Source organism: Cydia strobilella, chromosome 10, assembly GCF_947568885.1.
Source record: "Cydia strobilella chromosome 10, ilCydStro3.1, whole genome shotgun sequence".
Taxonomy (NCBI): Eukaryota; Metazoa; Arthropoda; class Insecta; order Lepidoptera; family Tortricidae; genus Cydia; species Cydia strobilella.
Window position 1 is genome coordinate 14,198,197 of NC_086050.1, and position 72,089 is coordinate 14,270,285.

The 72,089-nt window shown below is 35.4% G+C and overlaps 1 protein-coding gene across 2 annotated transcripts; it reads left to right on the top strand.

Moving 5' to 3' along the window:
- The first annotated feature begins 6,214 nt into the window (after window positions 1-6,214).
- Window positions 6,215-42,318, top strand: LOC134744556 (delta-1-pyrroline-5-carboxylate synthase). Of its 2 annotated transcripts, none has more exons than XM_063678390.1 (10): window positions 6,215-6,462; window positions 26,748-26,927; window positions 28,673-28,816; window positions 30,387-30,494; window positions 35,580-35,750; window positions 37,841-38,029; window positions 38,615-38,807; window positions 38,884-39,888; window positions 40,203-40,340; window positions 41,827-42,318. In XM_063678390.1, exons 1-10 carry the CDS (start codon window positions 6,343-6,345, stop codon window positions 41,946-41,948), a joined length of 2,370 nt encoding a protein of 789 aa, XP_063534460.1. In that variant the 5' UTR covers window positions 6,215-6,342; the 3' UTR covers window positions 41,949-42,318. The 2 variants fall into 2 exon arrangements, with proteins under 2 accessions (XP_063534460.1, XP_063534462.1); XM_063678392.1 differs by lacking the exon at window positions 6,215-6,462 and adding an exon at window positions 14,780-14,972.
- The last annotated feature ends 29,771 nt before the right edge of the window (window positions 42,319-72,089 follow it).

Here is a 72,089-nt window from a genome sequence, read left to right on the forward strand (position 1 = left end):
AATAGGTCTTATCTCCCAGAAAACGCGTGTTTTTGAGTTTTTATATGTTTTCCGAGCAAAGCTCGGTCTCCCGGATATTACTTTATAAATAAATCATACCTACTGTCGTAACCTTGCTCGAGGCTCGAGTAGTTGATAAGATGCTGATTGAACCAATAAACTGAGCGTTTCTTCAAGATTACTTCCGTATTTTATTAAAGCCAGTATCCAAAGCAGGGGCGTATTCTGATTGTAATAACAGGTTATGAATTTGATCTGGCATTTGTTATGCACATAGAGTAACTTATACTAGAGCGGTACTGCCATAGTAAATTTTGTAACCCCAGTAAATTCACTGCCATCTGTCGACACACTTTAAAACTAAAAATGAAGATTTAATGTATTTAAATATGGATAAATGATTTTTTTTATTTGCATTAATTATTTTTATGATTTTGACCCATGTTCTTTCACTGATATGCGTTAAAATTGTTAAATAACAAACGAAACCGTCAACGCCATCTATACGATAGTAGGCCAAAGCTAGTAGCGCCCTCTGAACGAGAATCAAATTTTCTTGATTTTCGAGTCACGTTTTTTCCTTAGACTGTATCCATCTATTACGGAGTTATATCTATCTTTGTTATGCATATGATTTGTCAATGTCAAAAGTGACGTTTCTGGTGGAATAAATGTTGAAAAAAATACTGGCTTCAATAAAAGGCGATTACAGTAACAGGTAAACTAAAGCAATTTCTTTTTCTTTTCTAGGGTTCCGTAGTCAACTAGGAAACCTTATAGTCATGTCCGTCTGTCTGTCCGTCCGCGTCTTTGCTCCGTGATCGTTAGTGCTAGAAAGCTGCAATTTGGCATGGATACATAAATCATGCTTGGTGACAGAACGGTAAAATTCAAATAAAATAAAATATTTTTTTACCTAGTATACCTAGTGTCTCACGCGACGCATGATTTGAATAGAAGACTAGTCTAGCGAGACCAGCTCGCCCAAATTTAGAAAATAAGTTTAAGCCAGCAAGCTTTGACAGGGAAACCTGTAGGTACGGTCAAGATTAACTCAATACATAAATCTTTATTAATAATGCTTTTAGATTTAAAATTTCGAAGTGGACAGATAAGTTTATGCGGTCAAGGAAATTTTTCACTCAAATGCAAGCTGCATTGAGATTTCGACACACTGCGTTCCACAGCGTTCCACAACTTTTGACCAAACTTCTTTGAACGAAATGAAATAAAGTTTAGAATGTTGCTTTTCAAATGGAAATCTAGTAAAATAATAAAAGTAGATATTATTTTTTTCTACGAAATATCACATCATCTAAATACAGATGACTGGTACATAAATAACATGAACAAGTAAGTATTAGTGTGATTTATGATCACATATTTAAAAGAGGCGTTGGAAACGACTTTTGCAAGAACTTTTTGATTTAGTCTTAACTAAAGTAATTAATTAATCTCGGATCAGTGGGTGCGCTGTTTTAAATAATAACAAACTTTTGATACATTGCGTGCTGAATTATTTTATAAGGAATAAAAAAATCGTGCATTTTTGATATACATTATGAAAGATTGTTCGTTAGGGATTTGATCTGCACTATATACTGGTTCTTGTAGCATTTTACAGGCTTGCTACAAAAGGAGACGCCAAATTTTTTCAAGCACCAGGCACGGATCCAGATTAGTTCAGAGGATAGTGAAAGGGTACTTTATATGTGGTGGGCCTACCTTGGGGAAGAAAGAGAACTGTGTGCGCGACTGAACTGTAAAAAAACTAAAGTAAGTTTCCAGAATACACTGGTTTCTGTGCAGAAATGTGGTCGACTTTTATTTTATGACTATGTTTTCCCGAAGACATTTCGAGAAGGCTAACTTTAAGTAAGTTATATTTACATATACTGGGTCCTACGAGTGCTTGCTGAAGGCATAGCATAGGTTGTTGCTGAACCGAACAAAATCCTCTATATCAGGAAATTAGGTACTACATAGCTGTTTATTAAATTTTATTAGGTATAAATAAATCACCTATTAATACACCTAAGTGATAGCTACAGTGACAGTGTGATAAGGGAAAAGTGTGGACTGAACGAAGATGTAGTGACAAAGGTTATGAGAAAGGTATGTTGAGATGGTTTGGACACGTGGAAAGAATGAGTGAAAGAAGGCTAACAAAGAGAGTGTTTACACATTAAACCTTAGGGTCAAGAGCACCCTAAACCGGCGAGCGTGTATGAGGAATGTTATGAAAGTGAAGGAAGCGAAAGAGGTATGTCAGGATCGTAGCAAGTGGAAATCCGTGGTCTCTGATTATATGTACGTATGTATGTATGTAAGTGATAGCTTTTCTTTTCTTAGGATTTCGTATCCAAATGGCAAAAACAGGACACTTTTATAACTAGTTTTATCAAAGAGAATTAAGTAGACATAGTGCTCACTTCATACATCAGTTTTGTTACCAAAAAGACTATTATTTTCGTAGTCGACATCTAGCGTCAAGTAGCGGAATTATTAGTACTGCTACTCGACAATAGATGTCGCGACGAATGGAAAGTCTAATGCTCAACGATTTTCAACAAATATTATAACCGGATTAACCGGAACTCAATTTTCAACTCCTTCTGCTTATAATATTAGATAATTGTAAATTGCTGAGAAATACACTTTTCGTCAGTCGCGACACAAGTGACATCTAGGGTCGAGTAGCAGTACTGATAATTCCGCTACTTGACGCTAGTCTTTTTGGTAACAAAACTGATGTAGGGAGTGAGCACTCTATGTCTACTTAATTCTCTTTGGTCTTATCCAAATTTAGGTGTGTTGTACGACCCCGCTTCTAAACCTAAACTATATAACTTTTAACAAAAATGAACCGTTTTCACGACACAGTTTTAAATGCCATCATTTTATGGTTTTCATCAGCAGTTCAACTTTACCTTATGATGTTTTCCGAGATTAAATTTAATTCATTACTGTAAAAATTATACAATTCACTAAAAGAGTGTTTATAATATTTGAAAAGTTATCTTGGTTTCTCCAGGATTTTATCCTCAGATGCTGATTTGATGAAAATGAGACCACCTGTAAAAAAATAACAGTGTCAAATCGGTCCAGCCATCTACGATAATTCGAGAAACATGTATTAAAAATAGCCAGACGAATTTAGAACCTTTCGAAATTTTTAAGTCAGTTAAAAATTATAAAAGGGTATTTATTCCAAACATGTAGCTGTAAGTAAAAAAAAAAAACACTTTTAACACACACCAACATGTAATGAATTAAGGTTGAGGTTACGATACAACTAACTAGTTCTGATTATAATTATTTTTCTCAATTAATAAAGAGTTCTGTTTTATTATTCATTTGTTCATGGTTATTATCGATATTAATATCAGCATAGCGATAACCGATGACTCTACTTCCCAACAGTCTATCGTTAGTTACTTTCATCATCAGGGCGAACCTTTCATCTGAGTATTATTAATTTCGAGACGGAATAGGAAAATGAATATCGATAAGGTGGGTTTTTAATAAAATATAGTTAAGGTACTTTTTTGTGCAACAAATAAATAAATCTTATGTTACGAATGAATAACTTAAGTTTTCTTGTTTCTTGCAAATTATTTAAATGAATTAAATATTAATTAACTGCGTACAATTGTCCCGTGTGTGTAACGTAGGTACGCGATTACGTTCCGTTTTGTTAAAATCATGTTATTATATCATCACTAATCTAGCGATATACGTAAATACAGATCTGATGGACAAGTCTGTCAAATGTGTCGCAGGAATTATCCACAGATGTGTAGAGATTCCTAGAGTAAGACCAAGAGATAAGTCTGCAACAGTTTTGATATCATACGCAGTGCAAGTGTTATTTGTACGTCTTAATTTCATAGAAGTTTGACGTTTAAAATAACACTTGCACTGCGTGTGCTATGAAAAACGTTGCAGACTTATCTCGGTCTAACTCAAGCTTATGCCTATCACCGAAATAATCTTGGCTTTAATAATATTGTAAATATGAATTTTACATTTTATTCGTATTTTGTTCACAGCCGCTCCGATTCGGTGTTTCACTACTTAGTGCACTTCAGCATCCTCATGTAAGTAGCCCCATTTTGAACACCTTTCTCTCTCAAAAGCGAATACTGCTGACTACAAGTCAACTAAAGAACCATACAGAAATTATTTAAACGAGGAAGAAAAGCTATGTTCGGTATTAATAAGAACACTTTAAAAATAGTGTTATATAATCGTAAATAACGATAAATTATGCGGACGTACCTAACTCACTTATTAACATTTTCCACTCGACATTTTCTATAAATAGTAACACATTACAACGTGTAATAAAATACAGGATGATTTCTAAGGGCCTAGCCAAGATGACAATCGTTCATAGAAAACGCCAATTGAAACTAATAATCTTTATCTAATCTTTAATAACAGTAAACTGCAATTCAAGAAAAAAGTACTGAAATTGCCAATGGATAGTTAATAAGATAATAAGAGATCTACCTACATACTTTAAGTGCATAAGTAAACATAGACATAATACCTACATAGTACTCGTATTGTACAATCGTCTTGTTAGTCGTTACTGTTTTGTTTATTTTATTTTTTTAATTTGTCTCTTTTTTCCCTCAGTAATCATAATTCTGTTTGATGAGCTTAGCATCTAGTGTTAGTAAATCAAAGATAGATATAACTCCGTAATAGATGGATACAGTCTAAGGAAAAAACGTGCCTCGAAAATCAAGAAAATTTGATTCTCGTTCAGAGGGCGCTACTAGATTTGGCCTACAGTCGTATAGATGGCGTTGACGGTTTCGTTTGTTATTTAACAATTTTAACGCATATCAGTGAAAAAACATGGGTCAAAATCATAAAAATAATTAATGCAAATAAAAAAAATCATTTATCTATATTTAAATACATTCTATCGTATTTTTATAAATCTTCATTTTTAGTTTTAAAGTGTGTCGACAGATGGCAGTGAATTTACTGGGGTTACAAAATTTACTATGACAGTACCGCTCTAGTATAAGTTACTCTATGTAGTAAATTAATAACTGTACTTATTACCCTAAGTGCAGTATATGTCTATTCTGTTTGCTTTCCACATAAATAAAACAAAATAAAAATAAAATAAATAGGTCGACTATCGAAATAGTCATGTGACTTTTCGTAGCATCCCGTCATGCCCATAATGTCTAAAGTTACACGACAACCAATATTTTTTTTGTCATTTTGGCTAGACCCAGGAGGGCCTTAGTTTATTATAATAAGTACTTAAGTAATTTTATACAGTGCGGAAAAAAAAATGGGTCCTGGAGGGAAAATAACTTTAAATCATAAGTTAGCTCATTTTACTTAAAGGAAACATTCTTTTATTTTTAAAAAGAAACAAAACTGCATTCAGATTTTTTTTTAATCGCTTGTCTCGCCCCGGAATCGAACCGACTAAAAATTCCAAAAAATAAACACCATCTATTTTATTCTAGATACTAGTGGATACAGTTCATGTTAATGATAACATTTATCCAAGAAACATTAGGTCTTACACTCATCTGTCGTACAAAATATCCATAAAATCGAATATTAGTATTACTAAATTTTTTAAAATAAATTATTTTTTCCTTTATGTAAAATGAGCTAACTTAAGGTTTTAAGGCACTTTGCCTCCAGGGCCCATTAATTTTTTCCACCCTATGTATACTTCTATATTATATCGGATTGTATGTACGTTTCTCCGTGCACCAACTGTGACTGTGAGCCGTAGGTTGGGCCAGGTTGGGCTTACGTCCGGCGGGGTCTCGGAGGTCTGCAAAGTAGTTCCCGTAACCCCACCCAAAAGCGAGCGTCGGAACACCCCAGAGGTTTTAGTCGGTGTGAGTCGGACATACCCACTCGGCTTCTCCCGGGCCGGGTGGGATCCCTAACGGATTTCCCCTGGGTCAAAAAAAAAGGTTGGGCTTACGTTTGGATATAAAATACAATTTTAATAAATAATTTTAGAATATTTAATGATACCATATTATTCGCCTACAATCAGCATTACTCTAATATAAATTGCGACATCCCGTATATCTATACTTTATCGCTCACGTCACTCGTTGTAATGTTGATATAATATATATAAAGGCTATCATCCGTTTACTAACACAGTCAATTATACTAGCAGTCTAGCAACCTGGAAGTGCTCTGACATGCAACAATAACTAAACAAAGGGCATCATTATTTAAAGGTCATTTAATGGCTTTTTAGTAACTAAAAACATACCGAACAATTTTTTAAATTTAATGACCTTTTTAATTTAAAATCAGTGGTAAAAAAAAGTTAAAATGTGTTATAATTCCTTGTTATTGACCCTGAGGAGTGGGTGCGTGCAAACCCGGCTGTTCGGCGAAAATTTTAGAATTCAACAAGCGAGGAATTTTAGCATAAAGGGATTTCAATTAGGCGTAAGTACTTAATGTATTCATTTATTTTTACATATTAATTAAGGCTAGACAAATGAACCCGTTTACATATTTATTAACTAAGTATGATGTCAAAATTAATTTAAAATGAAAAATGTTGAGCGAGTAACCACAAACATGAGTTAAACCGTATTATTAGTTTTAAAAAAAATGCGCGTAACATGATTAACAAAACTCACTTTTGATACTGAACTTTGGTTTAATATGGCTGATAAATAAAATTGAGTATTAAGATTTGAATAGAATTATGTTGGTAAATTGAATAGTATCAAAGATACATTGATTGAGTAAGATGCATAAAATCTAAGATAATTTCGTGTTTTCAATTTGACAGCTAAACGAGATGGTGCTGTAGAGCTCCATACATTTTGCGATAGCTCTGATTGTCAAAAGTTGACGTTTGACAATTCAGTTATCGCAAAAAACATGGCGCAGTACATACAGCGCCCTCTGTTTTGGATGTCAAACTAATGGGCACGTTTTTTTCTTAGACTTTACCTCTCAATTACAATCAATTCTCTTTGATACTATCTTATAAGTGTCAATTGCACGTTACGCATACTTATAGTGCTAGGGGCAAAGTCTGCATGCAAGTCTAGAACTCTACGACGCATATCGGAATTATTTTGCATAGGAAACATGTTTATATTTCCTACTAGCTTATCTATTTATTGTTAGGTTGAAATGGTTGAATGCATGAGGTATCTGACGTACAAGTAAATATCAGTTTCTTACTTAACGAGACTAGGATTACATGAGATTGATGAGCGAAATTACTGAGTATTTAGTTTAAAAAATATGTAAGTGTATTTTCGGCTAGACTTACAGTACAGCAAACATTTTTATTGTAAAAATTTCCTTATTATGTATAAATGTGACGTTTTAAGGGCATTTATTTGTATGATGAGCACAGATATTTGTTCTTGAGTCATGGGTGTTTTCTATATATTTAAGTATTTATATATTATATATATCGTTGTCTGAGTACTTATAACACAAGCCTCCTTCAAGTGGAGTGATCTTACTGAATCATCATCTTCCTCGCGTTGTCCCGGTTTTTTGCCACGACCCATCGGAGCCTAGGGGTCCGCTTGTCAACTAATCCCGAGAATTGGCGTAGTTACTATTGGTCTTACTGAATATTTAAACTTAAAGATTTCAAATACCTAAATTCTGCCACTGCAAAACGCAGAGTAAATAATGTCGGAGTGAAGCAAAATAAAGATCGCTCCCGGCTAAAAGGTGCCCTCAAAAGCTTTTAATGCAAGTAGTACCACTCCACACTAAAAAGTTTCCATTTCCTGGCGAACCTGAAGAGACTTGGGCTATTATGGTTATGCGGGGTTGTAATGCAACGGCTGTTGCTTTCTGAGTTTTTTTGGGTTAGACTTGAGGAATATAGTGAATAAGTGAAACATTTCGAAAAATCTCAGGATTTTCATTTTTGTCGAATGGATTTCGCCTCAACGAAGTTGCGGCGCGCGGTATGCAACTTTGAGGAAGAATCTTGTTGACTTAAATTAAAATAAAATATCAATAATAAATGTTATAAGAAAATATGCGAGTGGTTAGAAATGCTTTCGAGAAAGGAAGCTATTGTGAAAAAATAAAATGGTAAAAATTGCGAATGGCAGAAATCGCAACTAGGAAAAAATTATTTCCGGAAAATACATCCACAAAGAGGAGGTCAGGCTTAGATATGCCCCGAAAACCAGCGCCATGGCTAAATATCTTATCTTTATATTATGCTGATTGGTATCCATTTTAGTGTTAGAATGTATTAGAACAAGATGTATTATAAGTTAAGTTTTATTTTTACACCTAATAAACTATTTCTAGATCTAGATAGTTACCTGTGCAAATTGCAGAACGAAAGTTTGTTATAAATTTCGAGCAATTTTTAATGAACAGCACTAAAGTTTTCAGCGTATGAAATTCACGAATTTTGATTTAATATGTTAAGCATCCGGCATCCGGTGTGCGGATACGAATTCAAGTTCATGCTAGAGGTTATGCGGTTTTTCATCTGTTTTCTGCAGAGCGCCGTAGATTAAGTATTAACTCTTGTCTATACGTATTAGTAATGTTTTGTCATGTTTGTATTATGATGTTTTAAGTTGTATTGTATGTTATCACGGTAGTTACTCGTTGTTGTGTGGAGATACGTACCTATGGTTCTGAATTATCCATATAGGAAAAGGAGGTATATTTTTCGTACGTACGTACCTATGTATCTACTTTTTTTTAAATCATCATAAAGTTACAAGAATTTATTAACAATTTATAACTGTATCTTTAAATATAAAAAAACGTCCATCACGTATGGTGCTTGTCAACTTAAAGTAAATTAGTGCCATTACCTTATCAGCATTATTCTTAGCTAACCTCATTTCATCATCATCATCATCATGTCAGCCGATACACGTCCACTGCTGGACATAGGCCTCCCCCAGGGCTCGCCACTCCGACCGATCCTGTGCCGCTCGCATCCACCGAATTCCCGCGACCTTCACCAGCCTCACCTCATCTATTTTAGTCAAAATACAGAAATTATTTTTCACTAATAGCGATCCGCTAAAATGATGATGACGTAACACTAACTGAGTTTATAAGGTCACACTTAAACATTATAAAGTCTAAGGAATGCTTAGATTAGATTAGATTAGATATTTATTCTCATAATATTATAATATAAATCATAATATAAATTATGCTAGACTAATCTACATGAATTTATATTATGATCGTCATTGACTAGGTATTTACATAACATTATTTAATAAAAAAAAAATTGTAATAGATGTCATATATTAAAGAAAAAGTGACGAAGCCCTCCAGTGGTGAAGGCCGGATCCGGCCTTCACCACTGGAGGGCTTCGTCACTTTTTCTTTAATATATGACATCTATTACAATTTTTAATTTATATATAGTAGTGTGACTACTTAAAAAAAAACATCAAAAATATTTAGTAAAATAATTTGATTTGTTCCCAAACTTGTTCATTATTTAATAAATTAATATATACAAATCAAAAAAATGTCTTACAAATTTTAAATTAAATTAAAAATTAAATTTTATGCATTCATGTCAAAAACAAAATACGGGATTATTAACTAAGTATGAGTATCTCCTATTGATCGTCATGTTCTAAATAATAACTAGTTATATACACATTTCGTTAAGAATCAATAAATGAGAACATGTCAAGTTTACAGTTCAATTTACAATTTCAAGTGTCGAGGTCATATACTCATTTACTGAATAAAACTTAAGCTTAGTATTTACATTTGTACAACCCGGATTTAAAATCTGGAACGTCCTCCACTCTACCATTTGATAACCACCCATTTGTCTTATAAACATATTTAATACTGATAACACATCATTATTGTATTTAACCAATTAGAGGTCGTTGATAATTACAATGACAATGAACTTTGAAACTATGTTTTGTGAAACAATCGTAAGATATATTATTTATTAAATAATATAAATTTTATTGGAACAAATTAAATAAAAAAAATATAGTAACAAAACTTATAAACTAAACGTAACTAAAATATACTACCTATCCTAAACCTTAACTAAAATAAAATTCACCCCTCGGTAAGGTGCCGTAGATGCTGGCAGCATTACCCCGCTGAATTGCAATACTTATGCGCTGTGCGAGGAAGCTGCCAGCCCTACGATCCCCAGTCACATCCACCAGCCTCTCTGATAAGGCTCCGAAATTATTTATTTGCCTAATCATTCATTTGAAGTATGTTTGAATCTCTCTTATTTAATATTTACGTCTATTATCTAAATAGTCGTAGTAATGAAACTGAGTGAATTGAAGAGATTAAATGGATCACTATTTGCAAAATGTCATGTAATAAATCACGAAAATGTGTTATTATATAGATAGCAATCGAAAACCACGAATTATGTTCATAATAAAAATATTGCCGGGCCACTTAAACCAGATAATTTGTAATTTAAAAAAAAAACCGCCTAATTGCAGTCCATCGCCTGTTTGCAAAATAACTATTTATTACCACACTATATCTACATAAAAGATGGAACACTAAGTAACTATGTAGTATTTCTTTTTTTAAATGTTACTTTTCCATATTTTTTTCTTGATTTACATATTAGGTACAATAAGATTTGTGAATCCAATAGCATATCAGGCTCAGTCTCGCACCTATAATTGTAAATTATAGTTAAATCTAATACGTAAATATCGCGATCCAATTATAACTGATAATTGCAAAACATGTCGCAGGCGCATGTGGCAATAAACGTTATCGGTGTTGTTAAATACTGTCTTTGTTTTTTAGATAAGCACTAATAAGATAAAGTAGTGCGATACGATCTGGCACGTGTGGCTGATGTATCCGAATAACAGCGGAAAACCGTCAGTTCAAAAGCTAATCGTATACAGTTATTGGCTATATTTAAAAAGGAGGTATATGGGCACTGTGAATGTCATCTTGCTTGTTTTGTGTGGTACTTGTACACAGGACAGCGGCTGTCATTCCCAGGATCTACATAGAGCAGGGCCCAACCGGGGAAGTACCTCCACCTTACAAAAAACCGCAGCTATATAACACTAGACCCTACTCATAGTGTTGTGTTCCTGCCGGTGAGTAAGGTTGCCAGAGCTCAACGAGGGTGCGGTGTTAGGGTCGGCAACGCGCATGTAAATAACTCCCAGTTGCAGGCGTACATTAGGCTATGGAAACTGCTTAACATCAGGCTGGCCGTATTCTTGTTTGCCACCGACGTAGTATAAAAAACGAACCAATAACATGATAATTAAATTAAATTACATGTAGAAAAACTAAAATATAACTTATTTAGTAAAGAAAATATTTTATTCAATAAATGTCAGTATAACAAAAAAAATAACAATACAATAACAACTTAAGACTAAACTTAAGCCTAGTCAAAAAGTCCCCCCCGAGTTGTCCCTGGCGCAAAGGTGCCCATCACACTAGTCGCGTTACCACGTTGAATTGCGATGGACAACCTAGTAAACTTAGTAAATGGATTAAGTATTATAATTATTAGGCTAATACGTTAGGCGAGGAATCTGCCAGCTCCTCAGTCTTCTTTGACATTTCTGTCTCTTTAACAGGTCCTGAAATTAGATGTAGAGTCAGACTAAGATGAATCTGCAACGATTTTAATAGTTCTATGAAATTATGACGTATAAATAACACTTGCACTGCGTGTGCTATCAAAATCGTTAGATCGTTACAGACTTATCTTGGTCTGACTCTAGAAATGTGTAAAAACAGCTTCTACTCGTATTATAAGTAGGTACATAATTTATTTTGTACACATTCCTACTACATTTAACCGGTGTTCAATATTATCTAGGCATATTAATTACAAATCTTTAATAAAACTGGGAATTAATGTTGATAACTATCGCCAAAATTTCATGACAGTTTTTGATGTGAATTACATAATGTGAATTACATAATTATTATAGTTCTATGATTACTTCCCGCTGATTCCTAAACAGGGTATATTTTTCAAATATAGGTCTGTAAAGGATACTTATAAAAAATAGATTGTTCAGGTTTCGACCTCAACTATCAGGAGTAGAAAAGACAAATGAGGATCTAAAGCTCTGACCCTTCCAAGATAAATGTAACGGCTAAGCGCCCCTTTAATGTTTTATATAACCCTTTGAATACATATATACTCGATTAAAATACTTACCGGTGAATATTTCAACAGATTTTTTTCCCTCGTTACTTTTTGTCACGGATAGTACTTTTACCGCTTTTAAGTATGTTAGTGGTGGAAGTTAAACACTTTTTTATTAAAATAAGTAGTTTTTAATGTTAATCTTCAATGTAAGAAGTATGTAATTAATAGCTTGTTAGATGTTATTTGTGCGTAGCCGTTAGCTAATATTTAGTATAACGTGTGAATGGTTCGTTGGCTCATCCTCAAAAAATGTACACAATCTACGGTGAAAGGCAATGACTGCACTGCATATGTAGATCAATTTATGTTTTCTGCGTATAGTGCGACATAAAATAGTAGAAATTAAATAAAATGGAACTAAAAAAAATCATATTATTTTCTATCCATCCATTTTGTATCCATTACGTAAAAAATGTGACAGTTACGTAGGAAGTGGCGCCCTTAATATTTTTTTACAATTTCATGTCGGACTACCTAGAACCTCTTAATTACCGCCGCACCGTCGTTTGCTTTTATTTCAAGATTATCCTTAGATATATAGATTTTATGTCTCGTTACAGCCATTTATCAGTCATTATGTACTGCATTAAACAAATCATCTGTTCGTTATTGTCTGTGTTAAATCCCATCTGCTTCGTTTAGCTACTTCATTAAGGGCGATAGCGATTTTTCTTTAAGTCTCGTAAAGAAAAATTACGGGGATTACGTAGTCTGAACCAGGCTTAAGACCAGGCTGTGTCTATGTCTATATAAAATATACATAGCCTGGTCTTAAGCCTGGTTCAGACTACGTAAATACGTATTAAATATATATTAAATATATATTAATAACGGGTCACTCACGTATTTTAAGTGGAAAACGCTCGACATGTTTCACTTCGTACGTAAATCAAATATTTGCATTTTAGGTTCAATGTCTATATAAAATTGAACCTAAAATGCAAATATTTGATGTATATAGAAAAAGCGAGTTCATTTCTGAAGCAACCGTTGTGCTGTAGTTCAGACGTCCTTACCAGCACAATATGGCTGTAGATTACTAAACCTTAAGTAGTGAGCAGTTTATGGGTTATAGTTCCGAAGATGAAATGACTATGCTTACGACCTGACTCGAACTTTAAGACGTCAAAAGTTTGCTAAAGATACGACATGGATCGGATATGAAAGTCCCAAAAGTGACTTTTCTTCAAACAAAAACGTCACTTTTGACACATATCCGATCCATATCGTATCTTTAGCAAATTTTTGACGTATCTTAAAGTTCGAATCAGGCCGTTAGTAAATCAATACCAGTATTTTATTAATTTAAGTTTCTCACATTCTTATAACTGAAATGGGACTTGGAGTAAACATTTTGAAAATAAATGTCAGAGGTATTTTTCTGTTACCACGGGCGCAATATCGGAGGTAATTAGCAATTTTACCTGTACTCGATTAAAATGAACTTATGTATGCACAAAGTATACTTATAGTAGTAGTAGTAGTAATAGTAATCACTTTATTGTACACAACACAGGTTTACAAAAATAAATTACAGTAATGGAAGTAAAAAGGCGAACTTATCCCTATAAGGGATCACTTCCAGCTAACCTTCGAGTAGATGAGTGGAAAACTATAGCCAGGTCATATAGACAAACTTACAGAATGTACAAATAAATATACTTATACTTACAGTAGGAAATATTTTGTAGCAATGAACAGCATAATATATAGGTACTATTTCAACATCCTCGTTGCTTATATGAACAATTAGATGCATGATATGGATCAAGGCTCATTTAGTTGTCGCTAACAAGTACGTGCAATGTCCATTACTGATTTATTAGACTAAAAGGGAGTATGTTTAATGTCTACTGTAGGCGTTTAAGTGTTTTTAGTTCTGTTGGGCTAGTGGGCGTCTGACGTAGTATGCAAAGTATGCAAACATACTGTATTGCATTTATAAATGCATCTTTACCTACATATAGATATGTATATTGGAGACGTAAACAGAGATCGCCTTTTAAATGCAACTGCTGCAAAGCTGCAACTAGATAAGAGTTATGTTATTGAAATATTTAATAAAAATAACAGATTAAGTAATTTGATATTTCTGCGCGCGTTTATAATATTGCTTATATGCAGCGTAATATAACGTTAATCAGTGAATAGTCGCCAAATTGTCCATATTATTATAATGTATTAGCTTATTTCTTAATATTTCTTTTTACTTTTCATCATGTCACCCTGTCTTTTCAACAAAGTATTCTTAAAACCCTATCTGAGGGCGTCGTTGTTACTAAATACTTGAGATAAGATAAAAAAGGCTTATTTTTATTTGTAAATCGTTTGAATTATTTAGTTTCTCGTCTACCATGATTTTTACTACAATTCCAAACAACATCGTATGCTAAAATACCTGCTTTTATACCTACATCTTATACATTCAGCTAAAATACAAAATCTTAATTATTGACACGTGTGCCTTGATAAAACAAATGAATATCTCGAGTAAATAAGATATAGAAATCGCAAAATCTTTATTTAACTAAGTTTTAAACAAGTCACTATCACACATTGATAACCGTTCTCATTTAGTGAGTGTATAAAGTTATCATTACTGGCTAACGAGTCCAAAGCGCGCGTTGTGTTGCAATGCGATAGAAACGGCCAAGTGAACTAAGTGGACAGTAAGTGCTGTGTTAAAATGTTGTACCTTAGTTCTAAACTTCTGAAAAGGTTTGGAAGGAGGTGCTATTCATACACTGTAGGTGGCGAGAAGCCGCCTCTTACCACCAACTTTAAGGTGAGTAAAACCATGCTACGACTACAAGTATTTCACTCTGAGAGATAGTTAAAGTTTTTAATTGGTATAATTTTTTGCTTTTATAAATTTATTTCTGTTCTTTACTTTAGCTTAGTTTTGAGGGAGCTCTTATAAACATGTTTTTCAACTTTGCATGCCGGTGGTTAAACCAAGGTTAAGTGGCAAATAATAATATGATCTCTTAACTAGTTAACTATATCGTTTTTATTTTAAACTTAATTAAATTATGATAAATAAGTACGTAGTATGTTTCAAAAACCAGGCTTTCTTTTAGTTGATATGATTGCACAGTGCGAATAACATAAACATATTAAACAACAAGGTAGAATCAATTTTATTAAATAAAAGGTTCCCTCTTATTGCAGACTATGTATGTATCGACCCAAAAAATACCTTCCTTTAAAATGTTCTCCTTGCCTAGCAAGTACAAATTTAGAAAATCTTATAGTATTTATTTAAATAGACTTACATACATTAAGGTCTAGACACTCGGCCGAGATAACAATTAAAAGCAATGTCAGGAACTCTTTGTTTGAACATGAATTAAACAAATAAGATAACATATCTACAAGTATTTGTAAATATAGATAAACAGTGGAAGGACACTAACTATTTGAAGGTTTAAGGATGACTTACGCTAGACCGGGCCGGGGCCGGGCCGGAGCTTCGTTTTCTATGGAAAGCACCACGTGATCACCGATCAGCCGTCATAGAAAATTACATGTCTGACGCATCGGCCCGGGCCCGGCCCGGTCTAGCGTGAGTCATCCTTTAAGCGCATGTCCTGAGTGAAAGCGTTTTTGTGAAGCTGTAGCGATAGTGGTGGATGAGCGTAAGCGTACCTAATAATAAATAATAAATAGTTAAGTATAAGACATTTTTACATAAATTGACTTACCCCACAGTAAGCTCATGAAGGCTTGTGTTGTGGGTACTTAGACAACGATATATATAATATACAAATACTTAAATATATAGAAAACACCCATGACTCAGGAACCCATATCTGTGCTCATCACACAAATAAATGCACTTACCGGGATTCGAACCCAGGACCATCGGCTTCATAGGCAGGGTCACTATCCACTACGCAAGACCGATCGTCAATGGTAAAGGTTTTTTTAGTGTGGATTGATATTTTTAAACTTCCCGTTGACTTCTAACAGATTAGACGAATGTCTAAACAGGTATCTCTAAATATATTTAAATCATTGCCTAATTCGAATTTTAATAAATAAAAAGCTGACTAATATCGAAGCAGGTCGGTCGTAGTTTTAGCACCTCCCCGTCCAATGCTTTCACTAGAAATTTCCTGTGTATTTTTATGTTAATATGATTCATTACTATGCAGTACAGTAAGTTAAGGGGCCCTCTGATTATCAGTCTGCCGGACGATATCAGCCTGTCAATGTCAGTTAGAACAAAAATTTGATAATTCCGAACAACTGACAGGCCGATATCGTTCGGCGGACTGGTAATCAGTGGGCCCCTTAACTCAATATAACTAGCATTAAGGATGACTCACGTTAGACCGGGCCGTGTCCGGACCGGAGCTTCCGGCGCTTACTTTTCTATGACATGACAGGTGATCACGTGGTTCTTTCCATAGAAAACGAAGCCCCGGAAGCTCCGGTCCGGACACGGCCCGGTCTAACGTGAGTCATCCTTAAAGCCTTATGGACCTTGTTAATACACTGTTTGATTATACAAAGTATAATAAACAAATAAGGGAAGTCGATATGTTGGTCTTAATTAGTCGCTTTAAATTAAAATAAAGAGAGGTATTAGGTATATTTATAGCGTAGTAAAATTGCTTTATTGACACCACACTATGTATGATTAAACATTTTAAGAGCCTAGAAGAAAACATTTCATTATATCTTGTAGTAAGAATAAAAAACTAAAAGATACTTAAACAATAAACAAATTACAAACTAAATAATAATACTAAATTATACTAAAGTAAAAATAAACTTAAAAATACTTACATAAAATGACTTTCTACATTTTGCCCCCTAGGCAAGGTGCCCATCACGCAGGCGGCATTCCCGCGCTGGATTGCTATGGCCAATCTTTGCGCGAGAAAGCTGCCCGCGCGAGGGACAACTAGTGTCTCGACACCAATACATATCTTGTATGTCTTGTCCCAGCAGATTGTCAAACAGAGATACGAGTACTGATATTATGTAATTGTTTAACTACTGGACGAAAATCTATGGCAAAGTCATCAAACCACCCACCACACTAGGGATTTTACGGAGCTTCGGTTCCGGTTCCGTTAAGTCGGAACTTCCGATTGGTGTTACATATCCGCTTCGGTTCAGGTTCCATTACTTTAAAATCGGAAGTATGGATGGTATAGAAAGGATGCCAATCTCTTATGGTAGAATTGTTGCAAAAGTGACCGCTTTCAGCTTTAAATAATAGTTCCTAATCTCTCCGGTGGCGCTAGTTAGGCTCTGGGACATGAGTATAACATGAACCAACAAATAACCCGACCAAATTACGTAGGTTATTTTTGGTAGTATTTCGGTGTATGGTGGCGCCGCCTAATTACTGTTTTTTGATGGACACTTTTCATACATAGAGATTTGGCTCCTTTGTATAGTCTCCATGATCGGAAGTTATATCGAATGTCAAAGCTTAGTGAGCGGCGTATATCAAAAACAAGCAGGTTTATACCTGTCCTTCGCTCATCTCCCCGCTTGCCATGAACAAATTAGTTATTTTGTTTTATTCGTGTTACTGAATTAAAAATTCACCTACTGACAGTACTGGCTCAGGCTTCGATTCTGGTTCCGGTTCCGTTTTCGGTTCCGATTCCGTTTCTGGTTCCGATAAACTAAATTTAAAACATGGTTCTGCTTTTGGTGACGATAAAACCACATCCGTTACATCCCTACACCACACATTAATTGAACACGAAACATATAAAGTAAACAAATAGCTTATGTTATTACACCTATGCCATTTAGTTAATACATTTTATGGGCTGATTCCGTAGGTGATTCTCTGCGGAGCGGAACGAAATACTAGAATGCTGTCTCCTAGAGATAGATGACAGACGTAAGATACCGTAATGGGATTGCCACTACATAGTTCTATATGTCAGCCGAAACCCTGAGGGAAATCTACGACATACCGCAAGATGATGAAGTCTCAGTTACATATACCTACTCGTATACAGGAATAACAACTTCTATATATGCTATAGATGTTCTGAATTTAGATAGTAAATATATTTTTACTGCAACGTACTGGCATTTCAAAAAAATTATTAAAAAAGTCTGGTTTATTTATTAATACTTAGCCTGAGCGACCTATAATATCGTCAGGTGACAAGCAAAACTCACTAATTACTGAAAAATAATTAAACAAAAATCAACCTCATTCGGATAGTAATACGGTTCACTATGGCTATGAACTTGTGGTGGTACTTAGTGACTTCTGCTTGTCACCCGACGATATATTTGTTGTCGCATAAAGTTTATTTTTACTTCCACCGAAGTTAAATACAAACATATGATAATTTGCTGATGATACTAGCATATATAGTGTTATAACGTTGTTTTCGCTTCCTTAGTTTAACATTTATTTTTCCAAGCTGTAAAGGACGTTTTTAAAAATGGCACAATACATATATATTCTTGTCTTCAAATAATGCCAACTTGGCACCATTGCGACTTTCTCTCCGAAAAACAAAAAGAAAGAACTCACCTGTCCTGCAAAATTAAATATTTTGAAGTTAACGGACACGTTTTCAAGCTATAAACTAGCGTCTTTTGTTTCTTTGAGTTATTACATTTTGCTTTTAAACGCTTCTGCTTTAAAGAAAGTAGAGCTTTGAAAATACACTAATCGAATTGGCACTTATTACAAATGTGTTTAAGTTGAGTTTAGAATGCTCGTGCTTGCGACTTAGTTCGTTCTAGTTCACAGACAGTGATGTGTCTTTGTGCGGTAATACTCTGTGGTCGGTCAAGGTGCAACGCTCATTCGTATCAATTACTCGTTCGCCGCACGAATGCAGGCAGAATGTCGTATATCCTGGCATTGTATTCTCATTTACGGCGTGAGCGCAGCTAGGTATGGATCCCGGGTGCCAGCTTAATGTGACCTGGAGATGCATAACAGCTATTCGAGATCGGAGAGCTCATTTATACTTGTTGATATGAGTATAACTCACCTTGCTCTGTGGTAAGTGACTGGAATGACTGATGTTACTTAGTTACATCGTGTTACGTATGTTATTTAGGAATGTAGATGCACGTGCTTCCAGTGTATTATAAATTGATTACGTGTACATGACTAATAAGTTGTGTTTAACATATCGAGATAATTACTGTGCCGTACGGTCAGGTATTCCTCCAAGCTAATTGAACTGAATTGAATTGAATACATTTATTTCAGATTTAAATCCATATTTTGTTAGTAAAACTTAAGAACTAATGTTAATTTTGTAAAATAACGTGTCTCGTTTATGATGTTCATACGGCCTTTGTAGTTCTGTTGTTTTACCGGTATCTCATAAAATCCTTTCTGGGCTATTGAATATTAATTCAACTTAGTCATATATCTTTGTTCGATCTTACTAGAGGTAGTAGGTATATAATAAATACGAATAATATAATTAAATGCAGTAAAGTGTACGTTTATCTTCCAAAGGTCATGATTCATGAGGAAATCTGCAGATATATGCAAAGAATTCAAAGGTATTTAGGGCTGGAGACAGTGCTCGACCAATGGTCACCGCGTACCGTACGTTACACGCCCTGAGGGTCTACCGCGAACCACGTTCGACGTATTGCCTCTCTGTTGCACTTGTAAATTCGTGCGTAAGTATGACACTAAGGTAACACGTCGAACTTGGCTCGCGGTTAGGCCCTCTGGTTCTATGATCGGTCCGTCGCTTCGATCAGCGTCGCACTGAACGCATGTATACAAACACCAAGCTCGTTGACAACGACGCATAGTGGGAGAGCTCCATAGAAGCGCTTGGACATGTAAAACAGCGTTTAGTATTTTTTACGTTACTTTGAAATTACAAGCTATTTAAATTTGATACGTGTTTAGCCGTACGCACGTAGCAGTATGTCAGCGCTGCACTGTACATCCTCATACATTTGCATTGATATAGCTACGTTTGACCGACGTCAGCGCTGACCATCGCTTCAGCAGTATTTCCAGCATTAGTCCCCACTCCGCTAGCGTGGAGATTGTGCCCAGCAGTGGGATGTACTTAGGCTGGTGATGACAATGTTTCTTTTTTTTATCTCGCAAAAATATGTACTAGGTTTAGAAGGTATATTTGATTAATGATGAGAAACTATAGAGAGTTAGAGAAGTTATAATATATTATACTATCCTTTTTTTATAAAACAATGTTCCATCAAACCAATACAATACAATTACAATAAAAAAATACCATAAAAATACTTATTACTTAAAAATACCCACAATAAACTTTTAGAAGGTACTTAATTAATAATAATTTTATAAATGTCCTTGAAACTAGTTCATTTACTCGAGTGAAAATCTTTGAACGTCCTGTCTTTAGTTGACGGGCTTCAATAAATAATAGAATAGTTAGGTACTATAAATACCAATGCTCTTTGATTATGAAAGGTGACCGTAATCTGAACAGTTTCAATTTCTAAGTTTCTTTCTAACACCCACGCAGTTAACTAAATAAATTTAAAGAAAGAACTCACGGTAAATACATAAAACAAATTTAGATTTGTCTCAAAGCAGTTTTATTTAATTGTAAGATCTGAGTAAATAAGAAACTTAAATACGCGTATTTATTAAGATTGTCATCCGAAACACGACAAACCACTCGAGGGGCAATTCGGCTCAAGAACCTAACTTAAATTTACGTTAAATTAATTTTTTAATTTAACTCATGTTTTGTAAGTCACCTGCACGACATGTTTTGGAGAGCGTAGGTCTCTATTTTCAAGCACTAACAGTGCATGAGCAACACTTCGATTAAAGGAATTCAAATTTTGTAATTCAACGAGTTCGGTCAAGTTTTCATTTTTTTTAAATGATGAAAAGGCAGGCGTTTGACCACGATCCCACCTGATGGTAAGTGATGATGCGGTCTACGGTGGAGCACGCTTACCTATGAGATATCTATTAACTCTTGCCTTGAAGAGCCCCAGATTGTACTCATGCGGAAACACAGACTCGGGCAGGGCGTTCCACTCCTTGGCAGTTCGCATAAGAAATGTGGAAGCAAAACGCTTCGTGCGTATTTTTGGAGTTCTTACCATGAAGCGATGCCGGAGTGCTGTTTGTCTTGTAGTCCGATGGTAAAAATGGGACGGAGGAATAAGTAATAATACATTTCCTTATATTCTTGATTGTTTTTGCACCATTAAAATTTTATAAAAAAGTAGGTAGTTTCTGTAATTATTCCAGCTCAATGTAGTTTTGTTCAATTCAAATATCCCAAAGAATTATTATTACTTACTACAATACTTACCGCAATACTTGCAAACTTGAAATCCCAGTTCGCACCACATTAAGAGAAATGTCCGAAAAAGGTTGCCGTTTTATGCCCACTCATTAAAACACCCGAAATAACCAGGCATCATTGAAAATGTATGCCCCCATCTCAGTTTAAAAGTGTAATTTGACCTTTTATATGCAATAACAGAGATAAAGGTCTGAATTAGGCTCTGGTCGGTCATAAGGTCTTTCCGTGGTTAGACCGACCGCCCAAGCGGCATATTATGTGCACCGCAATATTTTATATCGAGTTATATTGTCAGAGCAGAATATATCTATAGAGTAGCCCATCTTAAAACAAAACAAAATGCGCCGGATGCAAGAAACAATTGATGATGCTAACTGCACAGGTACAACTACTCTGAACAAGATTTAAAGAAATTTTCGGTAATTCTTGACAGGAAATGAATTCTGTGTATATTTCTATATGTATTCTGTGTGTATTTCGTGACAATAAGTAAGTACTTATTAATGGCGATGTAATGGAGTTTTTTTTTCTCATTAAAATGTTGGTGGCAAACAAGCGCACCGCCCGTCCGATGGTAAGCGGTTACCGTAGCCTATGGAGGCCTGTGACGTCAGTAACAGTGATGTCGGCAATTGTCGCACCTGTCACTGTGGTGAAATAGGGGCCTGCTTAGGGTCTGGTGTTAGATTTTTGAGCTTTTGACGTTAACAAAGAGCGGTTTGATAATTATTTTAGGCCCTCGAGGGTTCACCACAGAATACAACAGTTAAGGTAGAAAGGTACTATTTAGTTAAGCGACATTAGAATGGGCGCAACTGTAAATTGCGGTTTAAACATAATTTCAAATGGTAAGTACTTAACGATATATATAATATACCTACCTATACTTATGGCATCGGTATTCTTCGGATATTAAAACGAAACAACAAGCATCAAAAGACTCATCTTGTTTCTGAAAACTTTAAATACTTTTTATTGCATTGATAACATTGATTTGGTAGCTATTTTAAAAATAAAATGAACAAGTTGAATTGAAAAGAAGCGTTTGATGAATAAATAAATATGTCTGATTGGAGGCTTGGCTTTATTGTTAACAAAAATAATTGCTGCACTTCAACTGAAATAGGTACCTATTGTAAATTAAAATAAAATCTCTTTGGTCCATTACTGAAATAATATTAAATGTTAGTTAAATCCTTGGAATTTTCGTGGAAATATTTTAGTTCCTTTTTAAGAATGGTCTGATGACAGGCTGTTGGCGAAATATGACCAGTCCGATTTTAGTCTATTATTTAACTAGCTATTTATAGGTATACCTAAGTAATAGTGGAATTTAGTATTTATATAGTTTATTTAAATTGTAGCGATAATAGTTACCCTACAAATCGACATACCTCGCAGTTCGCACTAACATGAATGTCTAACAGAAAACACCTTAGACATACCTCGCACGAACATGAATGCCTAACAGAAAACACCTTAGACATACCTCGCACGAACATGAATGCGTAACAGAAAACAACGCAGATAATCTTTTATACATAATGGGTGGTTAAAAATTATTCTCCTTCGATTAAATCTTTCTGTGCACTGTGTGAATTGGGAAACACAGACAGAAAAGCTTAAGTAAGGTACTTTAAGGTTAAGTTTTAAAGGCTGTTTTGGGACCTAATTAATGTAATCCCCTAACCACTTTAGCGTCATAATAATTAGGCCTACGCAAGGAACTTTACGGGCTCCAAGTAGGCTTATTTGGGATTAGATGGTGAGAATGTTGAAACAGACATAGTAGACCAATATTTCCTATGCACAATATAACTGAGAAGTACCTACCGAGTTTAGTACCAACTTATCCACTACACTAATACTTTAGAGAACTATTAACATCATATATAACACTAGAGAACGAGGTACGAGTGAGATGTCATAATTAGATAAGATACGAATAAATCAGTTACGTTGTAAAGTTTAAGTAAAGCTAGCGTAAGTGATAAAAGTAAAATCTCTTAATAAATGAAACTTGGGTACTATCCTAAATTACATTATTATATTATTATGAGCTCTTCGTACTTAAGTTGGACTTTCCATACGCCATGTCATCAACTTATCGATTATCGAATCGGCCCCCATAAGAAGTCACGTCAAAAGCAAAGGATATCCTATTTCACTAATCACAAAAATACAATTACCAAAATACATTAACCAAATCTCTTTTATAGTTTGTTTTTATTTTATTTCTAGGTTTAACTTTAGTTTTAATTTTGTAATATTATAATTTAATTTAATTAGTTTACATTAAATGCATTTAATATAGACAAGAAAAGCAAATCTTATTAGTGTTACTTAAGACAGACTACTGAACATTGAATTTTCATCAAGACAACATAACCTGTATACCTGTAACCATGTACCTAACAAAAAATCTCTTAACTGCAAAATAAATCCATAATTTCAAACAAACCTACTGTCCCCAGTACCATTCTCTGTTCGCACCGCAATCCAACCGTGTGTCTTCAGGTGTTAAATATCACACGAAGATTTTATATTAGAATATGTAAATGTGGAGACACCATGGCAACGTCTTAGGTAACTTTGGGACAGCCCCAATGCTTTAGCGGTCCCAAGGGATATTAGCCTAAGCTACTTGATTGGATTTGTTTTAATCCTTACGCCTAAAATAAACTCTGTAAACCGCAATCTAATAATTTCTCGTTTGCGTTGCGGGCAATCTTAAGTACTGATAGTGGGAGGACCACAGAAATAAATATACCATAGAAGGCGCAAATGCATCTACTTCGCGTGTTCGAACCCCGACCAAGCGTCGAGGTTGACTGTCGCTCTTTACAGTCCACGCCGCCGGTTGTTGCAGCCGGACGTCCGTGAAAACTTAAAAAATGCTTCATTGCATTATAATTAACTGCAACAGCCCAAAAATTGCGAGCACCCAAAGGCAAGAACATATTTCCTATCACAGATAAGTCATTTTAAAATTATATTATGCGTAAAGTTTGTATGAAAAAGTCGGCACGCTTTGTTTCAATACAAGTCGTGGTATTTGCGTCATCTAGCGTATATATTAAATCTGTGGGGAGGACAAAGACACGCACGTTGTACAAAGTGGAAAACCAATACAAAGTTTCGGCGTTTCGGTGCGGTACCTAAACATTAATTAAGAGAATTTTAAAGTGATTCTATAACTACGAGTATCTGTAACAGTGTTTCGTGTGAAGCTCCATTTTGAACCAATTTTTAGGGTTCCATACCTCAAAAGGAAAAAACGGAACCCTTATATGATCACTTTGTTGTGCGTCCGTCCGTCTGTCTGTCTGTCAAGATCCTTTGGAGAGTCCTGAAGATTAAAACGAATTTGTTGACGAGAGAGTTAATAGTTAATAATAGTAGAACAGAATTCAATGTTAATAAAATTCTTAAATACGATATCGGCCTGTCAGTTGCTCCGAACTGTCAAATTTTTGTTCTAACTGACGGGCTGATATCATCCGGCGGACTGATAATCAGTGGGCCCCTTTAGCTTTTATGAATAAAACACGAGATTAATAAATTTCGCGTTCTCGGAAACATAATCATAAAAATTAAACGTATACCTTACTTTTTTTTTACTTTTATACATATCTAAATTAATAAATAAACAAAATAAAAGTATATATTTGTGGATAATAATATACATACAACATATATAAAGCTAGCTTCGAAAATCAGAGAATGTAGAAGACGGATTTATTTTGCGGTCCCTAAAAAAGTTATTTAACTAGCGGGAACTCGTTCGAGTTATTAAATATTTCTTGCTAACACAGACTGCATTTACAGTTTATGAAATACGTAATAACGTGGGTTATAACAAGAGCATTCTTGTGCTAAAATATGAAAAAGTTTCGCATCTCTTTTCCGACCTTTATAAATAGAGCTGTCAGTTTTTAGGTATTTTCATATTGAGGCAAAATTGAGTGATCGAATGTTTCCGCGCCCCGAACATCAGCGAGATGTGTGTTACATTGATTTATAGGCCCTAAACCTTTTTACCTACATCTATGGCCCTAAAGGGGCACCACATACGCTAAGAGCTAGTCACTCACTATTTTGTGTGAAATCTAAAACCTTGATGTGTCAACAGGACTATGGATATCCACGTGAAGTCTAAAACACTAATAGTCGGGATATTTTGACAGTATAATTTATCGCTACTTTTTTGGCGACCTCAAAAAGAGGAGGATCTCTTATTCCTCGAGACCTTTGTTTTATTATCTTTATGTTTGTTCCTCGATTTTTCAAAGACGGCTGAACCTTTTTTGGAGTTTTTTTTTGTTTTAAAGGGTTTAACATTATAGTTGGTCCAATTGCTATCATTTCAAGGTTTTGGTGATGAGATTCCAGATTAATCGAGGGAACTCTTTAAATATTCTATGCAAAACCTATAGTAATTTTTACTCTTGAATTTGCTCTCGAAAACCGACATTTTGTTCTTTTTTTAAATATTTTAATTGATGCCAGCTCCTGGTTTACGTTTGAACTGTCAACAGAATTTAGACAAATAACTGTTTTCCTTTCGCTGAATTCTTCCATTAATCAAAAACGAAAGACTCCATTTGGATCGGAGAGAAGAGCTAACAAATCGGTAATTTTTAGTGTTCCGTGCAATACTTTGTTTTGACAAGCGGAACACTTATGAGATCACTTCGGTCTTGCAAATCAGTTAAATGCGTTTTTCTCAGAGACCGTTTGACATAGATACCTAAAACTTGAAACAGTTATTTGGTTTAATATTTATTTTTATCCCCGTATCTGGTTTAAAAATCGTAATAAAATCGTTTATATATCGTAATAAAATAATCGCGAAATATTAAATTAATGTTCGTGTCATCCTTATTATATCTACTTCTATTTAATTAGTAATCTTTAGAGTTCGTCTCAGTTACTAACTTTGCACCGATTTGAATAGAACAAAGTGAAGTAGTGTAATATTTTCTTATAAATTTGACATTGGCACACTTTGTCATTGTAAATGCTATGCAGACTTACCCTCTTATTCATAAAACTTTACGGGCCAGATTTAGTTAAATTATCTTTTGTCCCTTTCTTACAAATACATAATTTAAGATGACAGATAAAGACAAACGATTCATAGCTAATTCAGGCCAGTAACGCGTTTATGAATAACGCCATATGTCTATTACCTTTATGATTATCAGACGTAAATATTAAAAAAATACCTAACAATGTTATCTTTCATTTCTTTTTTTTTGTTATTTTTTCAGGGTGCCAATGTCGACAAGCGAACGCTAGCGAGCGCTGAATTGCGAAAGCAGCGTACGTTCAGCGACCGGTCTCAGCTGAAATATGCCAGACGCTTGGTTGTCAAACTTGGCAGCGCTGTGATCACCAGAGAAGATGCCAATGGTCTGGCTCTAGGCCGTCTAGCTTCTATTGTTGAACAGGTATGTTTTATTGTCACTCATGAGGGCTGAGCAGGATGTTTTTTTATATTCCTCCATATATTTCTTAGGTTTTACTAGGCGGAGTTTTCAATTGATTTACAATTCCAATTAATACTTTCTTTCTTCTTTTCTATGATACGCAATTATGACACGAAGGTGTCTTGATCTTATGGCTTTTATGCGTGGTGGGGCAGTATTAAATACTAAAGTAATAAGCTAAAAGGGATGTACATCTTAGTTAATCACATCCGCGCTCGAACTTTTAGTTGAAGGAAAATTATGTAGCTTTTGTGTTACTAAAATGGTTCCTTAGTAGCGACGTTGTTTACAACAGAGTTAGTATGAAAACACATTATAATAAAAAGCCTAGTACAAAGCGTAACAAAAATACTGCATTAATAATAATCATAGCTGTAAGGAATCTGTCCAATACGGTTATCTCGGTAGGTATCTCGGAGTTCTTAAAGTCTAAGAGCTAGTCATTATCAATTTATTAGTCTTTGATGTCAAATTAGAAGCAAACAAAAGGACATCTGCTACTTCTCACAGCTGTCATTAAACAGAATGATCGCAAAATTATTTTTAAGGAGCAGTGGGTGGCTGAATTTTTTAATAACAAAACTACGCACTTTGCTAGTCAATCCATCGTTTAATCACAGTTAAATAGACGTTATTGTTCGTTGTGCAGTTCTAATAATTCAGAAAAAACATTGAAAACATTGTGTACCATTGAAACCAAGATAAGTGATGGTAATTTTGCGACTAATTATAGTAATTATCTATTCACAAACTACACAGATTTTTACGTGTTTAATTGGAAAACTCCATAAAATATAAAGCAAAATATACGAAAACTCCAGAACATTCAAGATAAATACCTCATAATGACAACTACTCTTTATTGCATAGAAAAGTCCGGCTCTCGAATGGATAACTTACAGGTACTTATAAATAAGTTTTTGGCAAAAAATTCATTTTCGGTACAAGCTTTTATCGCTGACTGTACTTTTATTTCCACAGGCAACTAATACTCATCGAGACAATTCAAAAAACCCCAAACACAATTGGGTTTCGTTGTTTTATCACAGAGTTCCTAAGGCCACCTCCTGTATCCATCATCAGATCCGCTCTATGGTACCATAACATTGCATTGTCACCCGACTTACATAATATGTATGCAAATTTTCATCTTCATCGGAAACCGGGAAGTGGGTCAAATTTAAGTTGCAAGATTTGACCCGTACAATAGTAGATTGTGTCCCAAGGGAGCAAAATGACATATTTACGGCGAGGGCGTACATTGAATCCTAAACAAAGCGAAGCATTCTATAATAGAATCCCGAGAGTAACAAGGGATTCTAAAGTAGAATCCTGAGCGTAGTGAGGGATTCAAGTGTGTTACGCCTAAAATGGAAACAATTTTGCTACCATGTGACACATACTGCTTTTCACATCACCTATGAGGTAATTATGATGTTTAAAAATATTATTTAAGCTAAAAAAATAATGTGCAAAAAAAACCTAAAAATAGTGTCCTAGAACAGAAAAGTGTTACTTTGATCCCTCCTAGCAGGGAAGAAAAGTGCCACTTTGATCCCTCCTAGCAGGGAAGAAAAAGCCCGTTTTCGAATTGGTGATGTGACAACGTATTTACATATATAGGTACATTGCAAGTTAATAAAAAGCTTGTAAAATATGTGAGACCAATAAGTATTATATCACTTATGCACTTTCCTCTTCCTTAGGTAGCGGAATGCCACCACGAGGGCCGCGAGTGCATCATGGTGAGCAGCGGAGCCGTGGCCTTCGGCCGGCAGAAGCTGGCTCATGAGCTGCTCATGTCCATGTCCATGAGGGAGACGCTTTCGCCCAGCGATCACACTAGAGAGGTATGTAACTTACTTGTACGTGGTAATTTCCATTTCAATTCATTTGTTCAATTTGATTGTGATTGATGTACAAAATATATGAAGTAAAATGGCCCATCCCGCGTCATTCTCTGCACAAAAGTGCCCACCATGCCTGCAACTTTGGCTAGGCGAGCTGAAATGGCTATTATATCATGCGTGGTGGGGCAGAGTTTTATATGTTGTAATGAGTGAGACTTATTTAACTAAAGTTTTGAATGATTGAGACTTATATTGACCGAGCTATCTTCAGTCACCCGTGAACATGATGCATGTAACTGCGTCTGCGTAGCTTTCCTCTCCTTGACAGTTTGACATCCATATGTAAGGCAGGGAAGGATACAAGTGTTAAATACTTTGGACGTTATCGGGAGCTCATAAATAATACAAAAGTTATATTTAACTGTTGAATATATACCCCTGACAAATTGAAAATTAATAACAGAATGGATTGCAATATAGTAAACCTGTTCTGGCTTTATAAACCGGTGTCATCAGTGATGGAAATGAATGAAGGAAAACTTCGAGAGGCTTTCCTTTATTCGACATACGGTACGTCGAATAAAATATATCCGATGACTACTACTGTAATCGAATTTAACTATCGTGAGACATATTAACTTAACTAACTTAGCGGTTAGTTAAGCGGAACAATGTCACGCGAGTGAGTACAAATACGTGAGTGAAACCGCTAAGTTAGTTAAGGCTACTACTATCTTCCTACCCCTAATTTAAATTAGGTTAGGAGTAGGAAATTTGTATTAGTCACAAAATAGGTAATATATTTGTCTGAATTATTGTGATGGAGCGTGGATGGAGCATAATTATAAATATATCTAGTAACTTTCATTAAAACACAATTACACTAAATGAAAATCAATATCGGAATATTAATGTCCAAACCGCTTGCGCGATTTTAATGACAATCGTTGGGTTTCATTTATTTAGCCCAATTTCGGATGAAATATTAATTTTATTTATTTAAGGTTTACCAACAATTGTTGACATCGATACATTAATAACGTACTAAGCTAATACATGTAAGGAGTGGTGTCACAATTACTTACAGGTAAACACCCCATTATGTCCATTCTTCAAAATAAAACTATGAAAACGGATTATATCGCGTATATTGAATTTATAATACATTTAGTTTTACTTCATGAGTAACTATCGCGGTACCTAACCGAAGACAATATTATTCTTCAAAAGTTTGTATGTAATTGTTAGAACGAGATTTCTACATCAAACGACAAATAATTTGGCGGTATTTACTGTACCTAAGCCTTAGCTTAATATACAACGAATTACCCATTAAAAATAGTCCATTATTGAGTAGCCTGTTAGTATAATGAGTAATGTACAAGGTTATGATATTGTTACACTTAGTCTTAAATTGAGTATTGGATAATAAACGTAACCTTAGCAAGCATGAAAAAGCTTTCAGTATTTTCATCTTGTGTATTTTCAAGTGAAATCGGTTTGAGGTGTGGTTCATAAAGAGCATAAGTACCTGTGTTCTAAAATAGTTTGATTACCTTTTTGTTTCTAGGATGCGAGCAGCACCCTGGATCCCCGCGCGGCGGCGGCTGTGGGTCAGTCGGAGCTCATGTCGATGTATGACGCCATGTTCTCGCAGTACAACGTGAAGATCGCACAGGTAAATACACAATATTATGCTTTTCAGATGTATGAAGGGAAATAAAAGTTTTCTCTTCGATCCTCGATAGTTTAGGAATTTTAGGATACCACAGCCGGGCTAGCACATGACTGGCACGAGAGTATCTCGTCGCGACATAGACTACCCGTCCCTCTTTAATTTATACAGTTAGTAAAAGACGGGTAGTCTATCTCGCGGCGAGATACTGTCGCGCCAGTCATGTGCTCGGCCTACAGGTCCACAGCCTTTCTGGTTATAACAGGATAGCTAGGTATCGGACAAAACGGGTCTGGTAAAGTTTTGGGTTATAACATTTAAAGCTTTCGCGTTTTGATCACATATTAAATCACATTTACAATCGGGTCTATCGCGAATTTATTTTGTTACCTCTATTTAACGACGTTTCGACACAGGTTTCACTGGTCGTGGTCGCGGCTAACTGACGTCCCAGCAAAATGTCAATCTGTCGAAACGTCGGTAAATAAAGGTAACAAAATAAATTCGCGATAGACCCGATTGTAAATGTGATTTAATAAGTTTTGGTTTGTACCGAAATTATAAGCTTTTTTTTCTTTTTTTTTCGTGTGTTTTTAGGGTTCCGTATCCAAAGGGTAAAAACGGGACCCTATTACTAAGACTCCGCTGTCCGTCTGTCCGTCCGTCTGTCTGTCTGTCACACTTCTCTCCCACACTTGTCTCACACTTGAAATTTTCACAGATGATGTATTTCTGTTGCCGCTATAACAACAAATACTAAAAAGTACGGAACCCTCGGTGCGCGAGTCCGACTCGCACTTGGCCGGTTTTTTTATTCATCATATTAAAAAGCACATCGATGATGATGATGAGTGTTTACATACATACATAAATACATACATGATGAAGACACTGCAAGCTAAAATGACTGGCGATATTTGTATACATTGAAAATATGAACTTGACATTGAACTAAAAAATGGAATGTAAAAGAAGTCATCTTAAATATCTATTTGTTATTGAGTTTTGGGTAGCAACATTTTACAGAAATGATGATAACGATCCCAAAAATAACTCAGTCAAAACACCACAACTCATTTATAGTAAGTTAATAACAAGCAAAAAGTTATGCTTAAGAGTCTCCAACATGCTCGGCCGAATTTCATCTTCTCATACAAACGGAATTATGTTCTCATTTTAAAACTACGTGTTGGATTGTAATGAAACTTTGCACATACAATGACATGAGGTATATATAGGTCTATGGTATCTGAAGCTACATAAACCAATTCCAGACTAAACTACTAAGCTACATAAACTAGACATACCTATATTAAATCACATTTACAATCGGGCCTATCTCGAATTTATTTTTTTACCTTTATTTACCGATTGTAAATGTGATTTAATATGTGTTCAAAACGCAAAAGTTTTAACTGTACAAAGTTTCAGAGCAAACTAGCTACTCGTTTTAAAATAAGAGCGTAACTACGTTTGTATGGAGAACCGAGCCCCTTAATTGCTTCAAAAAAGTAATTGACAGGGAACGCGTTGGCTGCCCAATTTTGGCGCTTTTAGCGTAATGGCTTGTTTGAAGTCATTCTCAATAATTTAACTAATAAAAAACATCCATTTCTTTTTAACGCATCGCCAAATTTTACGGCAAAATAGAAAGGTCTAATTCTTGGCTCTTCCAAATTAACTAATCAACGATTTTGATTTCACACTCAGTGTATGTTGTGCGGGATACGACGTAGTATCTCGTAGCGAAGCTTCAAACACATTTTTTTTATTTTTCTTTAATCACACAGGTATTAGTTTTATGATTAAGTAACTTATATGGGGCATTTTCTATGAAAAGGGACCTTATTGTCGATGGCGCTTACGCCGCACAGCGTCGCGCGGCATTGTATTTATATCGGAGCATCGTTTATAATCGCGTAAGCGCCATCGACAATAAGTTCCCTTTTTATAGAAAATACCACATATTGAGTATATTGAGTTCACTGTAAAATTCGAGGGAGGATTGCATATAAGTACAATTAGCAAATCAGATAAACAGATATAGGTCTGTAGTAAATAGGTACAATTTTACGACGCAAACGGCTGAATTTATATAAGATAAAGCTACTTAATTAGTATCCGCACTTCTTTATAGCTACTATATCTCGTTATTAAGATAAATAAAGTACGTCTATATCTGGTATCAATGGCGCACTGTGTACGCTCGACACGGGCTCCAAAGAAGTTCACGAAAACAACTCGGCAATGTCGTATTTCATAATATTACCCTGAGCCGACGAAGCATTCAGCATACAAATTCACGTCAATTAAATGTATGACGTGAATTTTGAATCCAATTTTAGAGCAAGTAATATTTTACTTACAAAGCTACGCTTACACTTAAAGATACGCTTTTAAAAAGTAACTTATTTAATGCACGTTTACTCGTAACATGAACACATGTTTTAAAACCAATAAGGGAAAACTGTGGCTTTGTATATTTTTCCAGAGACGGTGTCGCTTAATTTATGTGCCATTATTATTGTAAAAAATGGCGTGTTTTTAATATTTCATTCCAACTTTCAAAATATTGGAAAATAGAAAAAAAATGGTTTATATACACGCGAAACTTAGTGCTATAAGCATCTTAGTGTGCAGAAAAAAAGCTAATGAAATTAGTAGTTGGTTACATAAAGCATAAACTACATTTTAAAGTTAAACTAATCCTAAAAAATAAACACTTCTCAAAATAAATTACAGGAAGATTGCAAAGTCAAGTGGGTTAACTGGGGACAGGTGGGATAACATTACTTAGGTACTTACTTTACTACTTGATGACCTAAAATGAGTCTTGGCCTCCGACACCTCCTTTTTTTGGGCAGTCGTGTAATAACTGATATACTTCTGTTTCTTCAAACAAAAACGACATTTTTGACACTGACATATCAAATCCATAATAAATAAATTTCATTTTAAAACTGAAGCCTATTGTAACTTTATTCTCGGCTTAGCCCACAAGGGAAATCGTATAGAATTATTCCAAATAAAACTCGGATAAAATTTGGAATAAAGTTCGAAATAAAATTATCAAATTGCCAGCAATCCTGAAACACAAGTAAGCAGCCGAATGAATATAAAAAATAAAGAGGTACTATATCTTCATAATTTATCTATTTATATTCATATTGACGAACGGTCTGGCCTAGTAGGTAGTGACCCTGCCTGTGAAGCCGATGGTCCTGGGTTCGAATCCCGGTAAGGGCATTTATTTATGTTCAAAATATTTGTTCCTGAGTCATGGGTGTTTTCTATGTATATAAGTATGTATTTATCTACATAAGTATGTATATCGTCGCCTGTCACCCATAGTACAAGCTTTGCTTAGTTTGGGGCTAGGTTGATCTGTGTAAGATGTCCCCTAATATTTATTTATTTATTTAATTATTATTTGTTTATTATATTTTTGTTTTATGATCTGTAGTGGCCCATCTTAAGAACTTTCAGTCTTACCTACGTATTTTTTTAATGGGGGATCATCAACTTTTATTCTAAGCAAAATAATTATACTTACCTACTTTGTCTTCATCTTCTAAATCTCGTTAAACTTTTAATTATGTAAATATTTTAGAAACTTCACAAATTCGATAAAAAAGAAATGTCATCGTGAGTTTGATGCTAATCCTCAGAGTAAGAAAATTAAAGTTAGATCGGATTTAGACAGCTTGTAGAGATAATCTCCAGAGTCTTGGGACTTAACAGAATAAAGGCATCTGCATTTTTAAACTCTTAAACAACCTTCAGTGTCCAGGTACAACGGATATAAACTGAAAAATAAATTAAATTAAATTAGTGTAGTAACGTGTATATTGTAAAAAGGGAATAGTTTGTTTTTCATTGTCGCTTGTGCTAATAAAGTACCCAGTAGCTAAATAAAAAAAATTTAGTAGTTAGGTAATATTTCAAACCTTATATAATAACGGAACCGTCTGACAGCCGTATCACTGAGCCTAGACAATTAATTACCATTATTTAAGGTTACAAAGCTATATTATATAAATAAGTGTAGGTATGTTAGTTAGTGTTTCTGGGCATTTTCCGCAAATCGACAATCATGTGCCTATTTTGCGTGAAACGAGGTAGCGCAACTCTAACCACCCCAGCTCCTCCATGAAGCCTAGCAATGTTTTTAGGTTACTAACTGCCTCTTTTAGTTAGTGTGCACGGAGTCCCTAGGTATTTGCTCCTGTATACTTCTACCTGTTTACAGTTTTAGAGAATGTGTTTTGTTTTTTCCTTTTTTTCCATGCACCCTCTGCACATGGGGCTGTCTGTTTTACCCATATTGTGAAGGTGTTTGTTTAGTGTGATGTCCTGTAATTAATCCTACTATTTATTTTACGTAGTTGGCGTCTTCTAATTTTGTCAACGTAATTTTGGGCCACGGTGTAATCCCCTATTCACCTCCTATCTCTTCATTTTAACAAAATAAGCAAGCAGCAACAAAATGATAGAAATAACGAATTCTCGGAAATATATGTTAGGTTTGTTTTATTAGTATAAAACAATTTGCAAACTATTTGAGTTATTTCTGAGAATTCGTCTAGAAACTAGTTTATTATTATTTTGACCTAGCCGTCCAACTAACCTAATTTTAATAGTCGATGTTTGATAATTTTATTATTAAAAATCCTCTTTCATTAATAATCCATAATTTTAATAATAACTAGTAACAGCCAAATTCACGCTAAAGCCTGGCTGTAAAAATTAATTGAAAACTTTAGTGTAGGTATATTAAGTAAGTAAAGTTTTATAAATGACTGTATTAATAATAATGCTATCTTCAAATTTATAAACATAGTTTTCAATAATAATTATTAATATCAATATATGGGATTGAAAAAAGGCGCCTAATGTTACTAATACATAAATAATAATAATAATTATTATAAAGGTCCACAATTGTATTGTCATATCTGATTACTTAAATTCTCTTATTTTATTTTATAGTCTTTGCTCAATAAAGAGTAGGAAATAAAGAATCCAAACAGTCGGCCTTGGGATGATATATGTCGCCTTTGATTAATAACCAAAATGTTTTATTCCTAGGTGCTAGTAACCAAGCCCGACTTCTACAACGAGGAGACCCGCAAGCATCTGTTCGCCACGCTCTCAGAACTAATTTCCCTCAACATAGTTCCCATTATCAACACGAACGACGCGGTCAGCCCGCCAATGTTCGTACACGATGACACAGTGGTGCCAGGCACTGGGAAGAAGGTAAGCGAATGTCAACTTAAAGTGAACAAGCATAAGGTGCATTTTAGATGCATTTGGAAGAAGCTAAGCGAATTTAAACCTTAATCGGACTGATATGAGGTAAAGTTCTTCATCAGTGCATTGAATTTTAAATTGAAATCCAGCAGCTGTCTCTGATTTTTGGAACATGACAATGACTGACGAATGACACCAGAAATGGCAGCTGTAGATGGGCAGCTCTGAGACCATTTTTTGCATCTGCTTTATAAGCATTACATTAGTTTATATCAATTTACTTAGGATAAGATATAGGATAAATATAATAGTCGTATTTTTTTAATAATATTCTTGAACGCCCCATCGGCACACAAACCTCCTTAAGGTTCTGCCAACGATGGGTCTTGTATAGGGTGGGCCAATGATAAATGTATTTTAACGATAGACGTCAATACGAAAAGAGAATTTATGACTGGCCCATCCTATATTACTTTAAAAAACTGTAAATTGTTTCCTTATTCAACAAAAAAAAAAAAAAAGAAATTACCCCCTCCCTAGTTACCTAGCGAAAGTGTTAATCCTAGTTAACTCGTTTTTCAGTATATAAATTATTTAGTGAGTATTTGTAACTTTTTAATCGAGGATCTGTGGTTCGTTCGTTGCTCACGTAGGCCCTATTTTTATTAGATCTTTGGCGATTTTATGGGGTTCCGTAGCCAAATGGCAAAAAACGGAACCCTTATAGATTCGTCATGTCTGTCTGTCTGTTTGTCTGTCTGTCCGTCCGTATGTCACAGCCACTTTTTTCCGAAACTATAAGAGCTATACTGTTGAAACTTGGTACGTAGATGTATTCTGTGAACCGCATTAAGATTTTCACACAAAATTAGAAAAAAAACAATAAATTTTGGGGGTTCCCCATACTTAGAACTGAAACTCAAAAAAAAATTTTTCATCAAACCCATACGTGTGGGGTATCTTGAGGGGATATTGAGGTTTCTAATATCATTTTTTTCTAAACTGAATAGTTTGCGCGAGAGACACTTCCAAAGTGGTATAATGTGTGTCTCCCCCCCTGTAACTTCTAAAATAAGAGAATGATAAAACTAAAAAAAAAATATGATGTACATTACCATGCAAACTTCCACCGAAAATTGGTTTGAACGAGATCTAGTAAGTAGTTTTTTTTTAATACGTCATAAATCGTAAACCGCAATTTACCTTTCACTCACGTTTCACATAAAAAATACATTGTTTAAATTGCCGGCACTTGGCCGGCTTTTTAATCTTTGATGAAGATTTAAAAACATGTTGGTCTGGTTGAAAAAACACTATATTTATAGACTATACCTAAACGTACCCACATGCCATTCCTTCTCAATCAACTGTAGATATTTTAATATGAGGCATACCTATTTCGTATTACTAGCTGTAATTTGTCATCCCTGACGACGATGTTCGAACAGTTTTTTGTTAGGTACATAATACTGTTATCAAATTGACTAGCAATTGTCCAGCCGGATACTCTGGCATAACAACCGTCACAGATTTTCAAAGAGAAAGATCTAAGGGAACTATTTAATTATAGAAAAAAATCGACTTCCTTGTTAAAAGTACTTGGAACTTTCTCGGCATCTTATAGGAAAAACTTGACGGCTCCTTTAAATTGTGTTTTCTTTTACTTACGACACTGAACAGGTTTTTCGCGAGAATAAAGCTAGTTTATCGTATTACCTACGACTAAATAAAATACATTATCTTTTGCTACAAATGTTTTTAAAGTTGTGTATAGGTTAGGTCAACGTACATTTATGAGAAATTGTATATTTTATTTTAATAAATACCAATTAATTCGGCCATCGGGCCACGGCGGCATAGGTCGAATTTTTCCAAGTACATGCACTTCTTGTTTTTTATTTCAGTTTATAATTTATATAGTAGTGTTTCTGCTTGGATCAAAAACAAATTAAACATTTTCTAAAAATAATTTAATTTGTTCTAATACTTCTAACAGTAACACCAATTGTATTACTAGATTGTATTTTTTGTAAATTTAATTGAATGGGTATGTTGCTAATAGTTTTAGGCAAACTGTAGTCTTCTGTTTTAAATAGGGTATTGGGCTGAAGGACAACGATAGTCTGTCAGCGCTGCTAGCGGCGGAGGTGCAAGCCGACCTGCTGATCATGATGTCAGATGTCGATGGCATCTATAACAAGCCGCCGTGGGAAGACGGCGCCCGCATGATGCACACATACACAGCTAAAGATAAGGACCAGGTGGAGTTTGGAACGAAATCCAAGGTAATGGAACCATGATGTCAAACATTGACGGCATCCGCAACAAGTTGCAGTGGGAGGACGATACGCGCACATATTGTACGCATATACAACTAAAGATAAAGACCAGGTGGATTTCGGAATTTTTTTAAAAGTAAATGCATTATGATGTGTGACGTCGACAGCATCTACAGCAGCATAGAATATAAATTTAATCACGGCATATGTTTGTTTTTGTTAATATATTTTGAATGATTATTTATAATTCCGACTTATACTTTTAAAGTTTGAAACCTCGGATAATTTTAAGTTTCCTTTTATATACAAATTAGTATTTTAAAGCTTAAGTATATGCGCTTTAGTCTCGTTAAAGTACCTAATAATAACACTTACCATCAGTTGACAAGTCAGTTCATTACCACAAATACCAATCTATGATAGCCCGGACTCGGGTAGCCCGGATGATCTATTAGATCTGATTCCCGATGCTATGCAGTGGTTGCAAAACTTGGATGTTGCCTTATAAAATAAAATACTGTACATAATTTTTGCCTATGTGACTATACCGCCATACGATTAAATATATAATAAATATGAAATGTTGTACAGGTCGGAACCGGTGGCATGGACTCAAAAGTCAACGCCGCGACTTGGGCCATGGCTCGCGGCGTAAGCGTGGTGATCTGCAATGGTATGCAAGAGAAAGCCATTAAGACCATCATTAGTGGCAGGAAGGTCGGCACATTCTTCACTGACTGCCCAGCTCCTACTACTTCTTCAGTGGATGTTTCTGCTGAAAATGGTAAGAAAAGAAAACAATATATTTTCTTACCTTGCTTAAATTTTATATATCACTCATGGTAGTGGTCTTATTTTAGCTCGCACGGGCAGTCGAGTTCTCCAGCAGCTGTCACCAGTGGAAAGAGCTTCGGCAATCCATACCCTTGCTGACCTCTTAGTTGACAAACAAGATCAGATATTGCAGGCTAACTCCAAAGATTTAGAAGAGGCCAAGAAAGGTGGCCTTGCTAAACCCCTCTTAAATCGACTCGCTTTAAGCGCAGGAAAGCTGAAAACTTTATCGATCGGATTGAAGCAAATTGCTGACTCAAGTTACGAGAATGTCGGCAGAGTTCTAAAGAAAACTAAGCTGGCAGAGAACTTGGTACTTCGACAAATAACGGTACCAATTGGCGTACTTCTAGTCATATTCGAATCAAGGCCAGACTCTTTACCCCAAGTTGCTGCTTTGGCAATGGCATCAGCTAATGGTCTTCTGCTGAAAGGAGGCAAAGAAGCCGCTCATTCTAACCAAGCACTCATGGAATTAGTCAAAGAATCTCTTAAAACTGTCGGTGCTCAAGATGCCATATCCTTAGTATCAACAAGGGAGGAAATTAGTGACTTGCTATCAATGGAGAAACACATCGATTTGATCATCCCCCGTGGATCATCAGATCTCGTCAGGAATATACAAAAACAGTCGCAGCACATTCCCGTCCTCGGTCACGCGGAAGGTGTCTGTCATGTGTACGTAGACAAGGATGCCGACCCAACTAAGACCTTGAAGATAGTAAAAGATGCCAAATGCGACTACCCCGCCGCTTGCAACGCGATGGAAACTCTACTGTTGCACGAGGACCACCTCCACAGCTCTCTATTCACGGATATCTGCAATATGTTGAAAGAGGAAGGCGTGAAGATTCACGCTGGACCACAGTTATCCAGTCACTTGACTTTTGGTCCCTCGCCGGCAAAGACGATGAAGCACGAGTATGGCGCTCTGGAGTGCTGCATTGAAATTGTGAAGGATCTCAATGAGGCGGTGAACCACATACACAAGTTTGGAAGCTCCCACACCGACGTTATTGTTACTGAAAATGGTGAGCTCAATTTCATTAATATGTTTAATAATTAATGTTAATACACATTACGTAACTCTTATCTTATAGCTGGTATTTGGTTATATCATCAAATAATAATAATAATTCATCCTATATATACGTCCTACTGCTGGGCCTGTGCAGCTTCCATCTTAAAGTCATAAGAGTACTAGAATTATAGTTAAATACATATTACTATAAATATAAATTTAGTCCAACTGTATTTGTTTTGTGGACTTGTTGTCTGTAAGAATTTACTCAACTTTTCTTTTTCGTCTGCCTTTATGTATTAATATCTAACTTTTATCTTTCAGACGAGTCTGCGAAAAGTTTCCTGAACTCTGTGGACAGTGCGTGCGTGTTCCACAACGTGTCCTCCCGCTTTGCGGACGGTTTCCGCTTCGGGCTCGGAGCGGAAGTCGGCATCTCTACTGCTAGGATACATGCCAGAGGTAAGGTCTTACGGCGTTATTCATAAACATCTGTCAAATCTAACAGACCGTTGATAATTGTTTGTCCCTATTCGTCATTTTGTCATTTCTGTTTGTTAGAAAGAGACAACGTTTAACAGAGGTTTGTAAGACGTTGCTCAATTTTATGAATAAGGAGGTTAATTATTACCTTATGCGAAAGTAACTATATCTGTCTGTCTCTTATAGTATAGTAGGTTAAAAAACCGTAAAAAGTTACGTGACCCCGTGGTGCAAGGGATATTCCACGGATAAATATACAATATATCTTCTTATTATACGAATATATAAACGTAAAAGTCCTGACTGACTGACTCACTTAAATCAACGCCCAGCCCAAACCGTTGAACCTAGAGAGCTGAATTTTTCACAATAGGTAGCTTTTATGATGTTAGTATCCACTAAGAAGGGGTTTTTCAAAATTCATCCCCTAAGGTGGTGAAAAAGGGGTTGAAAGTTTGTATGGAGATCATAAATTTTTTTGAGTGCGGGACTTGAAACTTCGTATAAAGGCATATTATTAAAATACAAGAAAAGTGATTTAAGCGTTTTTAAAAATTCATCCCCTAAATGGGTAAAAAGGGTTGAAAGTTTGAATCCATTACAAATACTTTGAAACTTCCTAGAAAGGCATAATAGCCGATTACAAAAAAAAGTAATATTGACGTTTTTGGAAATTCAACCCCTAAAGGGGTTAAAAAGGGGACGAAAGTTTGTCTTAGGGTTCAAATTTTATAATATAAATGTTTATTAATTATAACAAAAAAACAAGAAAACTCATTTCGTGTTTTTAAAAATTCATCCCCCAAGGTGGTGAAAAAGGGGTTGAAAGTTTGTATGGAGATCAAATATTTTTGTGAGTGTGGGACTTGAATCTTTGTATAAAGGCATATTATTAGAATACAAGAAAAGTAATTTCAGCGTTTTTTAATATCATCCCCTAAAAGGGTTAGAAAGGGGTTGAAAGTGAATCTATTACATATGCTTTGAAACTTCTTAGAAAGGCATTCTATAAGATTGCAAAAAAGTTATTTCAATGTTCTTAAAAATTCAACCCCTAAAGGGGTTAAAAAGGGGATGTAAGTTTATATGTGGTACAAATTTTCTTTTAAGCTAGGAACTTGAAACTTGGTAAAAAGGGCAGTATATTAAAATAGACGAAAACTGATTACTTACACCGTTTTGAAAAGTTTGTATTAATAGTTTCGGGAGCGAATATTTCTTTTTAATAGTGGACTTGTAAATCTTCTAAGAAGGTCGAGAGGGATTATATCGGGAACAAAATTTTTAGTTAGGATCTTGAAACTTCGTAGTTTGTGAAAGACAAATTTCATGTGTATAATGTTTTATATTATGCTCATGTAGAATATATAACCACCAACATACAAATCCATGCGTACTAAGTCGCGGGGAACAGCTAGTCCTAATATATACAAAAACAGAAATCAAAATTTTCTTATATTTTCAGGTCCAGTTGGCGTTGAGGGTCTGCTCACAACAAAATGGATCCTAGAAGGCACAGATCACACTGCCGCCGAGTTCAACGAAGGCAAGAGGAGTTGGCTGCACGAGAAACTTCCCGTTAATTGACTTGTTGGGGGTTTTGCGAAACTATTTAATGCTTTTAGGAGATTAGTATGTATAAGGTCGATATTTATCTATTTATTTATTTGTTTATTTATGTATTATTCGGATAACCCACAGCTATAAATTGTACAATAGTTCTATATGTAAATAACAGAGAGCCAATACTTAATTGGCTCTCTGTTATTGGTGGGAACCTATTATTATTATAGGTTCCCAACTTCCCACCAATAGCAACAGGTTAACAAGTAATTGATGGTTAGCGCTAAATTTTACAACGTGTTACCACTAATATTCTAAATATGAATACTTATAGGTATAATTAGGTAATTGTTATTTCTAAAGTTCTTGATGTCATTTAATCTTTAATAAATGATTGAATATTACCAAATTTTGTTTGTGCTACACCTGCCATGCTTGTGGTCGTGTTTGCCGCTCCCGAATTGGCTTACACAGCCATTAAAAACGTTGTCGCCCTACGTGACACTGTTTGTACACTATGTGATCTCTTCATATATTACCGGTGACGCACACTCGCGACCTCATTATTAAAAGGCCAGATTAGAACACGTGCTAATAGAAACCAATACTTGTTATTTAGATATTACGTAACAAAACGTGTATAATTTCAACGACTAAATCTTTTAATTTTACATTTTTGCTCCAAAATCGTTACCGGGCTCTTATAGTCCATACAAATGGCTGCATGTTTCCACACTCATCAAGCTTTATGCAATTAATAAGTCGTAACATTTGAGTATTTAAATGTTAAAGTACGAGTAAATGTTTGCTTACATTTAACCATATTTATTTAACTAATTTTATTAACTTAAAACTATGGAATGAAGTGCATTTCGAACAATGTTTCCGGGTCTGTAAATACACTCAACTAGCTTTTTACTACTTGTATTTTACTTTGAGCTGAACCTGCTATGTACAACTTTTTAATATGTATCTAACTCATACGTAATGTAATTAAACTATAGTACATTATTGTCGAGGCTCGGAAGTAGCTACTTGCTGGCTGAGGATTCGTTTTAAACGGACGACCTTGGGAGTCCGTTTAACTGAATCCGAAGCCAGCAAGTAGCCCTCCAGCCGAGTCATATATAGTGCTTTTCTCAAAAATGGCGCAACAAATGCAAATATAATAGACATATTTTACAGAAGCAAACGTTCTTATGTATATATTTTCACAGAAAAAAGTAAAAAGATTTGCTTTGCCGCCGTTTTATTTTTTTAATTAAAAATGAAAGTGTATTTTTCTGCTGAAAATACGCCAACCTATTTGAGATACCTAGTCGCGGTACCAACATTATAATAATAAGTACTGATCACCTGTTTGGCTGTTTAATGGACCTATGCCTTCATTTGATATGGCCACTTTAACTTTTAAAAAGTATGGAACTCGATAAATAATGGAATTTGTATGCAACATTGCAGTCCCGAAATCGAGACTGCAATGTTTTTAACTTTCTAATTTTTTGACTGACCATAAACTACGCACTTCGCGACCTACTTTTTAACCGGCAACGTCGACTTTGCCGTCCATTTTTGAGAAAAATTAATATACTATTCTGTATCATCATGATGTCATTTTTTGCATTTGCATTTATTTATTTACGTGGTTAGATTACATTTAGTTATTTATTACTTTGTTTTAGGGTTCCGTACCCAAAGGGTAAAAACGGGACCCTATTACTAAGACTCCGCTGTCCGTCTGTCCGTCTGTCTGTCTGTCTGTCACCAGGCTGCATCTCATGAACCGTGATAGCTAGACAGTTGAAATTTTCACAGATGATGTATTTCTGTTGCCGCTATAACAACAAATACTAAAAACTATATATTTAAATGGGGCTCCCATACAACAAACGTGATTTTTTTTGCTGTTTTTTTCCGTAATGGTACGGAACCCTTCGTGCGCGAGTCCGACTCGCACTTGGCCGGTTTTTTTATTCTGACGACGAATAAATGATAAACATGATATTGTATGTACGCCAAATATTCGCTGATTGTGACGCACTTTACGTAACACACATCATTTCTAATACTCACATTCTAACAATAAATAAACCAGTAACCGACAGGGAACCAGTAGGTAATCCGACACTTAAATTTTTATCCAATAAAATAAAATAAACACAATTTCACACAGACACTTTCACAATTGCAGTGAACCTCTCACTAGGCATGGTCTGTATCGCGGGGATCAAAGTCATCACGAGTGACCAATATTATATTTATATTAAGCTAAAAGGATAGGTAAGAAAGAGGAGTGTGAAATGTGAACTTGTATGTGTGTATTAAGCTTGTTGTGAGCAGGGAGTGAAATGTGTATGTGTGAAATCTACAAGTAGAGAACCGATCTCCTAATACGGCAACACTGTACAGTTACTGGACAGAGTGTTGCCAGCCATATTAAGAAATCGGCTTCCTAGGTACCCTTCTTTTATTGGATAATATTGAAGTGTCGGATTACTGGTTCCCTGTCGCTCACTGGTGCCACTACGTTATTACAATATGATAAATTATATATACCTATTATGTGTTGTTAAGTAGGTACCTATGTTAAATATAACATCATAAACTTTTTTCATATTACGTACAACACAATTTCAGAGTTAACGAAGCTGGCAAGGATTTCAGTTTAAAGTTAGTTAAGAAAAACACTAATAAATTTATTGTTATTCGCTAACTAGCCGGGCAAGTGTCCAATTCCGTGAAGATTAAAGTCACAAACATTCCAGGAAGGTACCGCTTTGCGGGTGGCAGTTCTCAAAAGCAATGCACACTTTTGTTTTATTGAAACAATAAACAAATAAATCACCTAGGTAATACTGAAAGTTTCTGAATAGAGGCAGTCATAGATCACGCAATAATAGGAAAGATTTTCTTGAAAATATAAATCTTTGTCTATTTTGTGAGGTACAATTTATTAGGTAGTTATTTGTTTTCGTATTTAGGATTTATGGCAATTGTACCATTTGAGCCCGATAAAAAATACTCTTGCGAGGCTACATATTAGGCCTTAGTCGGCACCAAATTTATAACAGACTTCTACCGTAATTTTGTCATAATATAAAATAAAATTTCATAAATCACTTTTAATTCAATCGTTGACAACAGATCATTGACTATTAAAGTAAATAGGTCCTTAGAACTAGGTATTATTTGTTTTAAAATTTGATGAGGTTTTTAACTTGTTTTGACACACCTTAAGTTCAGTTTTTGTAAACAGAATCGGCCCCTACTGCCGCGATCAAGGGCAAATGGCTACGGAACCTAGCGTTAAAATCTAATAAAAATTTGCTTTACTTCGCAATGACGAGTAAGTGTGAAGAATACAGAGATTCTGGCATATTGTGTTGATGTTAACTAATGGGATGAATAGAAATTATAGAAATACTAAGACTCTATGTTGGTTAAAATAAATAAACATGAATGTCGAAATGTATGTCCCTAATAAAATTGTGGAATAAAGAGTTAGTGAGCTTTACACGTCGTATCCAACAAGCAATTCAAGGGAAACATGTTGGAAGACATGGTAGAAGACGAGTAATAAATAACTAAGTGATGTTTATCACTGAAAGCAATAAATATCGTGGATATTTGCGGGACTGGCAGGCAATTAGCCTGATGTGCCTGCAGCTTAATCCCAAAGGGAATCGCATCTATCGGGTGGAACAATATGGGGGTCTTTTATGCAAACGCAATTTTTTAGGCTACGTACTTTATTTTTCATTTATTAATCACGTTAATATTTCTAACCGTTTGTGAGATACAGTTTGTTAATCATTAGTACAAAAATCTACCCTAGCATCGAATGTAAAGTCAGCTTAATGATATGGTCAATTTAAAATGTAAATAGCTTTGTAGTGGTAGGGTTGTAACCGATATAAAAATATTTCATTTTAATGATTTTGTTTTACTTTTTAATCCATCTTAACGATTATAATAACTAGAATGGAGATCACTTAGATAACACTATTCTTTCAGCTTAGTCTCTAGAAATGTTCCACCCCGTATAAATCCCTATGTACAAGCCCTACTCAGAGTTTGCTGATATTTAACTTGACGTGTTCTTGTATGTGTTCTGATATGCGCGATGAATAAGCATCATGTATGTTAATAAGTTAAGTACCTAGGTAAAAGTTTATCAAATTAAGCATAAAGAATATCGGGATATGCGTAGTGGAGTAAACTGAAGCCGTTATTATTTACGTCTTTTTCTTGCGTTTCTCTAAAATTCTGAAAGGTATCATTTAAAAAGGCAAATACGAGTACATATGCCAGTTACCTCTCAGATAGGCACCAGTACGTTCAGTTTAATGGCTGCAGATCTACCCCATTCGTAGTCACTTCTGGTATTGGACAGGGAAGTAATCTGGGACCCCTAATGTTCCTAATTCTCATAAACGACTTGCCGACAGAAATTAAATTCTCGACCTGTCTGTTATTTGCCGATGATTTAAAATTAGTTCTCCCGATTGTCGATCCGAATGATCCCACATTGCTTCAGCTTGATATAGAAGCAACTTGTAACTGGGCGTCAAAAAATAGCCTTACCCTTAACATAGACAAATGCTCAGTAATGACATACGCCCGAGTTCGCCAGCCTATAACCTACCAATACACTCTTCAGAGCAAACCTATGAAGCGTACCAATGAAATTAAAGACCTTGGTGTCACTTTTGATTCCCAACTAACATTTAATCCACACATAGCCAACGTTAGTAAAGAGGCTAGAAGATGTCTGGGATTCATAATTCGGCAAGCTAAATCATTTACCAATCAGCACGCCATTACCATCTTGTATAACGCTTACGTGCGTAGCAAGCTGGAGACGAATGCCATCATCTGGAGCCCACATGAGCAACAATACGTGCTTCTATTGGAAAGAGTGCAAAAATCGTTTGTGCGATTCCTATACAAGAAAATATACGGCGCATACCCTTTCCTATATCCAACGCTCTTCATATATGGTATGGTAAACTATACATCCCTTGAAGCCCGAAGAAACATATACTTAATTAAATATTTTTTCCATCTAATTCGCGGTCAATTAACAAACTCCCAGCTGTTAGCACAAATACCGTTACGCGTTCCCCGTTTATCAACTAAACAACTGCGTACTCGCCGCCGCGATCTCTTCTCCATTCCTCCAGCGCGCACGCGCGCGCTCGCCTCCTCTCCACTGCACCACGCGTTAAAATTGATGAATGACATACTGGACAGCGACAAGCAGCTTGACATTTTCTTCTCCCCGGAGACTAAATTTTTAAGTGCAACATCTCGTTACTTGGAAAGTATTGTAACCCCTAGCTCTATTGTAGAATCTGTGACATAATTGTTGTAAACGTTTGTAATTAAGTTTAGATTATATTATGTTATGTTGTATCTTTTATTTGTTAATGTGAATTTAATTTATACTGTGAAAATAATAATGATTTGTTGAAATTTCGTTTGGATTAAATTGTACTGTAATATTTGTTACAATAAAAAAATAGTTAATAATGTGACATGTGACATACATAATGATGATAATTTAGTATAATTTCATAATGACATAATAATATAATATAAGTATGTACCTATTTAATGATATAATTCGTAATGAAACATTTGATAGAATTGTATAATAACAGAAAGATGAATATGTAGAATTATATTAGTGTATAATCACATGAAATAATTACTAACAACACTATTAGCACGTAAGGTTTATCTGTAAGTGCTGATATGTATAATAATAAACAAATAAACAAATAGTCTAAACAAATAAACAAATATGTAATTGCATAATCATTTTCTACTACTAGATGTACGCCATACAAAAGTCAAGTAAAGAAAACATAAGAAGACCTATTTTAATCAAATCTAGCGCTTATGGTTTACAAAATCCATTGGAACAAAATTAAATAATTGTGTATAAAAACAATTAGCGAACAAATAATTAACAATGAATGTGTACAGAATCCCTCCAACCACTCAATTGCTATCTAAATTTGCAAAATTGGATTCAGAAACAAGTTCACTAAATTGGTTTTAATTGGTCCTCTGTTGTTAAACAATATGGGTATTTAGAGGTAGTTTTCGCTTTAGTCTTTAAACTGATCACTTTATTAGGGACTAAAGGGACGTCATTTGAGGTTTATGTAAATGGAATTATCTATGTGAAAATTGTTGAGGGTACGTTTTCTAATGATAAAAGGGTTACGAAACTTTCTGAAGTTATCCTTGCTGGATAAAATTTATCTAAATACATTTAATGTATTTTAGTGAAACAGGACTTAATACTAACTAGGAGGATTTATGTTACTACCTAGTCATAGTCAAAGTCAATTATTTATAATATTTTTAATATTATATGTCAATTTAAATATCAAAATAGGTACAATTACGATGTCAATTGTTAAATTAGATACATTACATTATTACTCATAAATTACATTTATAAATTGACGTTTGCATTGACGTTGAGTTGAGTCATATAGGGAACTTGACATCCTATTGTTTGGTATAACATTACTTATACCGAAGAATTCAAAACATTCCGAATTTACTTTTCGAAATGAATCCAAATAACAAAATGTTTTCAATACAAGCGTGTATTAATTACGAGCAAAACAAATATGGCGTTTAATTAACGCTATGGAAGTCATAACTCGTTATAAAACTCGTCTGTTATTATTTAGCGAAGCCCTTTTGATTTAATATATGTATGTTGCCTCCGTTTAGAAACTTTCTTAAAATCTTCAGTTGTAAATTCAGTCATTGCAAAACACTCTGGCAAGTAAATAAGGCACAAAAAAAAATCCTTCTTGATATTTTTTATATACTACTTGGGTGGCAAGCAAGCGTACGGCCCGCCTGATGGTAAGCAGTCGCCGTAACCTATGGACGCTTGCAATATTATATTTAGTTAGTTTAAGTAGTTTATTATAGAAAAAAATACAAATTAGTTTTCATTCATTATAGTTCGTCCTTATATCATATTTAATTTAACAAAATCTGTCCTTCTATCATTCAAAATCAAATTAAATAAAAATTTAAACAGACAAATAATATTTAAGAACAAGGATTAATATAGGTATCTTATTACCCACCTCTATAATTGATATATCCTTTATTCCCACCTCTATTAGTGGAACCCTCTATATTTATATAGACAGAAATATATATACCTGGCTAACTGCGACCCTGGGTAAGTGGAATACCTCTTCAAGTGAGACAAAATTGCTAATCCCTTGATATCCCACTTATCCAGGTTTCATTGTAATATCCAACCGAATGACTACACAATCAGTTTGAGGTATTCAAAATACGAATCTATTAAGCGATATTCATGTCGTTAAAAAGCCGCTCAATAAACCTGTTTTACGACTAAAAGGTGAGCGGTACACAGGGGACTTGCTGGTTCTAATGGCACATTTAAATTACTCTTACTATCGAGGGCAATAAAAACCAGTGCGGTTTTTATAGTATTTTTAAATTGTGGTTTTACGAGCTCTTATTTCCCTTCATGGCAGGATTGACCTACACTAACAAGCAATCTCACTAAACACCAGTTTCAGGTCTCCAAATGAGTTGAAAAACGAGGAAAGGTCCTCCGATTTGATTTATTTTGATAAATGTTAGAGAGTAGTCTAAAATAACAGACACTAATTTTAATAGCTGCCCAATCTCAACCTATTGGAGAAATAAAATTGTCTTCCAGTCCTAAAAAGTGGCTAAACTTAGCACATCGTCCGTGTGAGCTGATTGATCTTTTCTGATTTTTAGACTGCAGCATTCGTTTAACTATGAAATGAGCTTGAATTACTCTAGCCTCCTAAGGCCCAGTGTCCTATCTTTAGTACTTCTTCAGTTCCATATTCAATTGGAACAAAGTTGCATTTCTTTTGTTTCGTTAAACTAAAAAAACACAGCTCTATTCCCTGCACTATAGGTTCAAATTTCAGTGGCAAATTTCGGGTTCTTCGTTTGTATGGCTGGGCCTTAGGAGGCTAGATAGCATGATAGCATGCTTCCTATTCAACTAACCGTAATTTTCCTAAGTGATTTTATAAAACAAATACGGTTGCATAAAAAAAACAACCAATATTGTTTATCAATTTCGCTGGTCAAAATATTTACGCTCATTTGAGATTCCACTCGTCACTTTGAATTACACCCGATCAACATAAATTCAAATTTTTCATGTTTGCCATTCTGCGCCCACGGCATGCTTGTTGATGCAAATGACCAAAACTTTCTTGGGACCCGAATTAAATATGTTCTGACATTCAAGCCATATTGTAAAATTAAAATTTACGCTATTGTGTTCTAGATAAAGATTATGAAAAGCAACTTATAATGGCTAATGTGATTAAAACTATTAAAGTAAGACAAGATTTGGTTCAAGCCCGTCGAGCTGCCAGTCCAAAATCACGCAAAGCAATTCTTACAAGTTCAAATGGTACAATTATAATTAGTTTGTTCTAAGTATAATAAGATTAAATGTGAGTTGCAATAAGGTAGACATTTTTTGATACAAAATTATTGTTAGCCGTAGGCCATTTTCCTTCACTCGTAACGAGCTCAAGCTCAATAGGCTTACGTTCCTTTGTTACATAATTTATATGGTCATGTTTTGTTTTCATCGTTGGAGCCGAGTAGATCAAGTGAGAAAAGAATATACTTAGGTGAGCCTTTAATTTATTTGGATACTTACATATCAAAAAAAACATGTTTCCGAAACCTATATCTGAAAATCTACATATAAATATGTACCCGATCTACACATAAGCGATGAAAGAACTTGTCGAACGTAGAAAAATATTGTGCAAATGTAGACATCCATTAATAGCTTAATCCCCGGAACGAAACCTAATGAAAACGTCCCGACTAATCAGCTTCCACTGGCATTTCATCAGCCCGAATCCGAAATCAATAGATTTCAATTCCTTTGTGACCTCAAAGCAATTCTAATCAAGTTACGTTCAATACTATCAACTGTGGAACAATAAAATGTGGATGTGACAGTAAAAATAAGGGTTTACTACTCGTGGTGTATCTACGAGGCGGTTGTGAATCTGTATCGAATCGAATTGTGCAAGTATATAACTATACTTTATAACTTTTAGAATTGGCTTGTTTCGCTGTTTATCCTTATAGGGATGTGTTACCTATAGGTTACCACAAACGCATTTGCGAGGATGTCAGGGTATTTTTTGCGGTTCTTGAATTATATTGATTTTTTGTTCCTGCTCCATACATTTTTTTATTTCAATTTCAATATTTATTTGTAACCAAGTAGATACAGTTTACACAAATACACATGCAACTTAATGCTAGGTAGGTACATACATAACTACTAGGACCCGGTTAGGGCTTAGCAAAGTATGGTTTTAAAATAATCCTTATCTAGACTTCTTTGGCAATAATTATTCATTCATTCTTTCTTCCAATTGGTACATAATTCATTAGGTAGTATTTTTAAATTATAACTCGACTTTTTTCAAACCAAATCGTTTAAAATTCATAGTTTAGCATAACAATGATAGTAAAAAAAACTTTAAATTGTCAATTTCGGTTTTTACCACTTTTCCATAGAAACCATTAACGATTTTTAAAAAACGCACCCGTGACGTCAAAAAATCACAAATAATTCTAAGTTTAACGATCTGCGAGGTTATTACGGTTTGTTTTGCGGTTTTTGAAATAAATAGATTTTTTGTTCCTGCTCCACACATTTTTTCGAAAAAAAAAAATAACGACACTCTTTATGCCAAATCGTCCCAAATTTAAAAGTTACCATGACAATGCTGGGCAAAACTGATTTCAATAAAAAATAATTAGCATGCTAGGTTGTCTACCAAGTTCCCGTAACATCATAAATCTAGAGAGAATTTCAAACTCGTTAAGGTATATTCGTTAGTTAACAACGACATACAAATAATTTTATCGCTAGAACACTAATTGCAATAACTAATTTAGCTTGTTTGGTTTGCTGCTTTTTTAAATTCCTTTTAACCTAACATGTTCTACAAGTGCTGTAAAAGTCGTTTTATCTTTCTAAAAATATCGAGCGCCGTCGATTTAATTCTTCACAAACCCGACATGTTCAGGTCTCAAGTTAGTTCAAAAGTGAGTTTTGTAGTGTGCTCGAACTTGGTACACGTTCGGTGGCTGTGGGTAATGGCACTAGTATTTTAAACTCCCGACTTCACAGTTTATATCGTTAGGCACGATCGGGAAGTTTAAATATGGCTCCCTTGGAAAAACGTCGCATGAGATAATCGACTTCGTGGACTCTGAAGACAGTATTAGGTTACTTGGAGCATAAAATGCACTTCTACTGCTATGACTTTCTCAGGGCCTCAAGTTGAAAAATAACATTATTCAGCCATCGCAGCTAAACGTGGCTAAACGTGTAACGTAATATACATAATTTTACGCTCCCTTTATGTTTAACTTCTTTCTTTAAATATATGCATATACCTACCTGCAAGTTTTTTGAATGACAATAAAATTTATTAAATTCCAAAGATAAGTCATTTTTAAGCTGAGTAAGATGTGACTGTTTTTTTCTAGACCAATATTCTTGAAAATTATGGCTTTGTTTTTTACGACGACTGCAGCACTATTACTGTTGCAACAGATTATTTGACGTGGGCGATGTCACTGTTAATTTTATTAGGGGAAAGTCTGATATCTATATCTGTTTTTACTTAAACGTGGCTATATTGGTTATTTTGTTTATTTGTTTGACTGCGCATTTTAAAGTTCAGTACCTTGGCTATATAATGTACGAATGCATTCCGGATTAAATCAACATGATCAAATCATTTTTTCGGTACGATTTAGCAGACTGGTTGGTTAAATCGCAGTCGTACACAAAATAGAATTCACTAAGCATTTTTCATATACATATATTGCTTACTGTATGTTTTTAAATACCAAATATTTATTGCCAGTCACTGAAATAGTACAAATAAATGTAAAAATAGTTGGTGGCTTAATTAAACCATACCTATGCCAGGGATTGTGAAGGCTTTATGCTTTAGAAACTAAATTTCCCTGTCGTGCAAAACTTTTTTACAGATTCGTTGTCTGTAAAGTTGCTTTCAATATGGAGTAACCCACAAGTCGATGTTTTTATGAGTAAAAGTTACAATGTTTTACGTGAAGTTAGGCATGGCAATTTTCTGGCAAGTCGTAAAATATTGAAAGTATAGACTGAGCATAAAAGACGCTGTGTAGCTACTTATTTTATGGAAAAATCTTTTTCTGGCAAAGTTTTTATCTTGGTACGGCATTGAGTGGTAAAATATACGAGTGAAGAAACTTCTTTTAGCATATTGATGGTTAATAAATGTAGATCAAAAACATTGGCGCTAGCTCATATGATCGTATGATCGTATTTGAAGATTTTTTCTGATCATCTCATGGACAGTTTAAGGAATTTTATGGCAATGTTTTTATTTCCGATCTCATGTCTAAGTTTATTATTTCGGGCTTAATTTACAGACAAGTTATATGGACTTGAGGGCATATGTCATACATAATATTACAGTTTTGTACCGTCTATGATAATTGATATCGCTATCATGAGTTATGTATGTATGTATGTATGTCGCTTTATTGCACATAAACAAGTTTACACAAAATAAAGATAAAGTTTATATGTAAGTTTATGTACAAAGGCGAACTTATCCCTAATAGAGATCTCTTCCAGCTAAGCTTATAGGGCCCGCATAATATAAATAGGACATGACATGACCCTTGTCACCCTTGTAAGTTATAATAAAATGGTACCGAACGTTCAGAGCTTCTCCTATGTATACGAGTACGTGTGTATGTATATGTTTCTTTACCTTAACCATTATATTATGTTACTCCAACCTCCGTCGATTTCATATTTTGTCGCGAAATATAGTAACTTTTTGAATAGGCGCGGTTGATAGGAGAGACACGCCTATAAAAGATTTTTATATGTATAAGAAAAATAATGTTTTTAAACATGGGTATTTCAAAAACCAGCCAAGTGCGAGTCGGACTCGCGCACTGAGGGTTCCGTACTTTTTAGTATTTGTTGTTATAGCAGCAACAGAAATAAAATCATCTGTGATGAAAATTTCAACTGTCTAGCTATCACGGTTCACGAGATACAGCCTGGTAACAGACAGACGGACAGACAGACATACGGACAAACGGACAGACGGCAGCGGAGTCTTAGTAATAGGGTCCCGTTTTTACCTTTTGGATACGGAACCCTAAACAAACAACAAGGTTTTGGCTCGAAATATAAAAAAAATTTTTTTAAAGTATTTTGCTGCAAATAACTATTAAAAACGTGTTCAAAATAATTAAAAACGTCGAAAATTTTTGGCTTCTATCCAATTCCGTTAGGCGTTTAGTTATTCTGAGTTCGTGGAGACTCGCTTGCCGTACAAAATTGCGGGCAATCCTAAACTTGCTAAAACGCACTTGAATAACAATGTTCAAGGTTTTGTTATTTGATATAGTTAATTTCTGCTACTAATATGAAGGTGGTCAGAAAGATATCGCTTTTTGCCGATTAGACCGCGACCGCCTGTGTTTTACATTAGTCTTAGCATTATTTTCTATGTATTGTTTATTTTTATTAAGGTGTGCAATAAACAGTTATTATGTTTACGTTGATACATCCAAGTAACTAGATTTATTATTTAACAGCCAATGTTTACTTTCATTTAGTGACTTATTAAAATATTACTTAGTTAAGCAATATTTTATAAGTAATCATTGCTGACATTCTTTTTGTATTGTATTTTAATTTTGCTTTTATTATTATTTCATTATGCCATTGTGTCGTCATGGGCTAAAAGCCTGAAGTAAACGATATTTTATTTATTTATTTATCTATGACGCTCATGTTAAGGAATACAACTTGAAATTCATGTATGTATTTATGTATAACTAAATAGAAATCACGACCTTATTAAAAGCGAACCTGAAATTATAGAATAGCGTTTCAAGGACATGAAATTCGAAACTAATCAATCTTAATCTACAACCTAAAGGTAAATCCTATGGTACGGCGAGACCCTGCGTCAATATGTAAATGTAATTAAGGTAACTAACACTTGCCCCACTAATACCAAACACGGGCCCAAAACAAATGGATAATATATGTGGCACTATCAGGGTTTGTTTGTTTTCGGTAACTGGTAAAAGCTTAGTGGTTATGCAAGACCCATGTTTACCCGAAATGGTGCAAATGGTTTATGAAGTGGGATATTTATGGCCGAAGTATAGGTGATTCTGTGATATACTTGGATGTGGTAGATAAATTACCTACACCCAGTTTTCATTTGTTAGAGACCGGGTACACCATCATTTCACGCAGTGTTTACGGTCCAGTGCAGTGTAATACAAAGGAAAATGCGTGGTGGAGGAAGTATTAAATAGCGATGCAAAGCAGTGCGCATGTGACAAAAGTATTGTATTTTAATTGCGACAGGCGCCATTGACCCCTGTCTGTCAGCCCAGGAGGTCTACTCAAATAGTAATTTCATGTTATTAATTTGTAATTTATTTGATCTGTCTGTCCGTTCTACTTGAAGTGCATTTTAGTTCACAAATTGTAATCGTGTCGCATACAGCTCACAGTCAGAAAAATAAAAGCTCTATTAATCATAAACATTTTTATTCATCAATTAGTACCTGGGTAGTAGCACAATACACCTGCCTGTCTTGCGGTCGTGGTTGCCGCTCCCGTATTGGCTTACACAGCCATGTGAAACGTTGTCACCCTACCTGACACTGTCTGTATAGTCTGCATTAGACTGAAAGGCCTATGATGAAGTTGTAGCACTTAAACTTGTTATTGCTCGCCCTCAAATATGGCCTTGAACTTGTAAAAAAGATAGCATAGAATAATGCTCCGTGCCCCGTCGACATAAATTCCGTGTAACGATTGTTGTAACAAAGGCAATGCTTATTTTTCCAGTAAACTTGTCAAAAAAACATAAATTTCTCTACGTTCACGAAACAATTTATTATTGCTGATTCATACTTACTATTTTGTACCTATCTTAAACCTATGTCTATTGTACAGGATATGATGAGTCACATAAAAATACATTTTTAGTATAGTTAGCGCCACTTGCACCATACCACTGACCCGGGGTTAACCGGTTAAACCTGGAGTTACCATGGTTACTAGTACAAGTTGACACTGGGTTAACGGTTTAACCGCTTAACCCCGGGTTAGTGAGACGATGCAAGTGGGCCTTAAACAAAGAAAAACGTGAAACGGGCTTTAATAGTCAATTAAGTTAGGGAAATAATGGAACAACCTTAAATTTCACCATTATTGGAGCGCACTTTACTATAATCAAAGCGATTTGCACATTAGATAAAGTAGATACTCTGCATATTCGAATAGTAATGCCAATGCTTGCGTGGTGACATAAAATTTTTAGGCTGCTCAATAATTATATAGCTGGGTTTCTACTGAGAGCGGGGCGGACTCTAATGTCTTCGCTTAACTCGCTGCAATAAAAAAAATATCTATACACCTAGTGCTTCCATCAACAAAGAGTATGAATGTGTGTTTCCTTACCACTCAGCTATTATTTACTCATTACCCTGTCACAGTTCAAACTCGGCTTCACATGTCTCTGGCCCTAACACATACCTACATCTGTAACTATTCTAAAATTAAATCCATCCATTCACAGTAACATTATCTAAATCCAAGACTGGACAAGGGACGGGCCGAACGATATTTTCAATTTGTATGCAAATGAGACTTTGTTTATGCAATAGAGCTTTATCCAAAGTAAATATTGTTTATTTGTGTGACAGAAATGAGTTGACAAATTTGTTTTTTTTTTTTTTGAGAGACTTAAGGGAAGCACAAAGTGAAATGGTCGTTCTTGCGAGTGGCTCTTGGTACCATAATTGAGCGTCGCGATGCGACCCATACTCGTAAATAGTAGTTTTTTTGTTTTCATTAGGGATTTGTAGAGGAAAAAAAAGATTTTGGTTATCTACTACGCACACAAATAGCAGTGGTAGCCGTTTTTGATATAAAGATAAAAGATAAAGATAAAATTGTATCTGCGGCAGTAACTCCCAAGCAAATGAACTAAAGTGCATTTCTCAAGGATTTGTAATACATCTACGATGGTACTTAGATAGGTTTTAACTCACTATATGTCTGTCTTTTTTTAGTTTTAACTAAAGTACGTACCTAATAAATATTAAAAATTATATGGCCCCAGTAGAAACAGCTTCATCGAAGCCAATGTTATAACCTTTTCGCCGCCAATGACTTAGTACATTTCGTGCCCCATACGGCATTACTTGACATATTGTTATACGGGTTCTTTAAATAAAATAAAATAAATAAATAAATTGGCAATTTTAATAACTAAACTTCCGTGAGACAGAAATATTAAATATCTTATAACGGGTCACTCACGTATTTGCAAATATAAAAAAACAAATTTAAATTTATTAAATTGGCAATAATATCGACCTCATAGTTATTAAAATATTACATTCTTGTCAAGTTTTGAAAATTGTCAAATGATTCATTCAAACATAATAAAAGATCATTTTCATGTATGTAATTTGATATTATTATTGACATCGGTCGACTTGCCTCCCGGCATAGGCCTCCACTAAGACCTTCCATTCCTCTCTGTTGGTTGCTCATTTTGTCCATGTCCATCTTGATCCAGCAATAGCTCTTTATGTCATCTTCCCATCTGCGGCAAGGTCTTCTTAATTTCCTTTTCCCATCTTTGGGGTAGCAGGTTGTAACAATTTTGCGTTTAAGTACGTGCAATTTTTGACATGGCGTTGTCATCAAACGCAACGCAAAGTGTCAACTTTATTACTTCATTGACGTGGCAGCGAAAAGGTTAACCAATCGATCTATTAGCAGTATCTTTCAATACCTTTACTCTATTTTATTCTATGAGGCACTTTGGCGTTAATGATATCTTTGGAATATGAAGCATCGAATTACGTTGAGTGGCATGTCCGAGTCATCAGAACGACAGGATTGACAGGAAAATAATGAAAAGATAAGGCTGCTTTTAGGTAAATGTACGAGAATAGTGAGAGGATATAAGGTTACAGGTCATGTCAAATCATAATCATAATATTTAGACCCGACAAGAGGAAGGATTATTATCTTAGCAGTGTATGTTATTTAGGGATGTATGTGGGTATGTTTTATGTTGTTTGTTCATGCGTATTAATGACGTAATTATACTCGAAGATTCGTTTTTATAACGTGGGTGTTATAGGCTATATTTAAAATAAGTTTTAACGAAAACATAGTGATAAAGTTCAAGGTTTTTTTTATACTAAAAAAATCCAAAAAATCTAACAAAAACATGAAAGTACAGCTTAATAAAGATTATCAATGAATATTTAGAACATGATCGATTTAACCGTTTCGAGTTCTAGCTACGAAAATATTCCCTATTGCTTATTTCGTATATTGTCCATATTAGTATCTACAAAAAACCCTTTTAAGTTTCTCTACTAATATGACCAACGGGCAGTTACGAACCCTACACTGAGCATGACCCGAAATGCTTATGGCCGGGTTTTTATTTAGTATTAAGTTAGGTAGTATATAGTAAGTTGGTGATACTGGTAGTTATCGGTTTCCAGTTAAAAAGAGGCGAGTAGAATTAAACCTCCACATAATAATTCAGAATACAAAATTTTCGAGAATAACTACCCATCATAACACAAGAGTCTCTGATACAAATTTAATACAATAGTATGTATACATCATACTTACTTCTAATTTAACCATGAAAAATAATGCGTATAATAACACATGCGTCAATTCTGTGAAAAACCAATTACCAAAGGTAATAAAGGTAACACAATATGAAAGATCCTGAAAACGAGTTCTAAAAGGGACCGGCACTCTTTAATTATTATCGAGTCCATATCATTATCATGTTCAAAGCATTTCCGCCTCCCTGCTTTTTGAAACCCTGAATAAATACATTTCTCACTCGATTCATTATGCGAGCAACAAATGCGAACTCAAATTTGCGTACCGAAAACCCTGTTGCATAAATCTGACAATACATTTAAATAAGTGAATCATTTGAATAAAAGTATTAAATCTGATCGTCGCGGTTACTATTTGTTGGAATGATATACATATAATCCTTCCTCTTGAATCATTATCTATTTAAAGAAACCGCATCAAAATCCGTTGCGTATAGTTTTAAAGATCTAAGCATATAGGGTTGCAACAGACATCTATCCAGACAGCAGGAAGCGACTTTGTTTTATACTATGTAGTGATACACGTGGACAGCGTAATGGTATATTTTGTGAAATCCTCCATTGAAAACTCACATTATGTCCCGTTGAAAGGAAGACGTCATTTTCCAAGTGTTTCTATTTCCAATAACTTATTCCAGTTTCAAGATTGGAAAAGCGACGCAGCTCAATGTAAAAGATTTATCCCACGACAAACCGAAGTTTGATTTAGGTTTGAAAGGAATTGTTTTGTATTCAGGCTTTAAGATAACATGAAATATATTATTCCAGTTATTTCTGTGAAAGGTTTCGTAGTAAAAAATGGCACACATTTTTACAGGTAAATTCTATTTATATAGTAAGAAGCAGATATATCAAGCAATTTCAGCTGCTAGATAACATAATTTTTTGAGTCCCAATTAGTTAAAATACTGGATTGAAAAAAAATAATGTAAAAGTAACTGGTTTGCAACGGGATTTATTACCTGACTACGGAGAATATGTAGATCTTGTAGAATGTACGACGTATGTGTCATCGATCGTAGAGGCAAAACTAGTTTTGTGACTTGTGCAATAAGCTACATTTCACCCGATATTATTCAGAGCCCACTGTGTCCCACTGCTGGGCAAAGGCCTCCCCCCTCTTTTCACCCGATAACTACGGGAAAATACCTACAATCGCCAGGTTAAAAAAACTCAAACGCTTTACTTGTTAATGCTTGATATATCTGCTTCTTACTATATAAATAGAATTTACCTGTAAAAAATGTGTGCCATTTTTTACTACGAAACCTTTCCTATTTCCAGGGTGACGTGATCAAATGATCACTGATGGTTGCTGTGGACTCTTTGCAACGTCAGGCTTATTTTTCTTATTTGTCTATTTTAAATTTAAATTCAAAATTGTCATTCCGATTACTTTAGGTTAGATATTTGGTTGGTTGTGTCATTAATGTGGTTTTCTGATTAAAGGGGCCCACAGACTATCAGTCCGCCGGACGATATCGGCCTGTCAGTTAGAACAAAAAATTGACAGTTCCGAACAACTGACAGGCCAATATCGTCCGGCGGACTGATAGTCAGTGGGCCCCTTTAGGAGAGGGTGGGTCACAGTGAATCACTTTTTTTTGTGAGAGCTGTAGTTGTGACATTTTAACTTCAAATTGTATCGTTTTCTCATCTCTAAGCCTAGAGTATCAATCTAACTCTTAAACCTTATTAAGAAAAAAGCTTTAAGGAAGTCTAGAAATAAAATAAGATGAAATTTATTATAAAAGAGGAGATTGATTTACTGTTACCCATATGTGGGTAACAGTGGATCACCGTCCGATTAAATGAAACTATAAGAGCTGCTGCATTGTTTGTGCATTTATCCTTTAAAATATATTAAGTTTTATGATATATGTGCAAAATTTTGTGTTTCATATAAATTGCATAGTAGCAAAATCCTTTTGACGATTCGAAAACTGATTTGACTAGTAGTCAAAAACCCTATATTGAGCTCACATTCTGCGCAGCATAATTATGATATTCTAAGATCTGAATCTATGAGCTGTTTCCATATAAAGGGGCCCACTGACTATCAGTCCGCCGGACGATATCGGCCTGTCAGTTGTTCGGAACTGTCAAATATTTGTTCTAACTGACAGGCCCATATCGTCCGGCGGACTGATAGTCAGTGGGCCCCTTAAGAAAATGGCGGTAAACGAAAAATGTATATAAAATTTCCATAAAAAAACCGCACTCAACACGTGCAATAAATAATACTACTCAACTACTCAGACACGTTACTTAACAGATTGATATTAATAAAAACTTCTCATATAAATATAGTCACTTCTAAGAAGAATACCTATTAAAATGGGTAAGGCGTGCATGTATTTTACTTACCACGGTGCTCGTCGGAAGAGTGCGAAATGAAATAAGTGTCAGACCTGCCTGACGCTGGTAGGTAATATGAGGTTTGTTTTGCGGCACGGAAGGGTAAGTGCTAATACACACTAACGTTTATTTTAAACTAGATTTCACTTATACATAGGTACATATAGGTAAAAGTACATAGCATGTTTCAAATCGCAAGATATGCCTGAGCCGTTTACCATGCAGAAACTACGGTAAGCTCACATGAGAAAAACCAATATCATGCTTATCTTTATGTAACGCTTGCCGTAAGCCCTGAACATGGTGAACACACTATTACATAAAAAGCAATGACTCATTCGTATTGGTTTGTGATATTTTTTGATAGCAGTGATTTTGGAATATAGATTTATGTTGGTTTTATGTAGTTCCTACTTCAGATCCTTTCACCAAAGTGCAAAGCCGGAGCGGGATATCTAATGAAAATATATAGACTTTAATACGAATCTCACAGCAGCTTTTATAAATTATCGTAACGAGTTGTTAAAATTTTTATTTAGGTAACTCGCTCATTACTTTCGCATTAGCAGCTAACATTAAGAAATATTCGAAACTTCTTTGTTCTAACTTTGACTAACTTTTTCAATCGCCCTTCTTCCGCGGGTCTTATCTCGCGTAATACAGTACAAGTTTCAGCAAGAAAGGCAGGGATCTCTTATTAACGTCTTTTATGAGCAACTCAGACGCAAGTTTGCACAATATAACCTCGTAGCCTCGTATATTTCCCAGGATGAATAAGTTCTTCTAGGCCAGGAAATGAATGCTCAAAAAAAGTTATAGAGGGAAATGCTTGGAACACAATTTTTGACTTCGTAGACTTGTTTGTACTAGTGAGGAGGTGAACATATCAAAAGTCACGGAAACATGGAAACGTTTACAAAACCCCAAATAGGCCCTAGTTTTATCACTGATTTATTCTATAAACATTACATAAAGGCTCTCATGGTGATAAATCAGCTCTATAGTTTAAATGTAAAAGTGACGAGAAACGCTTTTTAGTACTAAAATAGTGCTGTCTGCAACGTTTATGTCGAAATTTGCAATTATAAAAGTAACCAAAACATGTTTATAGTGCTATTTTGCACCGTAAACGATTTCAGTGATCTTTTTTATCCCACTTGCTTGTCCGCTATTTTGTTTGCATTAAATTTATCGGTAAGTTCATAAGTCATTATTTTGGCGATGTTTGAGAAAATTAATTGTTACCAATTCACTAACCTCAAACGCTACTCTACTTTTGAACCGAACAGTAATTGATAACGTTCGCCTAATTAGCTCTTGCCAGGCTCTGAAAGCCTGGTACTTAATGCTGTTAACGAGATGTATAATGGAACATCAGTCTCAGTTTAACTTAGTTTCTTGAAATATAGTTAGCAGTGAAAGAGCACTTTGCAGCTAGGAAGTCATTTCTGGTATGAGTGCTTGGCAGACTATGAAGAACTATGAAGTTAATTCTTGCTGGTCAATGATGTCACTATTTACCATAAGTTGTCCACACTGAATTCGGTCAAATGATTCGATTCCTTTAATGTTGCCGCCACGCTCCGGATAGTCGGCGAACGCCAACGAGATGGGACAGGACCAACGAAGGCCGCCGAAGCCCCTTCGTTCGCGTTCGATGTTTTGGTGTGTACGAGGCATAAAGTAAAAAACCACCGGCCAAGTGCGAGTCGGACTCGCGTTCCAAGGGTTCCGTAAATTACACAATTTTTAACAATGCATTTTATTATGTGAAACGTAAGTGAATTGTCTTTAAAAAACCCGTATTACCCGTAGGGGTGTCGGATCAAAAACTAAGAAATTAAGTCCGACTCACGCTTGACTCCACATTTCTAATAGGTTTTCCTGTCATCTATAGGTAACTATTTTGTGTATTTTTTTCAAAATTTTAGACCCAGCCCAGTAGCTTCGGATAAAGGGGGAATGGAAATTTTTTGCCTATTTTCTTGAATAACTTCTAAACTGTTTATCATAAAATAATAAAAAATATATACATATATGAGATACAATAAGCTCTTTCATTTGATATACCTAGTTTGAAAAACTTCATTTTTTAATTTTCTCATTTGACCCCCAAAAGTGGCTACCATGTTTAAAATTAATTTGTTTACGTTACATGTCCATCTTTGGGTCACAAACTTACATATGTGTACCAAATTTCAACTTAATTGGTCCAGTAGTTTCGGAGAAAATAGGCTGTGACAGAAGACGGACAGACGCACGAGTGATCCTATAAGGGTTCCGTTTTTTCCTTTTGAGGTACGGAACCCTAGAAAACAATTCGGTTCAGTTTCAGAGTTTTGAGGTACTTAACAAATTATGCTATGTATAGTACCCCACACACCAGCTTTATTCCGTCTTTTGTTTCACTTTTGTGTCGAATTTTCTGCAAGTCAACACCAACAAGGAAATTTGCACAAAGAGTCCTGTTTGCTGACTCGCGCGTATTGTCAACACTGTTGACAACACGCGCCAGTCAGCAAACATGATCGCGGTATTAATTACAAGTTTGAGGTTAAATCAACAGCTTTGATTTGAAACGCTGTTTAGCAATTCACTGTGACACAAGACAATACCAAGTAATTTTCCATTATACGCTTTTTCACATGTTTCTAAGCTTTTAAGAGGAAGAGAACAATTCAACATGTGTCAACAACCCTATTGTTAAAGTTAATATACAGAGAGGAAAATGGGGACTATGTTTGGGTGAACAAGCTCTTTTGAGCGATCGTCCACTTTCGTAAGGAACATATACGTTACTACATAACCCGGAAATAAGACAATTTAATGGTACTGTAAAGGGGTTTACGCCTATTGGGAGGATACGTAATGGAAAGACTGTATTATAGCACTGCTGTTATGGATATCTTCTTTTATTTTTCAGGTTAGCTAATTTACAAATAAATATGACTATCCTAGAGGACTGCCTCCCAAGGAATGGCGATACGCGCCCTCGTTCCATTTGACAGGGCGATACGATTCTAAATTCAAAACGTGGCTGTTGCCAGTTACTAATAAAAAGGCTGTAAAGGTTACAAACCTTTACAGTACTTACATACAAAACTCAATCTTAAGATTTAAGAATATTGCCGTGCCCTACCAGGGCCCATGTGAAACAACTAATATACTGTAACACCTGTGTTACCATGGATACAATAAATATATGAGTTATGAAAATCAGGGATTGTTGGCCAAGTAGTTATAGACATAATTAACTTCTTGTCCGAGTATTATAAGGATCCTGACCGAAAGTTTTGGCATCATTTTGTATTATTTTCGAGAACCATTTTTTCTGCTCTGCGCAGCATAACCTGTCAGACGCTGGTCAGTTCCATACGGGAAAACATTAGGAGAGTATATGTGCGGCTACGGCCAGTTTGGCACTGACATAAACGCTATCGAGAACGTAACTTGCTTTCTATGCATCTCGCTCTTACTCGCATATTAGTGCGAACAAGATGTACGGAAAGTAAATTATTCGAATTGTTTTGTTAAAAACCGGACAAGTGCGAGTCGGACTCGCCCACCGAGGGTTCCGTACTTTTTAGTATTTGTTGTTATAGCGGCAACAGAAATACATCATCTGTGAAAATTTCAACTGTCTAGCTATCACGGTTCATGAGATACAGCCTGGTGACAGACGGACAGACAGACAGACAGCGGAGTCTTAGTAATAGGGTCCCTTTTTTACCCTTTGGGTACGGAACCCTAAAACATGAATAGATATAATGAAAGAAGTAATTCTTTATTACCTATAACTCAATACTTAATGTTACCTGAAATATTACCATTGATACTCTAAGCGGCACTTGCACCATTCCACTAACCCGGGGTTAACCGGTTAAACACGAAGTTACCATGGTTACCAGTACTATTTGACACTGGGTTAACGGTTTAACCGCTTAACCCCGGGTTAGTGGGATGGTGCAAGTGGCGCTAAGAGAAGCATTGTAGGCGTGTTAATCCCTACATACGCTTAATCAGCCATTCATTGCGGGCGCGTAGACAAGATACCAATCTAGACTTATATTGACCGGGATATAGACCGTGATTACCTTTTGTATTATTTGTGAGCTCCCGATATTAATTCCCGGTCAATATAAGTCTAGTGAAACTAACCGTGAATCATTCAAAACTCTAAGATACCAATCGTTAACGCTCTGTCGTAGTGCACGAAACGAAACTGTCTCTGTCGCAGTAATATTGATGAGTGATAGAGAAAGATAACTACGCTACGCAAAGCACGCTACGCGCGCTACGCTTCGTAAAGCGTGAACGACTGGCATCTTGTCTACGCACCCTGATCCGAACGTAGGAATTAAAGTTAAACACTTTTGCTGATTCTTATTTACTTTTTTTTTTATGATGGATGAGGCGTTTGACCACGATCCCACCTGATGGTAAGTGATGATGTGGTCTACGGTGGAGCACGTTTACCTATGAGATACCTATTACTATAGATATATTTACTATACTATACTTATGTATACCTACAGAGTAGGTATTCTTATAACGAAGTTATGCATTATAATAAAGTGTATTTCACCAAATGGGTCCTATTCTATAGGGCAAAATCTCTCTTGACAGATAATTAATCATAATGCTGTAATTATAGACAATATTAATAGTCCGATAGACAGATGTGATTTAATGCCCGGGCATCAATCATAACATTCATACTGTTGTGTTATAATTATTAATTATAGATACACTGCGCTCCAGAACAGGCATAGCTGACGTAGGGGAGAAGACCGCTAGGCTGAAGTGGGGCTGGGCAGGTCACGTCTGCCGCATGCATCGGATAGGTGGGCTAGTATAGCCACCAAGTGGATGCCGCAAAAGAAGCGCGGACGTGGCAGGCCCAGGCGGAGATGGCGGGACGACTTAGACACCTTCACTAATAACTGGCCGGAAACAGCTCAACGAAGGGAGAGGCCTTTGCCCAGCAGTGAGACACTACAGGCTATTAAAAAAAAAAAAAAGATACCATAGGTTTAATTACTTGAAGATATATTGCTGTTTGAATAAGCGAGTGGTAATATCAACAGAAGGTTTTCATTATTTATTACTGATACATTAATCTCGTATCTAGTGTCGGATCACCAACAACAAAACTTTGCAACAAAAATAAACATAACGCTAAAAATATAGAAGTTAATTTAAACCAAGAAAAAACCCATTTGAACTTCTTAAAATCACACCTATTTTGTAATTTACAAGTTTCGTTTCCCGTTTGTTTTTACTGACGAGTGGCGAGGCCAAATAGTGAACGCGAGTGTGTAAATACTCGTAAATGCAGAAAAAACAAACAGTGCGCTCGGTAGAAACTGTTTTTAGTAAAATTATGCTGACTCATTTCTCTACTAATTAGTCTAATTACTACTAAGATTTTCACAAATATATTGTCTTACACAGTCTATCTCTATATCTATCGAGTCTAGAACTAGGGTCACCGACATATCTCGCAGAATTATTGCAAACCTTAAGTGGCAGTGGGCGGGGCACATTGCTCGCAGAACTGATGGCCGGTGGGGCCGGAAGGTTCTGGAGTGGCGTCCGCGTACCGGAAGACGAACTGCCGGTAGGCCTCCAACGAGGTGGAGCGACGACCTGGTGAAGGTCGCGGGAATTCGGTGGATGCGAGCGGCACAGGATCGGTCGGAGTGGCGAGCCTTGGGGGAGGCCTATGTCCAGCAGTGGACGTCTATCGGCTGACATGATGATGATGATGATGATGATTGATGACACAGTGTATATTAAAGTTTGGTGTCCATTCTACAGTGAAAATGCGTTTATTTGCGTAGAGCTGCAAAATAGGTGACAGCATTGTTATGACATACAGCCGGCTTCACAATAAACTACACTTGTTCTAACCCGCCTCAGGCTTGCCTTATATTTCTAGTCACGTATAGCAATCACGGCCTGAAAAGACTATTCCAATCGCCGTGCGTGGGCAAGTTCAACTTTCACCTAAGCGATACTATACTAGTGCCCTACGCTATGTAGAAGGTGCCCATCACGAAGACGACTGCTCGCGCTGAATTATGATGGTCTTTGCGCGCGATGGGTCTGTTACCTCCTTCAATATCATACTGTTATACGTAGCTAGATCTGGAGGCCAATTCGAACGTATATTTTTACATCAAAATGTTATCTAATTTATGTGTTAGTTATCATTCGAGCGTGCATTTCGCTAGTACTTCTCCGTACATGTATTGGTGCGAATGAGACGCACGGGCGAATGATGACAAAATTACATCATTTATAGTTATATAATTTTGATGAAAAAATGTAAGTTTGAATTGGCCTCCAGTCCGACCATCATGTCCGCACTGGCCTCGCCTATGCTCTGTAAGCAACTAGGATAAAACATCTGAAAGAGCTTGCACACATTGTTGTAAACTTCCCCTCTTTTATTAGTGAAAGAAATCCTAAAGGGTGATGTTAGATATAACTGGAAAAGTCTGTTTAACTTTGGTATGGAGTCTAGACGTGATAAATGGAAGTTCGTAGACAAGTAACTATTAAACTTTGGCAATTTTTATACTTTTACGTTATAAGGCCAATCTACCGAGCCAGTTTACACTTATATATATTTTTTTCAGTACCTATATGAGAACTTTTTATTGTTTCCGCTTAGCTTAGCATGACTATCAGATTATTGTTTTATTACTTATTGGTATAAGAGATTTCGATCGATGGAACGATAACTACCAAATATTTATCAAGTTTCCGGAGAAAAATATGGCGTTTATTTTTCCAAGAATGACTTTGCTTCTTCCAATAATAAATGTTACTTCGTCATCGCCTTAGATTGCTTTGAGGGTTCTGCGTTGGTTTCAAATACAAGCAATTCTTATAAATACTAATGGAATCCCTTTGTTAAGCAATTGACCCTTTTCAGAAAATATGGTGATAATGAATCAGTAATAATAAAACAAGAAAATAAAAAGCTTATTATAACAAACAATCCTGTGAGACTTCTATTTACTTCCCAATATTGTCCAGAATATTGGAACAAGGCAAATATTTCTTCGTTAACGTAGAGACATTTAATGAATCCATCCAGTAGAAAATGTCTACGTATTTATTTGCCGAAATTATGCCGTACCTATACTTATCACCGAGCCCAAGGGAATAACCATGCCAGTTATAATTGTCATTCTTCGCGTTTATATTATCATTATTGATCTCTTAATAATGTTATTCATCTTGGTATTTTCACTGATATTTTTGTTGATTTTGAATAAAAAAAGAAGCATTCAGACTAAATGTCGGACAATCCTCCCAGGATTGCACTTTATTGTATTGCCCAGACTAGACTGAATTAGATATAGTGGAATTCCCGGTTCTCGCCATACAAACTCAGTACCGGGAGCAAACCCTAGTACCTACGTAAGATCGCAACTGACGTAAGTACTTATCTAAAAAGGTTACATCGCGCAGCGAAATTTTAATACGAGCGGTGGGTGTATTTCCCTAGGTCCGAAATTTAATGGTAAACTATCAACTTTGTCTTCGTTACTCTACACCTGGTGTCCACGGAGAACGGACTGGACTTTACAATAGTGTAAGAGTGTTTGGGCCATAGTCCTTGAATCCCGTGGTAAATAACAAATTATAATAATATGTCATATGTAAGATTGCTGGGGTCCCTTTGTTTGACATAATTATTGAAAGTCATAATGTAATGATTGTCATATTATCATTAGTAAAAATTCTGAAACCGTTAACTTTTCAGGATTTTCCTAAGGTTATCCTATAGATAGGTTAGGTTAGGTTTGTTTTATGGCAATCCTGAAAAGTTACGTAGAGAAAAACCAAATTACGACTAACGAAAATGTGGACAAACAATATATTATGACTTAAAACTTTATGGGAAAAAATAGAGACCCAAGATTCCTTTTAATGTAGTAGTAGTAGGGAGTACCTTAGTTTCTCTACACGGTGTTGAGGAGAAATTGGTTGGTATGTGGGAAATTCGCTATCGTCGCTATACGAATTGTACAATTTCAATCAGATGCCAAAGTACAAATGCAAGTAGATAGAATAAATAGCTGGAGAAATTGCGCTGTGCGGTGGAGATATGAATAATGCTAGTATGTAGTCGTCGCTATAGCAGCCATTGTGTTGAAGAATTGCGCTTCTGTGGCGGGGCCCTGTTTTGATATACATCATTGACTTTCCCAAAGGACTGGTCTGTCTTGAGGTGTGAAAGGTTGCAAATGCCTGGCCCGTGTTCTATTGATTGAATTGGCAAACAAGTGGGAAGGTTCTTCTGTGGTGATGCCCTAGGGGATAAGACAGATTGCAGAATTTTGAACGACAAAGTTGAATCGCAGGTCTGTTGGTAGGTATTGTATAAATAGGTGGTACGTATCGTCTCTGGTTTCAGTAATATGAGACACTGTTGATTGTCAACATAATGTAATTGATTTATGTATATACAATAATATATACAACACTCATACCAATAAATAATGCCAGCGAGGTGCATGAAGAGTATTATCGTACCCAGTGGTAGCTCGGGGGCCCCCCACAACCTGATTATTGATAAAGTAGCTTTGCAATTTTAAAATATGTATGTATATATTGCTACGACCTAAACAGTTTTGGGGCCCCAGTTTTTTTGCCCCAGGGCCCTTGGTCACGTAGCTACGCCACTGACCGTACTAATAACGAATCAAAACGATTTTCAAAACCTGTGTGTGGGTACGTCAGTTAGTCATAATAATATTGTTCGCCTATCGCGACCGACTTTTTGTGATTGTCGTATAAATGTTCGGTAGGTATATACTCGTGCTGTATTTCTACACTTGCAATCTGCGTCGCAATTGAATCATTGCGAAACCGAGCTAGGTAAAATATTACCCACGGGGCGTAAGCTTCACTTACAAAACGTACAAAAGCAAATCCAACAAACTAAGTAATGCGATATTTATGTAAAAACCGCGCCAAAGTACTTTAAAATTCAATACGGATCGCAGTGGAGTTTTCCTGCTAAAATATATATTTTAGACCAGTTTAACATGATCTGTTATTCCTTTTATTTTACTTATATTTTGAGTGCCTTTTCAGGTACGATTTTAATTTAATTTTGTCTGTAAGCGCCACTTGCACCATTCCACTAATCCGGGGTTAACCAGTTAAACCGTTAACCCAGTGTCAAATTGTACTGGTAACCATGGTAACTCCAGGTTTAACCGGTTAACCCCGGGTTAGTGTAATGGTGCAAGTGGCGCTTAAGATAGCTTTTATATAAGACAATGGGCAATAACTATTCTATAAAGGCGATAACAGTGATAGTTTTTCAGTCTACCATCTCCAATTATTTACTTCTACTCTCTCTGATATCGTTGTGTTGTGTTTGCGTTGATTTCTACTACAAATGACAGGTAGGTACTTAAATAATATACAATAAAAAAATGGCTCTGCTTTATGAGTTTATTTCGTAATATTAGGGAATTATTATGTACCTAAAGTATGAAGTTATGTATAAGTTTAATAAGGTAATGTTTAATTTTAACATCCTCCAACTTATATTGAAATTCTTTCTGCAGCATGCACGTTTCCGAGTCATGTTAGACATTCTATAGAATATCACCAATGGCTGAAACAATGATAGGTACAATATTAAAATCGTACACTGACTTTTGCGTCACACACACAGTTCTTCATAATCATTCTTAAAGCTATAGATGCAGTGTAATAGCTTTTTCTAACTTCGTCTTAGTCAGGAATTTAGATAAAACACATCGGCTCAAGATATAGTAGCAAAACATAAAACAATATGTGGTATTTTCTATAAAAAGGGACCTTATTGTCGACGGCGCTTACGCCATTATTAACGATGCGGCCTCAATAAATACAATGCCGCGAGGCGCTGTGCGGCGTAACCGCCATCGACAATAAGGTCCCTTTTCATAGAAAATACCCCATAAAGGCAGCTATGCTGGCAGGCGATGCACTTCCGATCCTAGGCGATTAATGATGCAGAAAAAATGTTTTCCGGCATCGACAGATCGCCCTATTGCAAGCCGAGTGAAACGTAAAGGAAAGAAATTGCATCTCATATTAAGTCCAGTTATGAAAGTGCCCACAAGAAGGTATAACCGATTTAACGACTTTACGGCAACTTGCTATTGTTTAGGGTTCCGTACCCAAAGTCCGACTCCGCTGTCCGTCTGTCTGTCTGTCACCAGGCTGTATCTCATGAACCGTGAATGTCCGTGATAGCTAGACAGCTGAAATTTTCACAGATGATATATTTCTGTTGCCGCTATAACAACAAATACTAAAAACAGAATAAAATAAGTATTTAAGTGGGGCTCCCATACAACAAACGGTTTAAAAAAAAGTAAGATTAAATGAAATAGGTACTGTAAAAATGAATTTTGGCTTAATCATTTGATGGACAAAAAAGGGAACATAGAACATGATATGTCACAGTGAGTGTTCTATGCTTTACTGGTAGATAATTGCGGGCAATACAAGTAAAACTTCACAAGTAACACTTTTCAAAGCATACTGTCAGTCATTCTACACATGCAGCCTGTGGACCAACTATACGCAGAGGGCATACAACGGCCTACGCATCCAATATAATAACGCGTTCCGGGTGTTGATGGGGTTGCCGCGATTTTGTAGTGCCTCTGGTATGCTTGCGGAGGCACAAGTTGACAGCTTTGCGGCGATAATGCGCAAGAGGTGCGGTTCACTGATGCGTCCCTTGCGCGGCAGCCCCAACAGCATTCTGGGCGTATTCATGGAGTTCATTTAGACAACATAGATCTATATTCCGAGCAAGTAGTATCATTTCAACGTCCTAGCTCACATATAACAGGGAGTGAGGGGATTCTGAAAAAAATCACGAGTGATCAATAACTAGCCAAAAAAGTATGATGTGTTTATGGACAACCCCTAATACTTTTTCGTTCAATTTAGTTTCGTTAT

What these genes read in the sequence shown, in the direction of transcription:
- LOC134744556 (XM_063678390.1), top strand. Translation starts at nt 6,343, where the DNA reads ATGTGTTATAATTCCTTGTTATTGACCCTGAGGAGTGGGTGCGTGCAA. An exon ending in TAGCTTCTATTGTTGAACAG is followed by an intron (nt 26,928 to 28,672) that starts GTATGTTTTATT and finishes CCTCTTCCTTAG; the next exon opens with GTAGCGGAATGCCACCACGA. An exon ending in CGTTATTGTTACTGAAAATG is followed by an intron (nt 39,889 to 40,202) that starts GTGAGCTCAATT and finishes TTTATCTTTCAG; the next exon opens with ACGAGTCTGCGAAAAGTTTC.